The sequence below is a fragment of the Ascaphus truei genome, chromosome 1 (assembly GCF_040206685.1).
Source record: "Ascaphus truei isolate aAscTru1 chromosome 1, aAscTru1.hap1, whole genome shotgun sequence".
In the NCBI taxonomy this organism is placed as follows: Eukaryota; Metazoa; Chordata; class Amphibia; order Anura; family Ascaphidae; genus Ascaphus; species Ascaphus truei.
This window is the reverse complement of record NC_134483.1, coordinates 326,550,346-326,622,434: the sequence shown is the minus strand read 5'-3', so window position 1 is coordinate 326,622,434 and position 72,089 is coordinate 326,550,346.

Genomic DNA, 72,089 nt, shown 5'->3' with positions numbered 1-72,089 from the left:
TGCAAAAACAAAATGTAAAGGAGTCAGGAATTAGAATGGAGGTGTGAGGTTTCTGGAAAAATGGTAGATTTAAAACAGCAGTGTAAAAAAGGAAATGTACAGTGGAGGTATTGTAGAGGTGGCAGGGCTACGGTAGAGAGGGGGACTGCATATTGGGATACCTCATTACACAGCACATTTGCTTTGAAGTAAAGAAAAATGTTCCTACAGTATGCATTCATATACAGTAGCATCAGACCTGAACCCTTTACCCATTTGAGCCCTGTATTCAGGGCCACCGACAGGGGGGACAGTCAGGACTGCGGTCCCTGGCCCAGCGAGTTACGGGGCCCCTGCCAGTCCACGTGTCAGTAAAACAAAAACCCTAACACGCTAGATTAATTGTAGCCTGGTTAGATGAGCCAATATGTGCCTTCCTCACAGGCAGGGCCTAGATGATATAAGCAACTGCACAGGCGAAAAAAATGTGTTTGAATCTTCCTGGCTGTGCAGCTACTTATACAGGATCAAACAGTGTGTGTGTGTGTTCTCCCAACCCCCATTCAATTTCTATCACCCTCTTGCATACCTACCTGCATCCTCCGCAGCCCCTCAATGGGCTAGTAGTGGCGCCAAGGCCCCAGCAAGACCCCTCTCTGTGGGCTATCAGCAGCCCCTCTTATTCCAAGGCCCCCGTGGGCCATCTGAAGGGCCCTCCTTGGGCTATCAGCATCCCCTCCAAGGCCCCTCGTTGGTTGCTGAAAGGCCCCTTATGGGCTGTCTGAAGGCCCCTCCTTGGGCCATCAGCAGCCCCTCGAAGACCCCCTGCTGTCTGTCTGAAGTCTACTCTGCCGGCCATTGCAGATCCCTCGTTCAACCTCCAGGCTCCACTCTACAGGTAATCTCCCCTGGCTCCTAGCCCTATTCTCCTTACACTTCTAGGCCATACCTTACCCCCCATCACCCCCAAGTCCTATACATTACACCGCTCCTCCCTCCAGGCCCATACCTTTCTTCCCCTCCTCCCCCAGGCCATACATTTCTCCCCCTAGACCCATATCTTTCCCCTCCCAGGTCCATACCTTTTCCCCCTCAGACCCATAACTTCCCCCTCCCCCCAGGCCATACCTTACACCCCCTCCCATACCTGACAACTTTTGAGGTAACGTAATAAAAATATTAAGATAAACAGATTGCACTGTAATATAATATTTTTTCCAGTCTTCCGCTAACATAAGAGAATATTTAAGTAAACGTTATGTCCTAAAAAAATATTTTCATGGTAGGTGAGCTATGGGTTGGGGGGGATGAGGGGGGGGTAGCGGGATGACCTGCTCCTTACATTTGTCCTGGGCTCCAAGATTTGTTGGCGGCCCTGCTAGTATTTAATATATAAAAAGTATGCATTAGTATACTGTATATTCCCAATGTGTGTCTTTCTCTATATGTTCTGACATTTCCCTTGATAAAGTTATTGTTACTTTCATGTCCTTGATAATATGATTGGGGTGTATCTGTTTTTTCTGACTGATGGTGTCGCGATGCATGTTTGTACTTTACTGTACTACTTTTAGAAGAAAATATAAAATGTTTTTTTTTCTCTTGCTGCTTTTATTACTCTAAAAGCGTCTTGCATATAAAAATGCATTTTTTGTTTAGTTGTTTTCTTTGCAATTCTTTTTAGAATACTGTATACAGTACTGTACGTCATGTATATGTTTTAACTTATTTTTGGGCCTAACAAATTGATCTCTTTTCCTTTAAACTGTAGGACAGCACAGCATTTGGTGGACGAAATCTGCAAGGCTAATGATGAGCGCTGTGCAGCAACAGTCAAGACTTTTCTAGGGAACAGTCACAATATCACAGCTTCAGAGAACAGCATCAGGGTGATGAGATGCCAATTGGGATGGAAATATGGACGTGTAAAATAAGTGTCTTACTGTAATAATGTACAGTATATTGCAATAGTATGCAGAGTGACAGAACAGGGTTGCCGTAGTTAGGACAGTACAGGTAAGGTGTTGTACAGTACACTGCTGTAATTTAGGTAAAAGTGTGGTACAGTACCTGAAACATTCTTCCTCGTCATTACAGAGCGTATCCTATGATAAGGGAGGCCAACAAGATAAAAAGAGTGGGCCAAGCACGGGCATGGATCGAAAGTGGCGAGATTTTTCAGGATGTCATCTTTTCTGACGAGACAACTGTAGCTCTTGAGAGATTTGCCACTTTTGCATTACGCAAAAAAGAACGCCTATCCCTGAAGCCACGGCCCAAGCACCCACTGAAGATGCATTTGTGGGTTGCAATCTCTAGACATGGACCAAGATGCATAATCATCTTTGAGGGTAAAATAATGCACAAAGTCACATGCTGAAGCCTTATGCACTGTACAACTCTAGTTTATTGTGTACCCTAATGTTCAGCTTTTTCATAATTTTTTCTTCTCTTGTTCCAGGAATCATGGATAAAGTATGTTTCCAAGAGCAAATTGTCACCCGTATTATTAAATACATTAGGCATGATTTCCCAACTGGTGGTCACCGCTTCTTCCAGGACCATGACCCTAAACATACTGCCTATATTCTTGTGAGCGGGATCAACTGGGTTAAGACGCCACCGGATTAAGTGCTCCAATGTACAGTAAAAAAAAACTGTTTTTATCTGTTTAACTAATTCGCCATTTTTTCCCCCTCCTTTTCCAGATCATCAGATTTGAACTTCATAGAACTGGTGTGGCATGCACTGAAGGAACACATAAGAAAGGTTGCTAAATCATTCAGCTAGGAGGAATTAATAAAAGGAATGAAGAGTTTCTCGAATTAATATTCATCGTACAAAAATGCAACTACTATATTGACTTTAGCAGTGTTTTGCCCGTTCTATTATAGTGCGTAATGCGCATGCCACCGGCATGTAGTAAGGTACTGTACTATAGTAAGGTAAGTACAAGTACAGTAAGTATAGTACAGGTAAGTATGGTACTGACAATAACCTGTTTTAATATTAGCCTTACTGTATATTAAAGGTAATTGAATGTTAACCATTTTAAGTCTGCGCTTACTTTCCACTTTGTATATATTATACAGTATACCGTATGTGCAGTATTTGTATTTGACGTGTGTATTACCTATTATTTCTAAATATTCATATATAGTTTACAAGTACGGTAAGTTATAGTTTATTCGTTTTGTGTGGCTGTCAGTAGTCTTAAACAGTCAAGGCCTTCAATTCACTAATCCTGCAGCAATTTTTTAAATCTTTCTCAGGAGATGCTGCACTACTGGAAGGGGAAAATGTTCAAACTTACTGTACTGTGTGCATAATAACAGTCAATAGTTTGTCCTAATCCCACCTCTCTCAATGACAAAATAAATTCACTGTCGTCTACATCGGGTGAGGTGACTCAGCTAAACCCCATGCAATTAAAAACCACAATAGCCAAAGCCTGAAAAAGTATGTGTCTTTGTATGTGAATTTGGGGTGGGGGGGGGGGGGGGGTTGAGAAGGTGCAACTAAATTAGTCCATTTTTGTGTAAGGCTGTGATGAGTATGCAGTAGAATTAAATTCTTGGAACTGTTTTAAAATTGAATACAAGTTATCACTCCTTTGAGAACATATATGAGTATGAAAATCAGACCAAGCCTACCCAAAGTTGAAGGTTTTGAATAGTATTCCCGCCCCCCCCCCCCCAAAATGAGAGTATGCCACCTCATAGAGAAATAAAAAGGAAGTGATTTTATGAATGTAAAAACTGATAAAATATTTTTAAAATGTATCACATAATATTTTCATAAATTAACTCATTTATTACTCATTACTCATAAGCCCTTGTCGAGAAAAAAAAAAAAAAAAAAGAATTGCCTTTTTTGGGACATTAATTTCAAATTGGCAGTGAAGTCATTCTCGAGAAATCACAATTGCAGGACTATCAACCACGCACATGCGTGTGAAACCAGGCAAATAAATGTCTCAGCAAAGAATCAAAGGCTCAAAGATTATGTGTCTTTCTTTTTTTAACAAAAGTCCCATGGCAGCGGGAGGTGTGGAGAACAGGTCGAATGCCTTTTGCTTGACTTTGTGAGGGTGGTGGGGGGAGGGGGAGGGGGAATGTGCAACTAAATTAGTCCGTTTTTGTCTAATGCTGCAATGAGCATGCTGGATTACAGTAGAATGAAATCCTTGGAACTCTTTTGAAATGTAATAAAAGTTACAGTATCACTCCCTTGAGACCAAGTTTGTGTGTGTGTGTGTGTGATATTTCCATAGCCAGTATGAAAAGCAGACGAAGCCTATCCAAAGTTGAATGTATTGAATAATAAATATAGAATAAAGTTAGTAATATTTATTTTTGGGGTTTCTTACCTGAATTAATTACACATGCAAAGTCTAAATATACTGCAAAATATTGATAACATTTTTGATATTGATATTGATAAAATTGATAAAATAAAACAGTTGTGATCTGAACAATAAAAAAATTGATTGAATATGAAAACATTGCATCAAACGGTATTGTCACGATTGTGCTCGCCACAAACCAGGGTCGGACTGCGAGGCTAAGGTGGGGTTGTAAAAGCACCGACCTGAGACCGCGCAGGCTGATCCGGATTGCGCAGTTCGTAGTCATATGTCGCAGGATCAGGATTGGAGAAGACAGCGTCGTCGTTGTAGAAGCCAGGGTCAGGACAGGAGACATCAGGATAAACATTGTTCAGGCAAGAGTTCGGCAACAGGTAGTCAGGAGAGCCCCGCTTCAGCTTAGGAGCGCGGGGTTGGCCTCTGCGCGAGCGGTGACCATGGCCCATGGTACTGGTCACAGGAGATGGTAGGCAGACCAGAGTAGCACACCGCTTTGCTGCACGGGTGCACCAGTGCTACAGCGCAAGAGTCCTGAGCGGGCTAGGGAATCCTCTGTCTCAGCGCAGGAACCAGGACACGGCCTCTCTAGATTAGGGAAAGAGTAGGCCCCAGGAACCAGGAAGCTGAAGATACACAGGGAAACCTCCGCTTCAGTGCAGGAATCCAGGAGACTGAAGGACACAGGGACGAAACCTCCGCTTCAGTGCAGGAATCCAGGAGGCTGAAGGACGCAGGGACGAAACCTCTGCTTCAGCACAGGAGAACAGGAGTGGACCGCTGCGTGAATATAGCAGCCGGTCACAGGAAACAAGGAGCTGAAGTGAACAAGAAGAGTACTCAGCTACAACACAGGAGACTGTAGCAGACCGCTGCGTGAATATAGCAGCCGGCCTTAGGAAACCTGGAGCTGCAGACAACAATGAGAATACTCCGCTTCAGCATGAGAGACAGGAACAAGCGAGGGCTTGTGGCAGAACAGATAGTGACATCCAGGAAGGACTATGCTCGGCCGGGAGCATAATGGGAAGACAGTACTTAAAGGCCAGCGGGCCAATCCCCGGAGGTGGGTGTGCAGGTACTGCTCCAATGAGTGAATGCAAGTCTAGGCTGCAGTGATAGGCTGCACAGCTGCAATAGATACCAGAGGGAGTGTGTATTGCTTTGGTGAGTGAAACCAGGCTGCAGCAAACATCAGGAGAGGTGCTCCAGGACTGCACAAGTCTGCAAGGTAAGGCAACCAGTAAACTGCGGAGCGGATTCCTTACAGTACCCCCCCCTTCACGCGAGACCTCCGGGCGAACATGAGCACACATAGAGTTGGGGGACCGGGAATTGTTGCTGAACCGTCTAGGATTGGGGGTAGAGTCGTGGTCCAGAGACTCGTGGCTACTCCTTAGTGTACCCCCACCCCACGGTGAAAACTGCGGCCAGACAGGACCATCCATGGGTCTCGGAGACATCGAGTTGTTCCTAAAGTTCTTTAGGTGGAACGGGGATCCGTAAACGAGCAGTTCCTTGGTGAGTACAGTTCTAGGATATGAGATTGATGGAAGAAACATCCTTGGTACATGGCTCGCCTCGCAAAATGTCTTGGAAATCCAGGGCTGTGAAGAACCAGAGAGTTCCAGAGCAGAAACGGTATAAGAACCCCCACTGAAAGCCCAGTCTTTAATAAAGGAACCTGAATCTAGGATCAGCGGCCCTGATAGTTGATCGAATACACCAGGAGGAACTTTGTAACAGAAAAAGTCTTGGCTGACCACTGCATGTTGGAATTTGCGAGGAATTTTTCCTCTAGAAGGCTCCCAGGTAATGGTTAGTAAGGGTATAGGCTGGTTGGAAGCATCTCCCGGTATTGGTATGGAAGGTGACAAGGCAAGCAGTAAACCAGGCATAGGGACCGAAATCTTGGGATACGTACAGAGTATTCCCAACTGAGAGGAAATAACAGGGGCAACCGAAAATTCCGAGGGACAAAACCATGGTTTAGCAGGAGCAGAGAAGCAAACAACAGTAGAGCTCTCCAATACTGGGAAATCTTCATTGGGAGATAATATTGTCAGTGAATCAGGAATAGTCCTGGGGATCTTCAAATCAGTAGCTTGAGAAAAAGGCAGAGCCAGGGTAGTGGTGGGAGGGAAGCTAACATCAGAAGCTGAAGTCTGTACCTCAGTGACAGGGCCCTGAGAATCAACAAGCAGCAAGTATGAACTATGAAAACTCTTAATGACAGGCACCTTAGGAGTACAAAGAGTCTTTTCCGAAACTGCAATGGCCCTAACCACAGGGGTACCTATCCTGACAAAAACATGAATTGGTGTGTTTTCTAGTGCAAAATCTCTGATCACAGGACTCCTAACCGATAGTGAGGGTGTCTGGGTTTGATTAGAGAAAAAATCAGATGTATTGATAAGTGACTTAGAAACAATTACTGAGGTTCTAGATTTGCTGGACATGTGAGAAAAAATACCCTTTAAGACAGGAGTTTTAATTTCTTCCCAGAGTAACCCCATGTTTGCTGGGGCATATTTAGACACAATACTGAGGGACTGGGTTTCAGCAAAGGCAGGACAGCTAAACAGCTCAGATTTAAACCCCAGGACTTGTAATATATGCATGATGACCTCAGACAGTACTAAGGGAGTGACCACAGATATGCTGATCCCTGGAGAATTAGCCTGGACAGAGAAAACAGGGGAACCCCCAATCAGTATACTCCTTGTAGGAAGAGCTTCAGAATCAGAAGGAGAATCATTACCTCTCAGAGTCTCAAAACTAGTAAGACACAATTCAGCGAAAAGGGAAACAGTGTGCAAGCTTTTTACTAATCTATATGAAAAAGCGTCACTTTTGGGAGAAAACCGTGCGTCAGCAAACATTCCTGGGAACATAATATGAACCCCAGGAGGAACATACAGACTACTGTATGCTTTTAACCCTAAGCTTAAAGAGGAGGAGAACTCAGACAGTACACGGGAGTGAATCATAACCGTACTGGTCTCTAAAGTAGGTATTTGGTAAGGAATGTCTGGGAAACCAGAAATTACTGCAGACACCATAATGTGGGAACTATGCGCTGAAGCAGGGATCACCGCTATGTGGGCGACAGGCTGGTTCAGCGAAACACCCGGGAGAAGGAACTCTGCGAGCAAGCTTAGGGAAAAACCTGACTCCTGAATACATTTATCAGGAACAAGAACTTTAGCCGAAGTCTCCGGAGACGAAACTGCGGAAACTTGAGCTGAAGCAGGGGATTTATAGCAAAGAATATCTAGAGACTCCGTACGGTTATGGGAATCCCTCAATGCAACCTCTGCTGTCTGACTTGTGGACTCATTCTCTGAGGCTAAAACGAAGGCATTAACTTGGAGGCAGCAAGAATTTACAGGGGTTAATGCAGACAATGCGTGAGAGTAAAACATAGGTAATCTTCTCTCTGAAGCTAGGGGCGTGACCATGGCTGACAGAGAACAGGGATTTACCAAAGGAAACTCAGAGAGCTGCCCCACAGAGGTTAATACAGAAATAACCCTGGGAACAGAACTTAGGGATTCGTTCTCTGACGGGGAAAGCGCACAGGACTGCCTAGCAGAGTTTAAAGCTGGAAAACCCTCAAGAGCTGGAGTGACAGATTCGGAGTTAGAAATAGGGGAACAAAGGGACTTATTCTCTGATAGTAGAACCTTAGTGTTGGCTAGTGAAACATATGTATTCTCCAGGGGAACCTCACAGGACTGCTCGGCAGGGGTTAAAGCTGGAAAACCCTCAAGACCTAGAGAAAGGACTTCTGAGCTAGAAATAGGAGAACTAATGAACTTATTCTCTGATACAAGAACATTAGTGCTGGGTAGAGCAACATATGTATTCTCCAGGGGGACCTCACAGAACTGATCGGCAGGGGTTAACGAAAACATATCATTGGTGTCAGGGAACCCGGCCATACACTCAGGGCAAGGATCCGTGGTAGACCAGGGATACAGCCAAGCGGCAGCGAAGCTGGCGAGGGGAGGATCCTGTTCCTTTATGCAAATGTCCAATGTCATGGAAAGGATATGGAGTGTTTTTTGGGCATCAGCCAACATGAGGAGAGGGTCCTCTTTTGCTATATAAATGTCTAAAGACAAGGCCAGGGAAGAGAGTTCTTTTTGGGCGTCGTCCAATTCTAAAGGGTACACATTTTCCCAAGTTAAAGGGTAACCAGGAAAGCAAATACAAGCGGCCAGCGATTGTTTTAAGTCCCGGAGGCGGTAAACCTTCATCATGAGATCATTGCGGCATTTGTTTTGCAAAGGGGTTAAACCTACAAACACAATCAGATCTTCAATCAGGGGTATTATCTCACATAGAAACTGGTATTCACACTGGGACTGGTTTACAGGCTGGGACAGGCTTTCAGACAGAAACTTACCAACCCTCACCACAGGGCGGTCCGAGTTTGTGAGGCCGAGCATACTGTCAGGGTTCTGCTCGCCACAAACCAGGGTCGGACCGCGAGGCTGAGGTGGGGTTGTAAAAGCACCGACCTGAGATCGCGCAGGCTGATCCGGATTGCGCAGTTCGTAGTCATATGTCGCAGGATCAGGATTGGAGAAGACAGCGTCGTCGTTGTAGAAGCCAGGGTCAGGACAGGAGACATCAGGATAAACATTGTTCAGGCAAGAGTTCGGCAACAGGTAGTCAGGAGAGCCCCTCTTCAGCTTAGGAGCGCGGGGTTGGCCTCTGCGCGAGCGGCGACCATGGCCCATGGTACTGGTCACAGGAGATGGTAGGCAGACCAGAGTAGCACACCGCTTTGCTGCACGGGTGCACCAGTGCTACAGCGCAAGAGTCCTGAGCGGGCAAGGGAATCCTCTGTCTCAGCGCAGGAACCAGGACACGGCCTCTCTAGATTAGGGAAAGAGTAGGCCCCAGGAACCAGGAAGCTGAAGATACACAGGGAAACCTCCGCTTCAGTGCAGGAATCCAGGAGACTGAAGGACACAGGGACGAAACCTCCGCTTCAGCACAGGAGAACAGGAGTGGACCGCTGCGTGAATATAGCAGCCGGTCACAGGAAACAAGGAGCTGAAGTGAACAAGAAGAGTACTCAGCTACAACACAGGAGACTGTAGCAGACCGCTGCGTGAATATAGCAGCCGGCCTTAGGAAACCTGGAGCTGCAGATAACAATGAGAATACTCCGCTTCAGCATGAGAGACAGGAACAAGCGAGGGCTTGTGGCAGAACAGATAGTGACATCCAGGAAGGACTATGCTCGGCCGGGAGCATAATGGGAAGACAGTACTTAAAGGCCAGCGGGCCAATCCCCGGAGGTGGGTATGAAGGTACTGCTCCAATGAGTGAATGCAAGTCTAGGCTGCAGTGATAGGCTGCACAGCTGCAATAGATACCAGAGGGAGTGTGTATTGCTTTGGTGAGTGAAACCAGGCTGCAGCAAACATCAGGAGAGGTGCTCCAGGACTGCACAAGTCTGCAAGGTAAGGCAACCAGTAAACTGCGGAGCGGATTCCTTACAGGTATAAGGTTTTGTATAAAGATCACAATTATTCTCTCCTTCTCAAGAAAAAAAGGATGTCCCTTTAAATGTTTTTTTTGTTTCTGTTGGGTTAATAAGTCCGATTCATAATGCGCATGTGTGTGGAACCAGGAAATGGAAACTTCTCTACCAGCAGCCAAATCATGAAACCGTTGTCTCTGTGTTCTACAAAATGCATCACATAGTGTTTTCCATTAACCAGGAAGTGGAATAAAAGCAAGAAACATCTCGTTGTGAAATTTTAGTAAAGGTTATGTATGACATGTACAGGGTAATTGAATCGATCACATACTACAGTACTGTACAGTGCATAGTGTGTTGTCAAAATTAATAGCGTGGCAATTTTTTAAAAGCGTGAAGAGTGAAGAGTTTATCCTGACTGTATGAAGGTAAAAAGGCAACGTTTTAAAAGAGTGATATTAGAGTTCCATCGAACATCATCTGTATCTTTTGCTGCTCGATTTCAAAGTTTCTTTTCTGGAAAAAAAACAATTTTGCTATTATTTCCGGTAGTGCACATGCGTCAAGCCATGCTCTAGTGTGCATGTGTACAAGCATTGGTATGGCAGACATAGTGTCATTAGAAATTAAAGTTAATACAGATGCAGCCATCAGTATTAGATCACTTGCCTTGGAAAATCTGGGGCAATCTCCCAATAAACTGCAACATTTCTGGGAGATTTCAGCAGCCAGAATAATGGCCCATCGGATTAACACAGCGGGGGGTCCCTGCAGTCCCATTCAAACTGAATGGGACTGCAGGGACCCTGCTGTGTTAATCTGATGAGCCATTAGTCTGCCAGCAAAATCTCACAGGAATGTTGAGGCATGTTGAGGGATTTACTGGAAAATGCCTTAGTTTTTACCCAGGCAATTGATCGGATACTGGTGGCTGCATCTGCACTGTATAGTGTAATACTGTTTTGTACATTATATTTGCTGTACCTTCATTATAACCTTTGCCAACCTGGTGGAGATGAGCCAATGTTAGAGGTGTAATGTGCGTACAAGCTGGGGTCACTCATTTAGTCTGCATTATAGTTAACAGGTGGCTGCTGAAGCTGGTAATAAGGCAGGGCCAGGTAGCAAGGATTGTGGTTCACTAGGTTTTCAGTGACGGCCAGCCCGTTATTGCAATAGTATTGGCAAGCTGATGTTGGTACATTGCAGGGTCAGAAAATATGAATCTTAAATGGATTAAACCCGACCTTTCTCCTTTTGAAGTTGCCATGAGCAAACATACTGGCAAAAGCTGGGAGCACAGACCAATAACCCCTATTACAGTATCTCCCTGAGGAGGGGCTGTTAAAAGAAAACCCAATCCTCATTAGTTAAAGTTTGCCTTATCGAATGCTTCCACCCATGATAGTTAGGGGAAAATGTGAAAAAATTGTAGTTCTCAATGATATGATGATATGATGATGGCGCTTCTGCTTTTTGTTTTTTATATATATATATCTAAGATCTTGGGATCCTGGATCTACTCGGTAAGGAACCTATCTATCTATCTATCTATCTATCTATATATATATATATATATATATATATATATATATATATAAAGCATACTGTGACAGGGTGAATAAACGTCACCAGCCCCATGCCTGGCAGACCTATGTATATGTCGGCAGTGCAGCAGTGACGAGGTTAACTTTCAGCTGCGAGGTCTGGTTAATTAGTCTGATCCCAGCTGCCTCATCAAGGAGCTTTATAACCCCAGGCTGTACACACATGCAGGGAGTCTGAAGCATGGAGATACACTGAAACCCTGGAGGGAGAACAGCTTGATTTAAGGTCTGTTTTCTGGGACAGTTTATATGATGCTAAATTGTTTCTGTGGAGTTTGAACAGAAAGGGCCAAGCCCTGCTCAGGACTTATACTGCTTTACTTTATATATGCTGAAGAAAAGCTCTTGTTATCTTTGTGTGCCACATTTTGAGGCTCAATAAAAAAACCTTATCAAGAAAACCTGCGTGTGGTTGCATGTACCCTGCCACATATGGTGTCAGAAGTGCCGGGATTTTGAGAGGCCCCTGCAGTTGAAGGGCCACACACACAAAAAAAATGGAAGAACTTTTAAAAGCGTTTCTGTGCGAGCAGGCCAAATAGCAGAGACTGTTAATGCAGGAGCAGGGCCAACTACAGGCAGAGAGAGATGAAAGACTATTCCAACAGCAGGCAGCACAGGATGAGCAGATGACCAGGTTGTTGACCCAACTCCAGGGGTCTGCCAATACAAAACTTGCGAACAAACCCCGGTCCTCCTAAGGAAAATGGCCCTGAACGAGGATCCAGAGGCTTTTCTACTGACGTTTGAAAGGGTTGCCAAAGCCCAGGACTGGTCTTCAGATGGCTGGGCAACCGCTTTGGCCCCGCTCCTCATAGGAGAAGCTCAGGCCTCATATCAGGGCCACCCAGCGGACCAGGCAATGGACTACAAACAAGTTAAAGCCGCCATACTGGATCGCTTAGGTCTGACCCCAGAGACCTACCGGCAGCAGTTCCGGAACCTGAAATATACCGCTAAGATGAGACCCCGGGTCCTCGCTCAGCGGTTATTGGACTTGTGTACTCGCTGGATACAACCCGAGGAACGCACTAAGGAGGCAATTCTTGAACAAGTTGTTTTGGAACAATTCCTACAGGTAATACCCCCTTCCGCACGCTCTTGGGTAAAACGCCATGCTGCTGGAACCCTAGCTTTGGCGGTTCGACTCGTTGAGAACTTCCTTGGGGCCGAAGCCAAGGCGAGTGTCCGTGACCTGACGGATCCGACTCCACCGGCACTTGCGGATGCCCAAAGAGGGAGAACGGAGCAATGGGGAAACTACGGCCCATCCATTCGCCACCGCCAAGTTCCAACTAGGAGCAGTCCTTCCAGGAAGGGAGAGGTCCAAACGCTGGTCACCGCCGAGAACCTCATCCACTTCCTGATAGTTGACTCGTCGCCACATGAGAGGAACTTCGGAGGACGTTGCACACAGGACCCATCGGAAGCCTGGTCTCCAGTATCCGGCCCAGCTGAGCGATATCCACGGCACACTCCGGTGAGGGAACCCTCTCCATGTTCTGCCTGCGGAGAACAAGGCCACCGTCATGTGGACTGTCCACAGATGGATTGTTCCTTCAGCAGGGACGTCGCCTCAGCCTTCACCGGAGAAAATTACAAGCCCTAGCTACTTCCAGCCCAGATTGGGGGTAAAACCGTCCAGGCCCTTGTAGATTCAGGCTCTGGGAAAACTCTGGTCTTCCAGGAACTGTTACAGCCTAACGTGTGTTCCCTTGACTCCCCATGGAGTATAGAATGTATACACTGCGATGTAAAACGGTATCCGACAGCCAAAATCCGGCTACAGGTAAAAGGTCAGGAGACCTACCTCGAAGTAGGAGTCGCTCCTTGGCTCCCTGCCCCCGTTGTGCTCGGCCAGGACTGGCCTTTCTTTTCAGACCTAATGGCTCCAGTCTCTCACGAGGAGCCTTATTCTATGGTTCAGGAGAACCCTGGTAAACTGTTCCCCTTCTCGGCAGACCTTTTCCCCAGTAGACACCAGGTTACAAAGACTCGAAAGCAAAGAAGCTCTGACAAACAGGACTGGTTGCAGAAATCTGGGTCTCAAGGTGACCATACTAGTAGCCAGAAGTCACAAGTGATGGCTGGGGATGGCCAGAAGGAGGGTGATATGGGCCCTGGAGATTTACCAGACCTATACCTCCCTGATTTTCGCGAGAGGCAAAGGGAAGAACCAGTCCTTGCTAGACAATATGATAAAGTGGTAAAAATTGATGAGCAGATATTGAATGCACAGGGGTGATAGTATTCCCCCATTTTGAATTGTAAAATGATATCCTGTATAGGGTGAATAGGCAGACACAAACAGAGGATGTCACCAGACAAATATTGGTTCCCAAGGCATTTGTTAAATCTGTATTCACCCTAGCCCATACTGTCCCTTGGGGTGGTCACCTTGGTAGGGATAAAACCTTGGACCATATTTCGTCCCGATTCTATTGGCCAGGGATGCATAATGATATTGCTAAGTTATGTGCGGCATGTCCTGAGTGCCAGCTAACTAGTCCGAAGGGACAAAAACCAGCCCCTTTGGTTCCTCTACCCTTGGTGTCAGTTCCCTTTGAGAGGATTGGAGTAGACTTGGTAGGACCTCTAGAACCTTCTGCTAAAGGACAAATGTTTATTCTCGTAATAGTTGACTATGCAACAAGATATCCTGAGGCGTTCCCCCTGAAGACAGCAACGGCGAAGCAAGTAGCCAACAAGTTGTTGGAACTGTTCTCACGGGTTGAATTTCCCCAGGTTATGTTGACAGACCAAGGTACAAATTTTATGGCTAAACTGATGCAGTATGTCTTAAAATTACTAGAGGTAAAGTTTGTTCGGACATCAGTCTACCATCCACAGACTGACGGATTGGTGGAAAGATTTAACCGAACTCTAAAAGGTATGCTGAGGAAATTTGTAGATTCAGAGAAGAGAGCCTGGGATGAACTTCTCCCTTTCCTGCTGTTTGCAGTGCGGGAAGTTCCCCAGGCCTCCACGTGATTCTCTCCCTTTGAACTGCTGTATGGCCGCCAACCCCGTGGTATCCTAGACCTCCTAAAGGGGTCCTGGGAGGAACAGCAGTCCCCTTCTAAGAATACCCTGCAATATGTATTGGACCGTAGGAAGCGCCTAGTTGTGGTCGGTCATTTTATGAGGGAAAATCTTAGATCAGCCCAGGACAGTCAGGAGAGACATTATAATCAAAATGCTCATATGAGAGTGTTTCACCCCGGGAGACCAGGTGATGTTAAGGTTACCCAGTTGTGAGAGCAAACTCCTAGCCAAATGGCAGGGCCCATTCGAGCATGAAAAAGAAAAACCGGCGCCTTACAAGTCCATTAGAGTGAATATGGAAGTCCAATCGATTGGATTGTGTCCCAATACTGGACCTTTCAGATCATGAAATACCAGGTGGTCTGATATGGCTCCCGCCGTGCGTTCGTGTAATATGTGGAAAAAACACAAACAGAATTATAGTGCAGTATGCCAAAACGGGCCAATGACAAACAGAACATACAGGACAAAACACTAATGACAAACAAGACTAACAATACAAACACTAGCAAGGCTAATATGAGTAAAAGCTAATTAAATAAATTAAAACAACATAAATGAAGATTTTCGGATGACTGAGAGATCGCCAGGTCCGAATGTGGTAAAATCAGGACCCTACTCACAAGATTTCAAATGCAAGAAGGCAATAGAAGTCGGTACTGGAATGGAACAGTTTCTCCTGCTGGTCTTGCTACGGAGCGTTGCTTGTAAACCCTCCTGTAGTTCCCCGCATGTCTGGGGTGGATGCTCCGTCACTGGGGGGCTGACCTAAAGGATGAGCGCTCCTTCCGTCTCAGACTTGTATCAGCCGCGTCACTCACGTCTCTCCTTCACAAAAAACCTCTAAAAAACTTCCCTTCGCGTTTCGTGCGCTTGAGCACACTTCCTCAGGGGGTTATGATGATACAGATAGTTTGTGATATATATATCCTTGCCGTGGATCTGATTGGCATGAATCACTCCCTAAGATCTTCTCAATCAACACTGCTCCCTTCCTCCGTTACCACACGAGAACACTTCTCTGCTCCCGGGATCACAAGCCTGGGTTTGGATCACACATGCGCAGAAGCCCATTCGAAGTACTCCGCCGCACGGGTGATGTGGATTACGAGATCGCTCAACCAGGGTCCAGGAAGTGTAAACAAATTTACCGTGTGAACTTGCTGAAACCCTGGAAGGTGCAGCGGTCTCTATTCATCCACCCGGTGGAGGAGGAAACAGACCTGGGTCCTCAGCCCCCACAAGGGGAACATCTGTGGTGATGACAAATTCCCAATGGGTAGACAATTGTCCTCTGAACAAAAAGGGGACTTGTTAGAAATAATTACACAATTCAATGATGTTTTTTTCTGATTTACCAGGGCAAACTAATTTAGTATCACATGTGATAGAGACAGCACCTGGGGTAAAAGTACATTCCCGTCCTTACAGGTGGCCTGAAAGCCGTAAGGCCCTGGTAGAGAAGGAGGTACAAGAAATGTTACACTTAGGCGTGATTGAGGAATCATGCAGTAAGTGGTGTAGTCCACTAGTTATGGTCCCTAAACCTGATGGGAAGGTAAGATTTTGTGTGAACCTCCGAAAGGTCAATGCGGTATCCAAGTTTGACGCATTTCCGATGCCAAGGGTGGACGAGTTAATTGACGCCCTTGGTAACGCGGAATGTATATCCATGCTGGACTTAACAAAAGGATACTGGCAAATACCTTTAAAGGAAAAGTCCAAGTGCAAAACAGCCTTTGCCACTCCCGTGGGTTTATACCAGTTTGTGACAATACCATTTGGACTGCATGGAGCCCCAACCACATTTCAGAGACTCAATGATAAAGTGCTGAGACTTCATAGGGCTTATACCGCAGCCTACCTAGATGACATTGTCATTTATAGTAAACACTGGCGGGCCCATCTAAATAGGCTGAAAGCGGTCCTCAAATCTCTAAGAGAGGCAGGGCTCACAGCCAACCCTAAGAAATGTGCCTTAGGTAAGGCGGAAACCAAATACTTAGGGTATGCAGTGGGGGGTGGAAATGTAAGGCCACTAGCCAACAAGGTAGCTGCCCTGAAAGAAGTTCTGACCCCCCAAACAAAAACGCAGGTATGCTCACTGCTGGGTTTAGCAGGGTACTATCGGCGGTTCATCCCCAACTACTCGGAAGTTGCAGCCCCATTAACGGACCTCACAAAAAAGTGTCAAGGGAGTGCCAGAGGGGAGGTCCTGCACCCCCCTGAGGAAGGTCCCGTTCAGCGGACCGAAACGTTGGATATATGTGCAAGTTTCTTTAATACAGTTTATAGCTGCTTATATCTTCTGAGTGCTGTTGTCTCCTTACCTTTGCTTGTAATGTATGCTTTATTATTTTTTATGACATACTGTAAGCACCAGGTCATTACTGTATATCACTACAGGAGTGCCAGATATTCATGATTTGTATATATTGTGTATATTGTATATATATGTAGCCATGCATAATAATGACTGCATACATCTTCTCTGTTAGCAGTAAGTCCTGGTACACACAGGCCTGCCCACAGTAGTAATGGAGGTTTTCCCTCACCCCCAAGTGTGGTGCCCTGTGTAAGGATGGGAGTGGCTGTATGCTCTGAGTCCCTGGATAGTGACCTCAGAGATGCGCCTGCCCCCTGGAGTATAAAGGGCACAACACTGACAGTTAGTGTTGTTGTTCGAGGGAGAGAGTAACCTGACGATACCGTTATTGAAGGAACCCTTTTTGTGACCCTAGTGCAGTAACTAGCGGGAACACAGTGATAATTCCAGTGTGTTTACGCCACGCTGTGTCCAGTGACCTGGCACAGTGGTGATCTCCCTAGGAGAAAGGGAATCTCACTTCATGATTGGAGGGCGTACCTGGCAAAGGGACATCACGCAGAGATGTGCGGCTAGAGCTGGCAGCTGTATGGGGCAGTCTGCTACATCCCTGTATTCAATAAAGATGTCCTTGAGAAAAAGAACCCCACTGTGTGAGTGTGAGATTACTCAACAGTGGATGGCACCAAGAAGGAGTTCCTCACCAGGACCATCTCCCTGCGGAAGCACAGATCCTGATGAGGTGGAGGCGCTGCACATGATGTAAGTTGGACTCGCACCCACTACCTCAGCTACCTGTCCTGATTGACATCCCCTAATAACACCAAGCGGGAGACTCAAGAGTCCTGTTACTTGCAGGTGCACCACCACACACGCCTTGTAATGGGGGACTGGTTAGACTACACGGGCCAATATGAGATTGGGTGGGTCAGGCCAGAGGGAGCACCCGTTACAATTGGAGGCGCTGCTGAGATACCTGTCAACAGGACAGGCTTTTGCTAGGCACACAGTAGGAATTAAGGAAAGTGTCTGCTGCCACTTTGTGCTTGAGGGACGGAGCCAGGGGTAGTCAGGGAGGTGCTGGAGATGCATGCCGCAAAGACGCCTTGGGATCCGTTAGGGGTTAGTGAGTCTGGAGCCGGGGGCTATTGCTGTTCTAGTCGCCTTGAGGTAGCGCTAGCGGGGGACGCCTGAAGGGGTAAACTGGTAACTGAGAGCAGGAATTCTGGAAGGGTCCGCACTAGGCTAGCCAAAAGTAGGTCGACGCCCAAAGTGCTGCATGGAAGAGCCAGAGTACTCTAGTCTCCATTCCAGATCACTTACCAAGGAGCACAGACTGGAGGAACGTGTTACGGTAGACACAGGAAGGGTGAGCCTAGCCTGAGGTAGTGCACACACGAGTCAGATCTACGTTAGGTACACAAGGTGGTGCACAAGGCATGTTTGTTGTACAGATGTGGTAGCTGCCCCGCAGAGCGGAGCTCCACGTACAGAGAATCGGTGTTCACCCAAAGAAACAGAGAGAGAACTGTCAGAATGGAGGATCTGTACAGAACAGAAGGTCCAGGATGGCAGGGAAGGAGAACCACAAGAATGGAGGATCTGCATAGAGCAGAAGGTCCAGGATTGCGGTCATGTGAAGAACAGACTACAGAAGAGACTTTTGTGAGTTTGTTATGGAATGGCGTGAAAGCCGTGGCTGCGCCGTGTTTGTCGTGTTTTTGTTCTCGGGATGATACCCCTGAGAATAATGAGCAGGACAGTGTGCTTCGATGGGAGGAACAAAATGGACTTTGTTATACACCAATTAACAGACAGCCAGACGTTGCCTTCAGTGAAAGAAAAGACAGTGAACGAAAAGACAATGCTTACCAAGATGGCGGTTCCCGCGTCCCCGGGACACCGCGTGGGCATGCTGCAAAAGGTCTTGCAACTTTGCAGTCTGCTAGATGTTGGCCAGGATTGGCGCCAACGCGAAAACTCCACCCCGATGGGGAGTTTGGCGCGAAAGCTGGAGCCGCGCCCTCATGGACTATGACTCACTCCGCACCTGTGCTGGGTCTGCCTACAAGTCTACGAGACATCCCCCTAGTTTCAACCAGGGGGAGTGGCTTGCGGTCTCACCGGATGTCGCCAGAGGAAAAGGGAGGAAGGGTGACTATATCAGCCCATGCCTTTCAGTTGCGAAGAGCCATTGATCAGTACCGACCTCTGAGCAGAGTACCTCCGCTGATAAAAATGGCTGAAGCTGTTGATAAAGTGGACCAAGGGCCTGTGATTTCCACGCACCCTTATTCGGCTCCAGGAGGCTTCCTGGTGATCCGGGTGAAGGGTGTAGAGACTGTGGCGTGTCTGTGCCTGCAGTGCAGACTGCCGGGCGGAGCCGTGGGCAGCGAAGCCCGATGCCCCCACTGTGGACTGCAGTACATGTGGCCCATGACCACATTCGTACCTGTACAATCTACGGGGATGACCGGACATGTACCGGTGGCGATAGAAGAACAGCCGGGAGCTCTCTGGAACAAGAGTGCCAGTCCCGCAGAGTCGGAGCAACATTGGTGCTTCCGATAGAGAAACTCAGCCATCGGAGAGGTGATCACCGAGGAGCCCATCGCCGGTCTCCTACTGGGATGCCTCGGCCGAACTGCAAACTGGAATCCTCGGATGAGGAGTGTGCAAGGCTGGCGAGTAAGACAGTCATCAGACGAGACTGTCATACCATTGGTACGCCATGGAGGGATGAAATTCCTCGTGGTATGGAGACGCGGAGTCGAGTGTCCCCTGTACCGCGACCACCCGATCGCCGGAGTCCCACTGCCGTGGTGACTAGTGGATCGTACGGAGGCCGATCTACCCCGACCCTGCACGGGACTAAGACACCGTGTCTGTCGCAGACCCAGGGAGTGGAAGATCCGGAGGAGCGAGTCCAGAGCCAGACTGGATCGCGTAGCAGAATGGCGTTGGAGGAGATCCTTGTGGAGGAAGAGATTCCGCTTGGGAATCCACCGCAAGATGGCGTCGCAGCACGTGCGTGTGCGGAAGTGGTGCCGGAGGACCAGGGAGGTCCCGAGTGGGAGATGGTGCCGCCTCTGCGATCGAGCAGCGGGAAGCGATCCCCTATTATCCAAGGGAATGGGCGGTTGAACGGAAAGCCCAGGAGTCCCAAGGTTGAAGACAAAGATGGACTTTGTGGCGATGCTAAGGCAGGTACCGCTGGGGAGCAGGTCGAAACCCTGTCCGTGCCTACTGGTCGGTCCCGTCCCCAAACCCCGTCCACACCCAAGGTTAGTCCTAAGGCCCTAGCTAAAGCCCCTGTACCCGTCCCTATCCTATTTGGATCTAGTTCCAGTTTAGGGTTGTCCGGGGAGTCACGGGGTCCTTTTGATGATCGAACTGGGAGCCTGGACTTGGGTACGTCGGATGATGGGTCGGAGGGAGGAGGGAGCATGTCCCGACAAGTGTCGGTGTTCAGTGATTGTCCTAGCGGGATGAGTATCACTGTTAGGAATACCTCTCATCGCAAGGGAATTAATATCCGATCTGAGGGTACATCTGGAGTGTCTTCTGGTGGGCCTGATGAGGAGTCCCTAGAAGAAAATGTAGATTCTAGCTCCGAGGAACGGAAGGAGACTAGGTGGTGGGCCCCCTTGTACGAGGGGTATGTCTCGTGGTTTGACCGCACCCGCTTTATTTTAGAGAGGGAGGGGGTGGTTGATCACTGGTGGGCTGCCGGGGGTTTTGATGATGAATCCTACCTTAGGGCTCTAAGGGTACGATGGGACCGTATACAGGCAGGCCTAATTATCCCTAAGGGGTCCGCAGGGTTAGATGATCCGGTGGAGACACATGAGCCCCTATCATGGGTGTTGCCCGGGACGGCTGGTCGAACCAGTTTAACTAGGGCTTGCAGAGCTGAGCGAGCTATCATTGCCAAGTACAGGAAGTCCCATGGGCTTGATTACCCCTATGTCCCTGAACCTCTAATGACAGAGATAGAGGAGAATAGGGAGAGATGGCTCAAGACTGATATTCAGTACTATATCATTGAGAGAGGGGGAGCCATAAAAGGGATACAGGCCGAGCAGAGGGTAGCTCAACTGATGCGGGTCTGGAAGATAGGGCGCAGTGTATATAAGCACAAGGTGATGTACTGTAATGAGAGAGGAGTACCACGGGAATACAGCGTGACTGTGCATGATGCCGCGGGGCGAGAGGTGAAGAAGCCAGATCCTCGGCATTACTATTGAGTGTCCAATAGAGTGGTCTGTTGTTTCTTTTGCGCTCCCTGCTGGTCAGTGAGTGTACTGAGCGTTCATTATTATGTTCATGTAATGATGTTTGCTGTGTTATTTGTGTGTTCTTTTGCAGTGTTTCCTGGCGCAAGGTACACCAAATTTAGGTCCCAGCCGGGACGGTGGGTATTCACCAGGGGGAGTATGTAGCCATGCATAATAATGACTGCATACATCTTCTCTGTTAGCAGTAAGTCCTGGTACACACAGGCCTGCCCACAGTAGTAATGGAGGTTTTCCCTCACCCCCAAGTGTGGTGCCCTGTGTAAGGATGGGAGTGGCTGTATGCTCTGAGTCCCTGGATAGTGACCTCAGAGATGCGCCTGCCCCCTGGAGTATAAAGGGCACAACACTGACAGTTAGTGTTGTTGTTCGAGGGAGAGAGTAACCTGACGATACCGTTATTGAAGGAACCCTTTTTGTGACCCTAGTGCAGTAACTAGCGGGAACACAGTGATAATTCCAGTGTGTTTACGCCACGCTGTGTCCAGGGACCTGGCACAGTGGTGATCTCCCTAGGAGAAAGGGAATCCCACTTCATGATTGGAGGGCGTACCTGGCAAAGGGACATCACGCAGAGATGTGCGGCTAGAGCTGGCAGCTGTATGGGGCAGTCTGCTACATCCCTGTATTCAATAAAGATGTCCTTGAGAAAAAGAACCCCACTGTGTGAGTGTGAGATTACTCAACAGTGGATGGCACCAAGAAGGAGTTCCTCACCAGGACCATCTCCCTGCGGAAGCACAGATCCTGATGAGGTGGAGGCGCTGCACATGATGTAAGTTGGACTCGCACCCACTACCTCAGCTACCTGTCCTGATTGACATCCCCTAATAACACCAAGCGGGAGACTCAAGAGTCCTGTTACTTGCAGGTGCACCACCACACACGCCTTGTAATGGGGGACTGGTTAGACTACACGGGCCAATATGAGATTGGGTGGGTCAGGCCAGAGGGAGCACCCGTTACATATATATACAGCTAAACCCTGTTATAACGCGGTCCTCGGGGGCCACCCGATCCGACCGCGCTAGAACCGGGGTCGTGCTAATTTTTAAAAAAATGGCCGCCGCGCGCCTGATTGGGAGGGAGCAAGGAGGGAAGCAAGGAAGGAAGAGGTGGCCGAAAGCCCTACACGTCCCCCAGCAACAGCCCTCCAAGTCCAGCCGCAACCTGCTCCTTACCTCCCACTACCGGCATCCATCCCACTCCACCGGCATCCACTTCCTCCCCCCCGAGGCCCCCACACCTACCGGCCCTCCGCGGCATAATCAGTTTTGGGCCTAGCCCACGCGGCCCTCCGAGTCCCAGCCTGCTCCTCACTCACCCCCCTACCGGCATCCACACCACCCAACCCTCCTCCCGACATGCCCCCTCCTCCCAACAACCCTCCTCCCGACACCCCTCCTCCCGACACCCCCCCTCCTCCCGACACCCCCCCTCCTCCTGATGCCAGCTCCGCTCCGATCTCAGCAGCCGACACCAAAGGTAGGGAGGGGGAGTGGGAGGTGTGGTGTGCTGTGAGTGCTGTGAGAGTGTGCTGTGAGTGCTGTGAGAGTGTACTGTGAGAGTGTGCTGTGAGTGCTGTGAGTGCTGTGTGCTGTGAATGCTGTGTGCTGTGAGTGCTGTGTGCTGTGAGAGTGTGCTGTGAATGCTGTGAGTGCTGTGTGCTGTGAGAGTGTGCTGTGAGTGCTGTGAGTGCTGTGAGAGTGTGCTGTGAGAGTTTGTGCAGTGTGCAGTGAGAGTGAGTGCTGGAAGTGTGTGCAGTGTGCAGTGAGAGTGTGTGCTGTGTGCAGTGAGATTGTGTGCTGTGAGCAGTGTGCAGTGAGTGCTGGGAGTGTGTGCAGTGTGCAGTGTGCAGTGAGAGTGTGTGCAGTGAGTGTGTGTGCAGTGAGCAGTGTGCAGTGAGTGCTGGAAGTGTGTGCAGTGTGCAGTGTGTGCAGTGTGTGCAGTGTGTGCAATGAGAGTGTGTGCATTGAGTGCTGGGAGTGTGTGCAGTGTGCAGTGAGAGAGTGTGCAGTGAGAGTGTGTGCAGTGTGCAGTGAGAGTGTGTGCTGTGAGCAGTGTGCAGTGAGTGCTGGGAGTGTGTGCAGTGTGCAGTGTGTGCAGTGAGAGTGTTTGCAGTGAGTGCTGGGAGTGTGTGCAGTGTGCAGTGTGCAGTGTGCAGTGAGAGTGTGTGCAGTGTGTAGTGAGTGTGTGCTGTGAGCAGTGTGCAGTGAGTGCTGGGAGTGTGTGCAGTGTGCAGTGTGTGCAGTGAGAGTGTGTGCAGCGAGTGCTGGGAGTGTGTGCAGTGTGCAGTGAGAGTGTGTGCTATGAGCAGAGTGCAGTGAGTGCTGGGAGTGTGTGCAGTGTGCAGTGTGTGAAGTGTGTGCAGTGAGTGCTGGGAGTGTATGCAGTGTGCAGTGTGCAGTGAGAGAGTGTGCAGTGAGAGTGTGTGCAGTGAGAGTGTGTGCTGGTAGTGTGTGCAGTGTGGCAGTGTGGCAGTGTGGCAGTGTGGCAGTGTGCAAAAAAAATGTAAAAAAAAATAAAAAAATTTTTAAACGGGAGCCATGTGAAAACTCGACTTTTTGTGTGATTTTCCGGAGGTCTGGGTTGAATGCTTTTGCATTCCCTCCGGGCTATGGGAATATGTCTGGTCATTGAGGTTCACTTTATATAATTATACATCATGTGTATACGTACTATCATAAACAAATTATAATATTAAATTAATAAAATGGTATTGGTAGTCAGTTTATTTGGTATACATCACCATTTAATATAGATGTATCTGGTTTACTTTCACAAATGATTATATAACATACTTTATTATATCATGATGGGACTTTTACAGAACACACATTTTATTCTTATCAGTTAAAATAGATTTATATGGTCATATAATATATATAGCACTTTTAAATATAGTAACTAGTTAGGTTATATACTATAACACTATACATTTAGCTTCCACATAAGTCACACATTTAGTTTAAATCAATATTTTATTATTATCCTTATTATTTAGATAGTATAAATAAATATTTATTACTAACTAAAGATAATTAGCATTCAAATTTAATTCATATAGGTCATACATCACTATAATTTTCGAACACATTACTCATGCACATCACACATATATAGATTTATATTAATATAACTTTATTATCAAACATATCACAATACTTTACACATCATATAGACAAATACATCCAGTAACAGCGAAGCAAATTGTGTTTTTCTTCTGTTCTTGCTTCTAATCCATCAGTTGCTCCTCTGGCTTCTCCTTGGAATCATTCAACCAGGTAATCACACTGTCATTTGGTATATGTAATGTGTGTATTTGGTAGGTTGTTGAGTCATTATCTATTTATTGACAGATAAGGTTTATATATGGGGGACGCGACCATTAAAATTGGTTGTTCTTTTATATAAATAATACATTGGTGTAACACTTACCTAGATAGATAGAATTGTATATTATATATTGTTTTTCTCTAGTTCTTGATCAATTATATACCCTAACATGTCAGAGACAAATTGTTAAATATAACACAACTATTGGTGCAATCTATATATATTGCAGTAATTTAGGTACTGCACCGACACACTTTATTCGAGCAAATACCCAGTATGTACCTGGCAGATACCTGGAATGCGCCGCTCCTCACCTCTGACAAGCCCCGTTGTGTTTGCCTTCCCAGCCTGGGTTCATGCCTGGCTGACGGGCGGCTGATCTGTTAAATGATAATGATTAGGATTTAATAGGCTGCAATGCTTCGCGTGTCTACCAGATGGCATAAATTCATGAATTGTAATGCATTATATATATATATACTGTGCAGTTTTGCAGCCAGCGGGAATAAAATGCTTCAATCCCTGCTTGGAAAATACCTCAATGCACTCGGGCAGAAAACAGTCACAAACCTCAATACACCCGGGTATACCCGAATTCGTGGGACTAGCCGAGCTCGAATAAAGTGTGTCGCCAGTGTATATAACATACATTTCATCCCCTTCTCCCTTCCCAATTCCTCTCTAATCATAGCATTCATTCATGAATGTTTTTTCTATTAAATGTTTTTTTCTATTAAATATCCCCATTGTTTATTAATATGATAAATTAAACATCAAAAGAGTTCAATTGTAAATTGTTAAATACAATTGCTGATTGAAGAGACATGTTGGGTATATCTTCTCTAATTTAATTGGATTATATTCACCCATACCTATCCCATTTCAACCTCACTCTGTGGACAAGTCAGCCGGGTCCTCATAACTTTATATGAATTGTACTAGCATTATCCAATTTTCAAATTATGTGTTTAACTAATTAATCAATTAATGCAAATGTTTCCCTATAAATATTGTGAAGGGGTGTCTAGTGGGAGCCCCTGATGAAGTCATCATCGATGACGAAACGCGTAGGGCGTGGTCTGATTGCGGCCGTCATTTGCCCATGAACTTTGCTGCTACTGGACGTGAGACGTAAGGCTCCTGTGTCTTCCACGACCCTGCTACCGGCACAAAAGATCTACAGCTCTGGCTCCCGGAGGGACTCCTTTTGCCGTGCCCCTATTAGGAGGCAATCTGCATCCGGCTTCATGAAGGAGGGTCACAGGAGAACGTGGCTATCTCGAGCCAGACTGAGAGGACCGTGGTGCTGGCACATGAGAGCCTATGTCATGAATGCTTATATTTGCAGTACTCTTGTGAGTGGACATTTAGTTGATTTTATGTTCCTTTAATACATTTGTTATTACGTTAATGCACTAGGTGTGCGCCAGTTTTTTCTTTCTTTTTTCACAGATTGGGCCGGGAATGGTGATCCCTTTGAAACGGGCTGCAATCACCTGGAAGCAATTGACATTGGGTTTACTAAAAGTTTTTTAAGGTTTTTATTTAAATTTTTCTGATTTTTTCGTTTTTTCATATTTTCTTTTTTATTAAAGGGTTAAAGGGTTTAGTTTTTTTTATTTTTAATTTTAATGTAATCTACTTGTTTCCCTTTTGAGATTTCAAGTCTATGTCATTGGTTAATAACGCATATCACACTGCCCCACTAGGCATAGTCACTTTTAGTCTATTAGTTCTGCACTATCACCAGCTTTAATTCAGGGTTAATTATAGGCGCTACATCGTTGTTTTTGTTTTTTATTCTATATATATATATATATATAAATGCACAGACACACACACACACGGAATTAGAAATATAATATTACCTATCATTTGATTATTAGTTACTTGTTTTTTTCCATGTTACAGAGATTAAATATCACCTAAAATTGATTCCCACATTCACACAGAAAACATTTGTCTTTTATGATCACACTTTAGCTACATAATTATAGCCATGTAAGTTGCAGCAGCCATATCCCACTCTCTGTGACTGAGCTATGTAATTAAGCAAATCCTCTTTTCCTACTTATGGAAATATGCATTTGGAAATAAAAAGCACCAGTGTTTGGTGCCGGCTGCTGTCTTAGCATTGCTCAGGGTCACAAGCTCTTTTGTCATGTTGGACATAATGAGCTTATTGTTTGTTTAGTGTAATTATGCTGATCTCAATGTGTCGATTCCCACAGTCCTCACTACTCCAAAAAAAGTTATTTGTGTTATTTTGTACCACCAATAGAGTGTCTTAGCTTTGTAATCCTGGTGGAGTACTGATGATGGCAGTATATCATATATGGGAGAAATGTTTACTTCATTCTTTTAGCTAATTCTGTCTCCCAAGAATATACACACATTTGTGATAACAATAGTATTTTCGCAGTGGCACATCAAGAGCGTTCTAGGCCTTTATTAAGAGCAATGTGAATCAAGTCAATACAGAAGTACATCTTGACATTTCAAAAAGGTGTCACTGGAGAATGATATACTGTAATGTATCACATTGCTCTTAATATAGGTACTACAATAAGTTATTATCTTTTGCCTTACATTAGTGTTCCAATGCATTTGCTTCATCAACATTGCAATGCAGCCTTTGTTATGCTTAAACACACTTGTTATTCATTGGTGTAGTATATAATATAATACTTAACATCTAAGTGCAAGAGGCTTTCAGGCTTATGTAACTTGCCATTTACTGTAAAAAAAAGAGGAGAAACGTGACTTAGTGTTTTTTTAGAGATCTTCTTTTCCAATCACTAAAGTTATTAAGGAGATATTCCCTTGAATCATAAAGATGGGGAAAAGGCACATACTGTTTGATGAAGACTGGCTGGGAGGGATGTGACGGTGAGAGGGTAATGAGGCCAGTAAATAAAGGTATTACGCCCGGCTGGGTACCCCTGAGCCATATTGGGGAATTATAGAGTGCCAGCTCTGCGGTCCAGTAATGGCAGTAACACTGTAGTTGTATTAAAAATGTCTGTGTGTGTCCCACCAGGTATGAGGGGGGGATAATAGTAATCAAGATTTAAATGTATGTGCTATTGTGCCCATGTTTCCCTGTAACCTGCGCAAAGGAAAAAAGGTTTAAAAAAAAAAAGGTTTTAAAAAGCAGCAGCTAACAGCACAGCACATAGCGTTTAGCTATCTTCGGCTAGGAAGGTCCTAGAGCTTTGAGTTTTGCGGTGAGTGCTGCTGAAGTAAAATCATTAAAAAGGTTATGCCGCAATTTTTATAAAATGATATAAAAAAGGATGAATGAAAATCCCCCTCTTTTAATTGTGCTAACATTATAGGAGTGAGGGGGTTTTCATTCAGACAGCCGGAACAGAGGAAACCCTTAAATTACAAGTACCATCATTTACAAGTGTATGGCAGGACATACCTGTGAGTGAGTCATGCATAGGTAACTAAGACTTCTAAAGCACCCCACTGGTTCCATGCCAGGATATCTGGAAAAAAAACCGTAGTTGAAAAGAGATAGCCAAGGAAGGTGTTAAGTGGGGAGTGGTAAATGCAAACATTTCAATCTTAGCAAGTGTCCAGCTGGCCAGCTAGAGCAGACAAAATGTCGCCAGGTAAAGGGGGCTTGGTTTGGTATGCTAAGCGGCCAAGGTGCGAGGTTCGCACATGCTCATAGCCTACTAGAAAGCCCTCTGCTAGGCTTTTGAGGGTACTGGCAACCAGGGGATAGGCGGGCATATTTGGTTCCCATGCAGAGGTTGGCTGCAGAGTTTAAAGATAGGACTGTTAACCCTATAAGAATGTGTGCAGCCCACCAGGAAGGAGATTCACCTAAGATTTATCATGCAGTGAAAGATCCATCCTGTAACAAGACTTAACATCATAACTAGTAAGTGTATTTTTCGTTATAATTGTAAATCAAGCTATGTATGTTCATTCTGTAAATAAATCAAAATTTATTTTATCTCTTGCTCTGCTCAATCAAATGATCCGGGTAATTAAGGTGATAAAATGTCTTGTCTCCCGTGGCAAGGGATTTATCGCATTGGGGATGTGACGGTAGGGGTAGATTTGGCTGCTCTTAAATAAAGGTCACATAGCTGTATAATGTTCCCATATTGAGCTGATGTTATATATTGTAGCCTGGTTCCAGCAATTCGAGATCCAGGGGTTAACCTATGTTTAATATTTTAAAAATGTGGTCCTTTGTGTAGAGAATGGGTGTACCAATATCCAGTCTTCACACAAAGGAGATCATGGGATACTGTAGGGTGAGTAGCTTGGGACATTTTCAAGTGAGGCAAGACTGGGAGGAAGTGGCTCCCCGCATGTGTACCATTGTTCGGCCTAGACATCGAGTCGCCTCTCCCTTCGGGGGTTGTTGGAAGGACCAGTGGAACCATTGCTGTGACTGTTCTCTGTAGACGCGATTTCCATTGGTCCATTCAAATGCCCTGCTCGAAATTAAGCCCTCCCCTGTGGGCTGTGCTGGAAGTCTGGTAATCTCTCTTCTCTTTGAATTGGTCCAATGCAGGCAAAGCCACACTCACTGATTGGACCTCGAAGACAATCCACCTGGGATTGGTCGGCCCTCCGCCCTCCATGTTGATGGATGAAGATCGAGGTACAAGAGGAGGAACTCATTGCTTTGTTTCCAGAGACTTGTTCTAGAGTTCTCGGAGAGCTGAAGTGGACCATTTAAATATTCAAAGTTTTTCGAGGGTATTTACGAGACGCAGGAACTTTGAAACTGCTGGCTCATGGAGAGCAAAGCAGTGCTGCCCATACTACCAAACAAAGCAGCGCAAGATTTGAAACATGTATAGGGGTAAACTTCTGAACAGAGGCCCCAACAACTAGGACTTTAGGTTGTTCCAACAGTTACCCCAGTTGGGTTTTTTTTGTCTATGTTTTATGTACTGGACGTTTGTGGAAACTTTTTCCAATAAATTCACTTTTGTTCAACTCTGCAGTTCTTTCTAGTGTATTAATCCCTGGTGTAATTGTCCTAGTGTCCCATGACAAGGGGTAATGTGCTTAAAAAATATTGACACCCAATAGAGCTAAAAGGAGGTACTGTAGGGTAATGTACAATGTAGGTCAGTTTGCAGGTGACAAATTAGAGCTGAGGTGTAAAAGGATGACGAAGAATATAATGGTTTGCAGGGGAAGAGAACCTTGAAACTGATGCAGGATATACAATAATTATAGATGTTCAAAACTTTCGCAGGTCACACACAATGGAAGGGCCAGAAAGAGCTAAAAGGAGTATTGGAGGGCAGGATAGCCAAACTTTTGGTGCTACTCCCCCCTGCTTGTTCTCCCCCAGAGCTTGTGCCCCCCCTTACCTTTGTGCCTGTGTCAAATAATGCAGCGGGGTCATATGATGTCACGTCACATGACCCTGTGGCATCATTTGACGCCGCGTTGCCATGGGCCAATCAAAGTAAGTGAGTTACAGATCCCCTGGCATTTAATTTAAATGCCTTGGAGAAGAGTGCGGGGCCTCTGTAACCGCCGCCCCATCCCCCCCAAAAGAAAAATCTTAGGCCCCGCAGTTTGCGCACCCCTGCTGTACGTAATATACAGAGTAGAGCAGTTTGAAGGGGAGGGATTAGAGGAAGGGTGTAAAAGGATGCTGAAGCGTATAATGGTTTGCAGGAGAAAAGAACCTTGAAACTGATGCAGGCTATACAGTAATTACACATGTTCAAAACTTTCGTGGGAGGTCGCACACCATGTGATATTTGCCCCTTTTCACCAGCGAAACATTCTGTGTCTTGGTCAGAGTTTGCAACCAATTCACCAAGTGTTAAATCAATGTCCATTGCAATTTTATTTTCTCTGTAAAGTTGGGAAATTCCTTAAAATTTAAATATTTTAGACAAATAGGTAGACCACTGCAACTGTCAGACAGTTGCGGGGTCTACTTATTTGTCTATACTTATACACCAGGGGTGTCTCTACCCCATCTTACCCCCAGCACATCGCTACATTTACAATGACAGGATTCTCACTTGGGTTGCCTAATTTCCAAGATTGGCAGACAGAGGTGGAAAGTCTATTCTCAGCAGAATATACTACACCAGAAGTAAGGGATGAACCAGACATAGGTGATTATTTTTTCAAGCTTGATAAACTATACAGATCACAACATAAGACCTCGTGGGAGATCTTTAGCCTGGAAAATCACTTGAAGGCAGACATAGTACCCAGGGGCCTAAGGGTTAATGTAGCACCAGCGCACCACATAGTGGACGAAAAGTTTACCAGGTCCTGGGAACTTGTACTAACACAATCTTGAGTCATGCTTATGACACTATTAGTCGATCATCAGAAAGAGAACCTTAAGGAGATCACTAAAGATCTAGAGACACACCTCACTGAAATTACAGCTTGGAAGTCTAATGACAAAGTCACAGAATTAGAAAGCAAGCTCCAGAGTAATAGAGACAAGTTCACCTCAGATCTCAAGGAACGGAAAATAAATAAATATGCTAAAGATAAAAAAGACTTTAGTGAAGGAAAGTTTTTTCGCTACAAATTCACTAATAAGAGCAGGGTGAGAAAACCATCAAATCCTAATCAAGATTCATGTTGGTAAGCCTTGATGTAGAAGGCCTGTATACCAGCATACAGCACAAGTCAGGTTTGGCAGCAGTGTCACACAAGAGGACAGTGGCATGCTACACACAATAAGTTTGTTCTATGTCTCCTTGAGTTTGTACTCACAAATAACTATTTCCTTTTCAATAACAAGTACTACCACCAGATACAGGGTACGGCAATGGGGACAAAATGCGCACCCTCATATGCCAACCTGTATCTGGGTTGGTGGGAGTCGGAAATAATATTCTCTGAACAACTGGAAGAGTTTACGAGCCACGTCGCGTTATGGATAAGATTCATTTATGATGTGTTCCTGTTGTGGCGTGGCCCAGTGGACAAGCTCAGAGAATTCATCAATATCAATAATAACACCCTCAATTTAAAACTAACTATGAAAGTCGATCCTCCAAGTATTTTTTTCCTTGATATCAGAATATCAAGAGGAGCCAAGGGGGAACTCAATACCCCTATCTATAGAAAACCAAAAGCCACCAACAGCTTACTTCAGGCGGCCAGCCATCACGCCAAGGCACTGGTACATGGCATACCAGTAGGCCAGTTCCTGAGGTTGAAACGCAGCTGCAGCAATAACGCAGAATTTGAAGAACAGGCAGCACTGATGACCAAGAGATTTACGGATCGGGGCTACAGAAAGAAGGTGGTCAAGAGAGCATACAAAAGAGCCAGGTACACCCCTCGTGCGGACCTTCTGAAAGAAAAGACACCACACACGGTGAAGAAACTAATACGTTTTATTTGTGGGTACAAAAACCAATGGCATCAGGCTCGTAGTATCTTCCAACGTCATTGGCACATACTGACAGCAGACCCAGATATACAAGGGGCACTGTGAAGTTACCCATCAATGGTTGCATAGTTACATAGTAGATGAGGTTGAAAAAAGACGTATGTCCATCAAGTTCAACCTATGCTAAATTTAGACAACAGATACTTTATTCTATATCTATACTTACTTATTTATCCAGAGGAAGGCAAACAAAAAACCCCATTAAGGGGAAAAATTAATTCCTTCCTGACACCAAGAATTGGCAATCGGATTAATCCCTGGATCAACATCCTTCCCATGTATACTTATTTGGTATATCCCTGTATACCTTTCCCATCTAAAAAGATGTCCAACCTTTTTTGGAACAAATCTATTGTATCTGCCATCACAGTCTCCATGGGTAATGAATTCCACATTTTAACTGCCCTTACTGTAAAGAACCCTTTCCTTTGTTGCTGGTGAAATTTCCTTTCCTCCAACCTTAAGGGATGGCCCCGAGTCCTTTGTACTGCCCATGGGATGAATTGTTCTTTTGAAAGCTCCTTGTGTTGTCCCTGAATATGTTTGTATATAGTTATCATATCCCCTCTTGGACGCCTCTTTTCTAATGTAAATAAATCTAATTTAGCTAGCCTCTCCTCATAAGTTAGAATGTCCATCCCCTTTATTAATTTGGTGGCTCTTCTCTGCACTCTCTCTAGTTCCATAATGTCTTTTCTTAGGATTGGTGCCCAAAATTGTACTCCATATTCAAGGTGTGGTCTTACTAATGCTTTGTAAATTGGCATAATTATGTTTACTTCCCTTCCATCCATTGCCCATTTGATGCAAGATAAGATCTTGTTTGCCTTTGCGGCTACTACATGACATTGGGCACTATTGCTAAGCCTGCTGTCTACAAGCACTCCTAAATCCTTCTCCATCAAGGATTCCCCCAATATATCTCCATTTAATTTGTAAGTCGCCTTTTTATTCTTGCATCCCAAATGCATAACCTTACATTTATCTGTATTAAACCTCATTTGCCATTTACTGCCCACGTTTCCAGTCTCTCCAAGTCCTTCTGAAGAGAAATTACATCCTGCTCTGATTCTATTACCTTACACAATTTAGTATCATTAGCAAAGATGGAGACTTTGCTCTCGATCCCAACATCAAGGTCATTAATAAACAAGTTAAAAAGCAGGGGTCCCAGTACCGATCCTTGAGGTACTCCACTCACGACTTTAGCCCAACCTGAAAAAGTTCCATTTATGACAACCCTCGGTTGTCTGTCCTTTAACCAGTTTTCAATCCAGGTGCATATATTATTACTGAGTCCAATTTTCTTTATTTTGTACACCAACCTCTTGTGTGAAACCGTATCAAAAGCCTTTGCAAAATCTAAGTAGACCACATCAACTGCATTACCCTGGTCTAAATTCCTACTTTCCTCCTCAAAGAAACAAATAAGGTTAGTTTGGCAAGATCTATCCTTCATAAATCCATGCTGACTATTACTAATAATTTTGTTTTCCATTAGGTATTCCTGAATATTATCCCGTATTAAACCTTCAAGTAGTTTCCCTACTATTGAAGTCAGGCTTACAGGTCTGTAATTCCTCGGGTGTGATCTAGCTCCCTTTTTAAATATAGGCACCACATCTGCTTTACGCCAATCTTGTGGTACTGAGCCTGTGGAAATGGAGTCCTTGAATATTAAATATAATGGTTTTGCTATTACTGAGCTTAACTACTTGAGAACTCGTGGATGTATGCCATCGGGGCCAGGTGCCTTATTTACTTTAATTTTTTCAAGTCGCTTATGAACTTCTTCCTCAGTTAACCAATTGGTCATTAATATGGAGGTTGTGGCTTTCTCCTGTGGCGCTACTATTGAACTTGATTCTTCCCTGGTAAACACAGAGGCAAATAATTTGTTTAATACCTCTGCTATTTCCTTATCTCCAATAATCTGCCTACCCATCTCACACTGAAAGGGTCCTATATTTTCTTTTCTCATTTTTTTGTTATTAAGGTACTTAAAGAACTTTTTAGGGTTGACCTTACTTTCTATTGCAATCCTTTTTTCATTATCCATTTTTGCTAATTTAATTGCCCTTTTGCAATTTTTGTTACATTCCTTATAATTCTGATACAATGTCTCTGTCCCTTCTGACTTAAAGAATCTAAACGCCTTCCTCTTCTTGTCCATTTCCTCCCTACCTGTTTATTTAGCCACATTGGTTTTGACTTATTTTTTTATACTTATTACCCGAGGGTATACACTGATCAGTGTGCTTTTCTAACAATGTTTTAAAGACTGCCCATTTATCTTCTACATTTTTCCCTGCAATGGTAAGCCGCAGAGCTAGGAACCTACGGGTTTCATTGGTACACAGCCACTACATTGAACCCCAAGCAAACAATTGGCTCACCTGTAAACCAGAAGGAACCTTTACTTGTCAGAGGTGTAAAGCCTGCAAAAATATCCAGGTGACCAAGACATTCACCAACCATGATTACACAATCCTTAAGTTTATCAATTGTGTCAGTGTTGGGGTAATTTACCTGGGTACCTGTCTATGTGGGAAAAAATACGTTGGGAAGACCAGGAGGCAATTTAAACAGAGGGTTCTTGAGCATCTGGGTACAATTAGGAACAAAAGTGATACCCCTATAGCTAGGCATGTTAACTTCTGCCAAAATGGGAATCCCGATTCCATCAAGTTTACTGGCATTGATAAATACTCACCTGGGATTCGGAAAGGCGACTGGGATGTAGACCTTTTAAAGAAGGAGGCTAGGTGGATATACACCCTGGGTACTCTGTCCCCCATGGGTTTGAATGAGGGGTTCATGTACTCCCCATTTATTTGAGACATTAGACCCCCCGTCCTTACCTCTTCCTTCTCTTGGGTTTTGGGATCCTATACCTTTCCTGATCTACTGATCTCCAATCTTGGACATGGGTAACACCCTAGGATCTGTGTCTTATTTTCAAACATTATATGCATTTAGAAGGGTGTTAAAATAATATACCAAGCACTTTATCCTACACTAAGATACCATCACTTGTCCGCACAATACACAGGACCTTTATTAAGTCCTCAGTACCTCTACATGCTAGCCTGTAGTATACCTGCACAGTATGGCATAAGCATTAACATTTGAGCATCTGTCCCCCTCCTCTGGGAACAACAGTCTCTCACGTGTAGTCACTTCCTGACTTTTAAAACTCCATGTGCAATCAGGAGTTAAACCTAACCAATCAGTCAGCGGCTGCTGCTGGCTTTTCTATGGATATTATTTCTTTCTACGGTGGAAAGTCCCATAGCTTCCCTGATCCAGCGAATAAAGATGGGTGAGGGGAGCGCAGAACAAGGATTCGGCACAATCAATTACCCCATGAGAGGGTTGGTAAAAACCAATCACCCACTGTGATCAGCACAAGTGGTCAAATAACCACAGTCAATGCCTATCAACAGTGGTAAAGCACAGGACAATTAGTATCCCCAGAGACGGGTTGGTGTAGAACCAATCTTCCACTGAGATTAGCACAAGTAGTCTTGAAACCACAGTAAATGCCTGCAAATAGTGGTATAGCACAAGTGACAAAAATGTAAAATATATAAATAAATAAAACTACTTACACGGCCATGTGTAAGTAAACTGCATGACAAAGGTTTCTTTCTCTTTCTTCTGTCCCAGTGGTTGTCTTCCAGTGGTCTCTGGCTGCACTGTTCTCCCTTCCCATCTCAGGATGGTCCCCAGGAATCAATGTGCAAATGTGGAGAGTGTATTAAAATTTAAACATAGCATTTTATTAAAAAATAACTATCACACTCACAACTTAGTTCACCTTGGTCGGCACGGCAGAGTCTGCCTTCCCTGCGTCTCACACAAGTCGCAGCTACCACGTCCGGTCCCCAGCTGGAACAGATGCTGGAACACAAGCGTGGCATACAACTACGGTGTCTGCCGAGGTCCAAAAAGGTCCAAAAAGGTCCGATGATTTGAGCAACGCGTTTCGTCGTGACGACGGCTTCCTCAGGCTCTTACAGTCCTCCTAGTGTCCTCTGCTGGATTTATATACCCTCTAGGCAGTGACGCTGGTGTTTCAAACCTCCGTTTGATTTCATAAATAAAAATGAATTTTTCTTTCTTTGGCAAAGTGTCCATATCCGATGCATGATGTAGCACAAAGTTTCTGGCATATAGCATAAGTGCTGTTAGGAAGCCATATAATGCTCCAAACCATTAGAAATTATCCTATATTAAAACACATGATACCCCTAATCTAGCAACCTAAATAACCAACAGATCCACACGGGGCAATCCCCTAATAACAAATATAACAAATATAGATGGTAAATAACACAGTGGTTTAGAACAATAAAAATACCTTGATATTAAAAAAACATTTAGAATATCATAATGCTAGTCTATTCACTATCTGAGGCTATAGCAATATACACATGATTATACAGGATTAGAGAATTAACCCCTCTCGTGACCCTGAAATAACTTTTTGACACTCTTACAGTCAGAATTTTGGCACAAGGGAATTAATACTCCCATTGTATTGTATGTCTTTATTTATATAGCGCCATTAATGTACATAGCGCTTCACAGTAGTAATACATGTGGTAATCAAATAAATAACAGATAATATAAATAACAGATCATGGGAATAAGTGCTTTAGACATAAACGTAACATTAAGGAAGCTTACAGTCTAATTGGTAGGTAGGGAGTGCGTCTGCACGGGGCCAAGCTTTATGTATCATGTGTTCAGAATATTCACAGTGCTAATCATATGCTTCTTTAAGCAAGTGTGTCTTAAGGTGGGTCTTAAAGGTGAATAGAGAGGGTGCTGTCGGGTGCTGAGGGGAAGGGCATTCCAGAGGTGTGGGGCAGTCAGTGAAAAAGGTTTAAGGCGGGAGAGGGCTTTAGATACAAAGGGGGTAGAAAGAAGACATCCTTGAGCAGAACGCGAGAGTCGGGATGGTGCATAGCGAGAAATTAGGGCTGAGATGTAAGGAGAGGCAGAAGAGTGTAAAGCTTTAAAAGTTAGGAGAAGAATGGAGTGTGAGATGTGGGATTTGATCGGAAGCCAGGAGAGGGATTTCATAAGGGGAGATGCTGAGACAGATCTAGGAAAGAGTAGAGTGATTCTGGCAGCAGCATTTAAGATAGATTGTAAGGGAGACAGGTGAGAGGCAGGAAGGCCGGACAGCAGGAGGTTACAGTAATCAAGACGGGAGAGGATGAGGGCCTGAGTCAGAGTTTTAGCAGTCGAGCAACAGAGGAAAGGGCGTATCTTTGTTATATTGAGGAGGGGAAAGCGACAAGTTTTAGAAATGTTTTGAATGTGAGGGGCGAATGTGAGAGAGGAGTCGAGTGTGACCCCTAGGCAGCGTGCTTGGGCTACTGGGTGAATGATCGTAGTTGCAACAGTAATGTGGAAGGAGGTAGTAGGGCCAGGTTTGGGAGGAAGTATGAGGAGCTCTGTTTTAGCCAACAGAGTATTTAGAATTAATACTCCCATTAAACATAACATGTCTGATGAAGCATGTAAAAAATATGTATAGATACCTCATGGTACAAGACAACTGGATGGTGAGATTGTTACATTTTTAACAGAAATATATGAGGTAAATACCTCTTAGCAATGCATTTTTCCATATAACAGGCTTTTGCCTAATCAACTAGAGGTAAACCTAGTTCTAACTATATCAAACTCTCGCATTCAAGTACAATATATAAGATGAATAGTTGACCCCACACTCATACTAATGCTAATGTTACTTTGCCTGGTTTTACATGCATGCGTATGCCTGAGAAGTCCTACATACTAAATGGTCTACAATGACTTCACTGCCAAAGTAAAATTCAAGTCCAAAAAAAAAGTCATATTTTTTTTCTCGCGCAAGCCTTAATAAATGAGTGATTTTAGGGAAAAATGCATTTGTTCCTCATATTTTATCAATTTTTACATTTAATAAAGCACTACATTTTAATTTCTCTGTGATATTGCATTTTGCATTATAATTAGACCTTGCATGTGTAATTAACTTGGGGAAGAAACCCCCCAAGGCAACAAACTCTGCCCTTATTATGCGAAGAAGAAAATGGCCAAAATCCACAAGGATCAGCTTGTTTGGACGGGCACCAGAAATGCCCCTGCACCCGCCAAAGCAGAATCGGATGTCCCGGACTTTTCTCTGCCATCGCCCACCACCACTGATTCCAAAACATCCGCCCGCTCTGACCCTTTGTCCACCGATGCTGGTCCGGAAAACCCCAGCTCACCTTGGGCTCCTGCACCCAGCCCTGCCGATGTGTTCCGACACCCCCAGCTCACCTCCTCCAGCACCCAGCCAGGCAGATGTTCGTCAGGTGACACAAGCACTCCTTGCACCAGATCCAGCTTGGTCGCCTGCATGCTGGTTTTTTCAGTGGTACCGAAATCACTGACAACTCAACAGAGCAATACAGGGACCGAATGGAGGCCAAGATGGATCGTCTTTTGGAGATCATGGTGAATATGGATAGGTGCATGGGTGTTCATCTGGATAAGATTGAGAGGAACATCCCGGGGCTCTATTCTTTGCTTGGAGTCCCTATGCCTGTATTCCTGATGCAAGAGCAGGATGGTGGCCTGAAGGCGCCTTATTCTCCCATGGAGGAACCACATACCCTCCCCCTGTGCACCCTCTAAATCCCTGGATTTTACCTTCACGGGGCCAACACCAAGCACACCACGGGCTCCCCCACTCTCACCCCCCCATCTCCAGAATACATGTATACCCTTCTGTTGGAGGAGATGATAACCCCGGCAAGCACTAGGCCACCACAGGAGGAAGGCATCCTCTCCGATCATCTACCTCCGCCCGCTGCCAGAAGCACACCCTCTCCAGCACCCAGGATTGTACAGCTCCCAGACCTCACCCTGAGCGACCTGTCCCAGAGCATCTGGGAGAAATTCAAGATCAGATGTGGTGGTCTCCTTCAGAAATATGCCCAGTTCATCTTTAAACACCACGTCAGTTTTTAGCTGTATAGCGAGTAGACCCAAAATGTCAATTATGAAGACAATAAATACAAGGGACTCTTCCAGCAAATTTAAGGAGAACAATTATGGAGGAAGTGAAGTGCCATTTTAAAGCTACCAGTCTTCCTATGAAAACCGTGAGAAACAGCATCAATAGCCTTTTAAGGCCTATTGTACAAGGGGTCTTCCCTGGAAGTCCATCGACTTGTTCAATGACTACTATTTATGAATTTATTTACAAATAAGGATGTGCAACCAATGTTTTTATTCTTAAAAAAACAGTTTATTTTTTTTAAATGATTTCATTGTTTAATGCTTATTTTCTGTTTTGCATGTTTGGAGCAGTACCAGAACCTCCCCCCGCCCCCCCCCTCCCCCTCCCCGTTGGTGCAGAAAACTCTCCCAGCAATACTGCCAGGTTAGACACACACAGTGCTCAAATCCATGCATGCCATGTCCCTTCCCACCCAAACTCCCCCAAAGCCTAAAGTACTTTAAAATCTCTAGTCCCACTGTAAAGTGCAGTAGCACATGCAATGAATGCTTTGTCTCCTCCAACCCCCCTCAAAAAATAGAAGATACTGTTTAACAATGGACTGTACTGGTGTCATGGTATAATAATTTTTTTCTATTTTGCATGTCTGGAGCTAAGCAAAGACAATGTGCAGGAACACCCCTTCCACCCTCCCTCCCCCCGGCAAAGGAAACTCTCCCAGCCAGGTAAAACACAGTGCTCAAATCCATGCATGCCATGCCCCTTCGTCCCAAACCCCCCAAAACCTAAGGTACTGTAAACATCTAGTCCTACAGTTTTGTAGTGTAGTAGCCCATGTCATGCATGCTTTGTCTCCTCCAACCCCCTCTCCCAAAAGCAGAATATACAAGGCACTGTAGTCATAATGTACTGTTCTCCATGTCATTCCCTTTCTCCCCAAAAACCCCCAAAATCTGGATTGAATAATGTACGGTGTGATTGTAAATATATAATAGTGTCTCTTTCTTTACTGACCAAGATGTCCAAGAAGCACCATCCATTGAGAAGAAAAAGACAAGATTGTAAATTTGGAAGAAGAGGTGACGTTGTATGTTTGTATTATGCATTTTTTCTGTGTTATCCATAAAAATAAAATGTTTTATTCTTTACATACTGTATAGTTTTTTGGTGTGTTCATGTTTTATTGTTTACACACTTACAGTACACTGTACACTTACAGTAGTTCAGGTACAGTACACCGTACTGTACACAAAGTTGTAAAGGCATTTAAATATATTATATATATAAATATCTGACATACAGAACCATATACAGTATATCAATCTTGAAATTAACTTGCTTTGTTTGCTTAATTAGTACTATAAAAAAAAATAAAGTACTGATGTACAGTAGTTTAAATATAGTATATCTAAATACTGTTAATCTTTGACATACTCTACAGTACACTATAAAAATATTTAAAATCCAGTACATACTGTAATGTAAAGTTCTAAATGCATTTGAATATATAAAATGTCTCATTGAGATACTGTACAGTATATAACTACAGTATACTGTAGCACATAAACTGTGTTTTTACTATATACTGTACATTATTGTACTGTAGATACATAAAGAGCAGTACTACTGTACAACAGGAAAAATTATGAAAAAGGCAGCTCAGTGCCAAAAAATCAGGAGGTGGCTAACAAGTAAAATAGAGAAATGTATTTCATAATGGGATCAAACATAGCACATAGGCAGCACCAAAAGCACCACACCAACGCGTTTCAGGCCGTGTGCCCTTTATCAAGGTGTACTATATATATGTGTGAAAAATAAGTGATCTGCGCTCATACAATTGTGAATATTGTGCTCAAGTAAATTAGTACTTAGTGCAAAGTAAACAGTGTTTACATCTAAATTGGATGTGATAAATCAAAATATAAAACTTGTTAAAAAGGGAGGTAGGTGCTGCTGTGCTCGTGGGATGGCTCCACAAACCGAAAACTAATACAAGAACAAAAAAAGAAACAGCGCAAAAAACCTCATAGTGTAGTATATTAAAAAGTGTTTATGATGTTAAACAGGTAATTATTGCACGTACATCAAAGAGAATATATATCAGCATGACATGTATATGGACATGTTACCACTACAGCAGACTGCAACCGTGGATCAAGTTGTATCAGCCCAGCAACCGTATATATATGTGCCTGTGAGCACTAGGTACTAATCCCTGTCCCCTGCAAGGGATGCTGCATAAATACCTAAAACAGTGCAGAGGTCCAGGCGGAGATATATACATTCATTAAAAGGATTTATCTGTTTTTGATGCGCCGGCTACCTATATTCTTCTACTGTACAACAGATACAATTGACAATTTGACATACACGCATGCGCAGAAAAGTGATGACACGTATATGCGTTTCAACAAGTTCCAATTTGACATACACTCCTGCACATAAATGTGATGACACGCATACTGTATGCATTTCAACAAAGTTCCAATTTAACATAAACGCATGTGCAGATTATAGATTTTACATTCAGAAGGAGAGCGAAGCTGTATTTTTGTATTATTCGTTTTAACTTTATTATCCTGTACAAATAAAAATAATTTTTGTTGTGTGTGTTCATATTTTAAATCTTCTACATTTCAAGAATGTTTGTATGGCTAAAAGCTAAGGAGCCTCAGAAAGAACTTATTTCCCATGTACTGTACTGTATACAGTAAGAACTCATATTTTTAATCTTCAAATTACAATTATACACACATTTGAAGTACTGTACGGGAATAAAAGACAGGTTGAATTGCAATTTAGATTTTTTAAGACAACAACTCACGACCGCCCACTTGAGTTTCTCGACGGTATTGAAGACAACGCTAAAATGCAATTTTCTGCATTCAATCAAAACACTAGTAAACTCGCATCTTAATATGGGCAAATTTCAAGAAATCTCGAACCAACATGGGGTGTGCAAAGGAATATAACCTTGAAATGATCAGATAATGGCCGCTGGTTCTTACCTTTAGCTTCTCTATAAGACTAAATATGGCAGACGTTTCATATTAGTATTCTCTGAAAACATAGACATTACAGTGTTTATGCTGTATACATTACAAGTACTCTGCTACCTGACACTACTGATACTGCTATTTGCAACTCACTGCTCTTAACAGCATAGCACCATTTCATGAGCACATGCAGAATTTGGGGAGCACTCCTACACCCCTGGCATTTATAATTTAGGGAAATCTACTTGTATACTTAACTGTTCACAAAATCTACAACAAAAGCACATATTTACAGTATTAGTCATTGTTATTACCAACCCTGGTGAAGGCATAGAACATGGCATGGTTAACAACACAATATATTTATTGCATAACCATTACACAAATATAAGCAACGTTGGTATGATAACATGTAACTGGTTGGTACTATGGGGCAGTGACAGGAACATACGCTACAAATTTGATCTTGATATGGCATTAACTGCATTCTCCCTTGATCTGTCAGAACCTTTCTTCCCTAGCTGCCCCTACCTCAGCCACTAGGGAGGTGCTGAGCCTTGATCCCCTATGTTACCTAATATATCCATCATCTGGGCAGCCTGGGTAGGGCTTCATCCCTTTAGAGCACCTGTCAGATCTTGTGCTGCTCTGTCTTTGATCCGTGTCCCTCAAAGGCACTGCAAGCCATCTCATGGGGACGTGTAGTTTGGCCAGCTATAAAGCCTCTGATGTGGTTGGTCCAACTATCCTCGAGACTGCACTCAGGGCATAGGCTGCCGCTATATAAACTCAGAGTAGCAATGAACCATTCTTAAGTCCACTATCTAAAAATAACACTTTCCCTAACTGTCAAAAAATAAAAAGTTGATCCTACAGTGTCTATTTACATAAACACTTACTGTATACAATGAGATCCCTTCAGGGATCTGAGTGCCAGAAGCTTCCCCTTTACTATATATATCCCAGCCTGATGTCACTATCTCCAGGGAGAAGGGGGTAGGGCTTAACTTCTGTCGAGTCATCCAACACCATGTGATGGGGAAGGGTCATTACTCTGTGTTGGCCAGTTAACCCCTTAGGGCCATAATAATCTCAAAGAGGGGGGGAGGGCGGTTACACAAGAATTAGTTGTAGCAAGGTCCTCCGGTTTCTCCTTACCTCTGCAGGGTGCGGGAGGTGCTGCGGGGGCGGCTAGTAGGTGAGCCGGTCGCCGGGAACTTGCGGCGCACCCCGCTAGCGGGGGCCACCTTTTGTGTGCGCATTAGAGATCGGGAGTTGAGGCGGCCATTTTAGTGTAGAAGCATCCCTAGCGGTGCCATTACCAGGGAAGGCTCTGTGTGTGACTACAAATCCCATGTGCCTTAGGGAGTTGGGATACCAGGTGGTCACAGCAGCCAATGGGGTTGTCAGAACTCTCTGCTCTCTGATTCTGATACATTTCGCGCGCTGGAGAAAACAGGCAGTTGGTGACAGTTGGTGCTGGGAGAGTCAAGGGAAAGGAGGTGCGAGGGTGCATGGGTCAGTGACCCACTGCATAGGCCAGTATTCCCCCTAGGCCTCAGTTAGTGCCCTGAGTCACCTTCAGTTTGTGTTTCTGTAGGGACAGGCCCTTTATGTAGGGACCTTTCCCTTTTAGAGTGTGTTCGTCAGGGACACACTGCTGCGGTGAGGAGCCGGTTATTCTTAGTCTGGGCTCAGACTACACTGCGGAGTTAAAGCAAGTGGAGACATCCCCTGTTGTGGGAACCCATCGTGAGAAACTTCCCTGGATCGGCGGATCCTTTTTGAAGAATCTGCGACCGGCTGTTGGAACGCCCGGCAGGTATCACACACGTGCACCAACAAACCGGTACCTTACAGGTGCTGATCCCGCCTTGGGTGGGTTCTTTGGGGACACTTGGAAGGTTAAGTGAGCAAGGAACTGGTCGGTCACACTGGACACGGTTGTGGGAGGACACTATTCAATGTGCCGTGTGGCCACGGCCACTGGTGTATATATGTTATATGTATAGAGGTGTGTGTATATGCTTTAAAGTAAAGCAGTACGTTATATACATATGCAAGCTATTATTGTTGTTCTTGTTCAGGGGAATCTCACATATTGGGGATCCTGGGCAAGTGGAGGCGCTGACAGTTCTTATATTGTTGCCCCAGGCTCCCAGTAGCGGAGGCACAGATCTCTGTGAGCCAGCAGGTAAAGGTAGCACCCGTAGACCCGCCTGGTAATAAGGAAAGAGGGCTACATACACAATGACAAAAAAATTGCACTCTTCTTACAATAATATAATCTTCTTCAACTGACATCTACTTCTGGTTGTCTCTTTTATATAAATCATATAAATAAAGTATTACAGGCCGGGATTGAAAGATCAGGCATGGGCCACAAATCTGAATATACAGTAGTATAGTTTAAAAATGTATTGTATTTTAAACTAAACAATTTCCCACATATATATTTTTTTCTCTCTTCCAAAGACATTCATCAGATTTGACCATTGGTTAACAAAAGGCTGGTTGATTGGTGAGAATTGTTCTCAATTTTAACCATGTACCGGTATGCAATCAGTGAGGCATTCGTGTTGAGCAGGATTCCTTTGTGGCATATGTCATGCAAATTCATCATTCTCATAATCCCAAATCACAAGTGTCAGCACGGAATAAATGTAAATCTTACACAATAAACAGACCCTTAAAGTACTGTAGTTCACAAACATTATTTAATTGAAACACATAATTAAGTTATTTGCAGGAAGATTAAAGAAGAAAAATATTATACATTATTAAAAATGTAACTAATACTCCAAACACGTGGTCTCTGTATTATTCTGTCGTTGAAAAGTAGAAGAAATTACATTGAGGCAGGCACTTACAGTATTGAATAAAAGGCTTATAAAACTGCTGGATTCTGTTAAATCCCGCAGGTGTCTGTTTGCTTATAGGCATGGCCACTTCTCTAAACTTAGAAGAATGATGGAGGGCTGGGAGGGATTGTCTGCAGTCTTTGTTTATAGCAGACCTTGAATGCAATGGGCAAGTTGGGTCAGTATTGTGGCCAAATCCCAAATCACTAATGTCAGCACTGATAGGAAAGATTGCTTGAATTCATAGATACAGTTATTCACTTTGCTCTAGTTAAGCGGTGCGCAAACTGGGGGGTGCGGAGATCTGTCTGGGGGGGGGGCTGCGGGCGGTTGCAGAGGTCCTGCGCTCTTCCCCAAGGCATTTAATTAATGCCGGGGGATCGCGTGAAGCCTCTGCAACACTAAAACTTACCGGGATTCAGACGCATCTCCATGGCAGTGCGGCGGCAAATGACGCTGCAGGGTCATGATACGTCACTGGCGTCAAATGACACCGCAGGTCACATGACCTGACATCACGTGACCCCGGAGTGTCATTTGACACTGCTGCCAGGTAGGAGAGGGGGCGCGAGACCTGGGGAGGCCAGACAAGGGGCGCAGCATCAAAAGTTTGCACTTTCCTACTCTAGGTATTACTAAGGTGACTTGCTTTGTTGTCTTGCCTGAATCTCTAACATGTAGTTGATCCTAGAGGTAGCCTTAAGAGTTAATTTTATGTGGTTAAAAGTGGCCATTTGGGATGTTTTTGGGTGAAAATCCCTCTTCACTTTCCTAGTTGATTTTTTTTTATGGGAAAAATTTGCATAGAATTTAATGACATTGACCCAGCATAATCATCATTTTTTTTATACTAGAGTATAATCAACAATAGATTTTATTTATTATTTAAATATATATGAATAATGAAATCTTCAGAAAAAAGTATGCAACTAGAGTAATTAAGAATAATTTTCAGCAAAAAAAGGATATTAGTGTAGCTAGGTCTCCTTTCCACCCCTTACTTTCTGATACAAAACGGAGGCATGTGGGGGTTGCGGATGGTGCAGGGCGCTTTTGCGGGTATTGCGGGAGGCAGGTCAGTGTCCACAGGTATTCAGGATGGCAAGCGGTTCGCCAGAGGCTCCGACGGCTCCATCTGCAGGGCGCCACCATTTTGTAATTGATTGCGCATTCGCAAGACTCGTGCAGCAAGACTCGCGCATGAGCAGTAGGACCGCGCGAGAGGCAGCCATTAGGTAGAAGGGCTCTGCGGGAACTACAAGCCCCAGAAGGCACTGTGGCTGCTAATCACCTGTTGCGTGAGAGCTAATAGGGCTGCAGCTTACCCTGCAGAGGGATATTGATACATTTTGTGTGGTTGCTGCCACGGCAGTCGGAGCTGAGATGCCATTAGGGTAGGGTGTGTGAATGCAGGTGTCAGTGGCACATGCACTAGGCCAGAGACCCCATTAGGCCCCAGCTAGGCCCCGACTCACACTTTGAGCTTGTGGTTTCTGCAGGGACAGGCCAGAGTTTGGGATACAAAGTGGAGCGGCTCCATCTTGTCCATAGGTGGTCTGGGACCAGATCACCCCTCACACAGAGACTCTCGTCAATGGTGGCAGGATATCACCCAACGTGGACGTGGAGGCTTCGCGGGTATTCCTTGGATCCGTGGATCCTATCATCGCGGGATCGCTGCGCCCAGGTGTGGGAGCACACGGCAGATACCCAACTCACCAGTGCACTAACTCAACACTTCAGTGGGCAGCGCTGTCTCACATATTTGGGTGGGGTGGCTCTGTGGGGGACACTTTGGGGGATGGTTCGGTGCTAGGAGCACCTCAGTATAGGGGGTGCTATCAAGTGTATGCGAGTCTAATGTTATGGTTGTAGCACTATTGTATGTGGTTTATGATTATTCTTATGTCATTAGTAAACTTGTTCTAATTATACCATTGTGAATTGTTTATATGTGTCCTGTAACGGGGGAATTCTACACGAAAGAATCCCGTACAGGTGGAGGCGCTACCGAGCATCAATCAGGTGCACCCCAGGTTCCCAGTAGCGGAGGCTCAGATCTCCTGGGCACCATCATTGCACCACATCCAGCCACACATCTCCCAGGGGGTGGGGGAAAGTGCGCTACATTAGCTATTACAATTATTTACTAAAATGAGGATACTGTTTTTCAAGATGTGATTTGGGCTGTAAAAAAAGGAAAATTTCTCTCACCCTTTTTGTCTGCATGAGCTTATTTTAAACCTTTGTTTTACCTCTGGGAACTTTCACGTCGTTTTCTCTCTACAAATAACAATTTTCAAACTTGTATAGACAAGATTAGATTCTCAGTTCCATAATCACAGGTTTCTTAGCACTAGTGTTAACCTTAAATGGTTTGCTGAAGCCATAATTACATCTTAAAATCTTTTAATATGTGATATGATTATGAATGTTGATGTAGCCACTTTGTGGTCAGGATAAATTCTCTTCTGGCCCAGGTCAGCAAACATGTACAGCATCATTCATACATAATTGATACCTATTCATGTATTTTTATACAGATCAAACATTACTTAAATGGTCTGACAACAGACATTACAGACAAACAGTATGTTATTAGGATTGTCAACATTAGATTGCCGTATCAACTTTAGTGCAAAAAAAAGGTATGGTCCTTAAAGCTACTAGATGCAGTAGTAAACACAAACTTTAAAGGCACACTCCTGAAGGCACATTATATTTTTGTGTTTAAATAGATTTGAAGTAGGGGGTTTCTGGAGCTGAACCATGTTAATTTCCACTCTGGGGACCCCCTACTTCCTGAGATACTTACCTCTGTAGGTACTGCCGATATCTCTGCGCCGTTTAGCGCTCTCACGGCACATGGGCCAAAAGGAAGCTGCAAGGCATGACATCACGGATTCCTATTGGCCTGGAGGACATGGGACATTTTAGCCGCCATATTGATAGCCCCAACTAGCCTTGTCTGGGCTGCTACCAGCACTCCCTTTCAAGGGAAATATCTCGGGAAGCAGGCGGTTCCCAGAGCTGAAATTAACGCGGGTTGGCTCCAGAGACTCCCTGCTGCAAAAGGACCAATGAGATGCAAGGACAAGGGAAAAAGGGGTCGGAGGGCGCGCATGTTGAGCACCAAAAAAAGTGTTGTTAGGAGTGCTTCTTTAAATAAATTGGCTCTTATTATAACTCCGTTAATAGAATGCATAACACTTGCTTGCACTAATACAAAGGAGCCTGTGTATATATACAGGCAGACAGCATTTCTAAATTAGAAATTGTGTGTGTGTTTCACTGGTGCATTGGAAATAGGACCAGCCAAAGAGCTCAAAATACAAAATAATATATACAAATAACCACAGCACTCAAAATTAAGAGAGAATACAAGAGTTCTGCAAAAAATAAAAATGTGTATTGATCGTTAAATAAAACATTATATACAGTCATATGCAAGACATTCCATCTGAATCGGACATGAGATATAAACGTACCTGCTGATAAACTCTGAAAGCCCCAGTGGTCTCCAAGCCAAACATGTGTTGCTCACACTAGCAAAAAGGCATACAGATATGTACAGAGAATGAACAAAATATATACAAGGCAAGGGCACTGAGTGAAACATATATACAGTGAGAGTAGATATATATGTGCAGCAGAATGATCAGAACACAGCATAATTGTCACAGCGAAAAGTAGTTCTCTGCAATCACTCTACTGTGCACATGTTAAGGTATCATCCACACAATCTGATGCAGGGGGATCAAACGTTTTCGAGCTTGCTTAGCTCTTCTTCAGAAGATGAAAGAAATGAGTCAAGCAAAAAAAAAATGAGTCCGTAGGAAACTTGCTGCCGTCCTGCTGTGCAATCCAATAATACAAAGGAGCCGTTTTGGTCCAGTTTTTTTTTTTAAATCTATGAAGTTAAAAACGCTCTGTACACTACAATTTAATCTATGAAGAAACCTTATGTTGGTCCCATGAAAGGTATCACAATCTACAACAAAATCTACTAGTATTCTACTATATTAAGACCAATACTTCTATTCCCTTTACTAAAAGATCACCCAAAAAGTGTGTGCAGTTATTAATTTGCCTTTGGACCTTTTGATGTCACAGGTCAGGGTCTTTTACTCCATGGCATGAGAGAAGAGAAGGGTAAACAGACCTAAACGCCTGTTTTATTCTAGTTATGGTGTCACCCAACGACTATCATTTACAGAAACATCCTCCAAGAGTCTGACAGCCAATCCTGTTTTTGGAGGAAGTTTTGCAGCTACACAGACCAACTGGGCAGGTTCAGTATGAGACACATATCAGATGTGGGGTTTACATCTGTATACATAGTAAAATGTAGTCCTTTTTTTTCTAGTGGAAAAACATAGGTTTTTGCTTCTGACGTTGCTTTAGACTGCAGTGGGCTCTGAGGAGAGCTTAATTTTAAGCTCCCGGACACTTATTATTTATGTAGCCCTGGTTCCGAGTGAACACAGACCACTACCATATGCTGTATAACCTGTAGGCTCACAGGGCCTAAGCCTCTGCCACGGAGAGCCTGGGGCACGCTCAATACTGGATACTTGGTGCAGCGCCTCCACCTGCGACAGCTTCCGCCAGATGGGAAGTGGTTCTTCAAAGAACCTTATGTACATCAACACACACACACAGTAATAACCAACCAGTTAACTTTACTAGCATGAATATATGGCATAACCTCACTCCTTCTTTATCATCAACCGGTGTCCCTCTTTGAGGCAGACACTATACTCTGCATCTCACAGGACGCTCACTACCCTCCTTCACCGGGTGATCCCACCCGTGTCCAGTACCCGTTCCAATATTTCCCCCACCCTCAAGTGAGACAGTGAATCTATATGTGTGGACTGCGCAGCCACTGGGTCCTGAATAAATGGTGATACCGTTGGTGCACTTGTAGTTTACCTGCCGGGCACTCCAGTACCCGGTCCTGCAACAGTCTTCACAAAGGATCGGCGTGGGCCTAGATTACGTCGCCCGTAGGTGTCCGGGGCGATCCCACCGAGACGTGCAGCAACACGGCAGCGGGGTCTGAGCCCAGACCTCCCGATGATTTGGAAATGTCCTGGTAGCGATCACACTCACACTAAGGGAACCGGAACCTATCTATGGCCGGTCCCTAGCTCAGCTTCACACTACTGGGGCTCAGGGTCTAACTGGGCCTGGGGTATAAGGCCTAGGTAGGGGCGGAATGCCTCCCTACACCGGAGCTCCTTCTCCTTCCTCCTACCGCTCGCTCTGCTCAACTTGCACGCCCTCCGACCCCTTTTTCCCTTGTCCTTGCATCTCATTGGTCCTTGCACGTCACGAGTGTCCGCGGGCTGCTGGGACCCGTCGGGTCCCTGGCCTCCCTCCTATCAGAGCTCTCCTCCTTCGTGGGCTTTGCCATTATGCCCGCGCATGCGCAACCTCTAGCCTCGCCGGTCCTGCGCCTGCGCCAACCTCTAACATGGCGGCTCCCTCTATCGCGGAACCTCCGATATCGGAGCGTTCCCTACTGCAGCACTCTCCCACCCCGCAACAACAATTGTCGGGCAAAGGGGGTCCCGGCTACATTTAAAACTATTATATCTCCTAAACAAAGCATCAGATTTAAAAAATAAAAACAGGCTGTAATGGTTAAGACCATTTCTTAAAGTAGAAACAATAATATGCAACAAAATAATGCAGATCAGAGCATTCTGCTGCTTTCAAGGTCACTATGCTAATATAAAACCATCAACCTTCAACAAAATCCAAACAAAAACAGTGATTTGTTTATCTCTAGTTATCAGTTGTAGCTGTGAAGGGTATTGATTAGGATATAACATGGTCAGCAAATCAGGGGTACATGAAGTTAGTGGTGCATAGGCAGCTGGCACTGCGACTTTAACCAATAGGAAATCTATTTTCCAGCGCCCTATACTCCTAAAATGTTTGTTAAACTGGTGCCATATCACTGTTTTTCATAATCATTTTGGAGCCTAGAGAACAGATAACTTGATACTGCTGGTCAGGACCATGGTGGCTGTAGCCTGCCCATGTGCACATGCATCTCACTGACTAGAGAAATGTCCATGTGGTGAACAATCACAAAAACAGAATGTCCTGGTACATTTCATAATAGTGACTTGTGCCTGTGATGTCTTCTGTATTCTAGTTTGTGACAAGTGTTTATGTACTATCTCCTGGAGCCAAGACTATGTGAAGTTTATCTTACTTGTTTCCATGCTGGTTTTAGTAGCAGACATAATGATAGTGACTGTTACTTCGTAATTGTGTGTGTTCTTGCTTAAGCCAAAGATGATGATGATGATGATACTGTTGCACGGTAACCATACAAAAACAGTTTTATTGTTACTGGGAAATGTTGTTTGCACCCGCAAACATACTGAACACTTATTGAGTGCAGCATTTTTTTTTAAATTGCTGCTATCCAGAAATCCTTAAATGATCCCTCAAGTTTTTATTTTTTTCTTTAACACATGAGCCTCGTATTTTCTTACAGTACATTGGTACCATGTGTCACTGCTCTCATTTTATCATCTGACACATGGGCAGCTATTGGAATTCTTTGACCTTTTCAGACCTCAGAGTATAGCAGGGAGAAGCCAGAGGAGTTCATGATATTCCAGGAAGATAATATGGCTAGAGTGACTTGCTATGTTATATAACTAACATGAAGGATGGATAAGGGAATTGAAAGGAAAAAAATAAAACAATGTTATGGTTAGTTTACAAATAATTCAGCCCATTTACATGGGCTGCACATGTAGACAGAAATGTAACTTAATTTTGTTAATTAATCTAGGAGTGAGAAAATGAGGGAGCGCTGTTACAAAAATGTACATGTTTCATACATTATATGTCTCAAAGATTGGGGAACTCTTGTAAAGAAGTACAGGCATACCCTGGTTTCAGGACACTCACTTTAAGTACACTCGCGAGTAAGGACATATCGCCCAATAGGCAAACGCAGCTCACGCATGCGCCTGTCAGCACGTCCTGAACAGCAATACCGGCTCCCTACTTGTACCAAAGCTGTGAGCAAGCGGGGAGACTATAGAGCCTGTTACAAATGCGTTATTTACATCATTTATGCACGTATATGACGATTGCCGTACAGTACATGCATCGATAAGTGGAAAAAAGTTAGTGCTTCACTTTAAGTATGTTTTCGCTTTATACATGCTCTGGACCCATTGCGTACGTTAATGTGGGTTATGCCTATATAGGGAGGGATTCATCTGGGAAATTCATTCTCTTTCATGCACTGCTGCTCAGTAATCATGGCTTGCAAATAGCCTAAGTACTTTTTACTGGCACCCTCAAGTATAAATTCTACAGATACATTATTCTATTATACTTAGTACTCCTATTGTAATTCTTCTTGTTGAATATTAAATTATAAATCATTTTTTCTTGCCCTTTCCACTCAATGGTACAGTAGTTAACGCTAACATGATAATACCTTTATCTTTACGGTTAATGTTACAGTACATGTTAGGTAATGTGGTACTGTAAATGTCAATCATAGACAATGGACATAGGCTTGAAATCAGCAGTTCAGAATAGAAGCCCCGAAGATGAGAAAAGACGCAATGTTCGTTATCATAAATGTGTAACAATGTGAAACATGAATAAATAATATAACTGACTATAGCTTAGTTATAGGAATCAATGAATATTTTCATGTTATTCTCTTATCTTAATTTCTATGTGATTCAGTTATGGATCCAAAAGTATAAATTCCATAATATGCTTTCATTATTTTTTAAAGCAATTGATTTTTTTTTCTTTGATACATTTTCAACCAGTTTTACATTTTGTAGACATTGACACCCACCCGCCCCCCCCCCCCCCTGATCTCACTTTATTTTTTTACTCTCCTTTGTTACTGTTTATACAGAGACAGCCATTATTCTAATCCCTGAAGTGCAATAGCACGTTTACTGCAGGATAAGATCAGTAGAGTTCTGGTAGGATTTATTGTGTGTAAAACATGATAAATCGCCCTAACTGTGCAGCAGCATTTGAAACCAGCTACACTTGTAGTTCTGAAAATGACTCAAAACGTATAATTCTTATTTTCTTGGATGTTTGGCACACGTTTATCGTTTCCTTCTTTTGAACCAGCCTGTCTTACAAAAACTAGAGGACCATTATTTCTGATATCATTTCAAGGGCTGACAAAAGTAATATTTTTCCATTTAGAGTAGCACAAAAAAAACGGCAGTGTTTCATAAAGATGTTGCAAGGTACAGAATGGACACTCATAATGGGTCCAGAAAGTGCAGCAAATACATCATTAGTTTCACCGAAGCATTTCTACTTAAGCTTTTAAAAGTCTTACTTACAGCCGCGGCCCCTTTTATTCTCCAACATCACCGTATTTTTCCGGGATTTTTTTTCCGAATGCCACGCACTTCACCGCACTTCACCACGTTCATGCCGCATTCCGACCGCATTCATGTTGCATTCACAGCCGCGGTTGATGTGTTTATTGATAATGGTTTGGATTTAATTGGTTGCAATTCTTCGCGTATCCGTCAGATGGCAGATATTCATGAATTGTAATGCGCATGCGCTTCAGTAATGTGACAAAAAACAAAAGAACAAGGCGCACAACGCACATAGGGCCTCATGCAGAGAGCAGCGAATTTTAAAATTGGCGAATTTATTAAAAAGTAGTTTTTTTGGAGAGTTTTATTCTCCATATGCAGAAAAGTGCGAATTCTGCTATGTTTAACATGGATGCGTCTGGCGAGTTTAAATTGGCGAGATGCGCGCTTCAGAAACTTGTAAAAACAAATGCGCGCCTTTTTTTTTCCCTTTGCAATGGCCGCGAGCGGCAGCTTCTTGCCAATTTTTTCTGGCGAGGGAAAAAGGAGACAATAGCGCCATTTTATTGGCGCGAACAGCCGCTAGATGCCGTTCGCGGCTCTCTGCATTAGGATATTTGTAAAACTGGCGAGATTGAGGTTTTCGCCAGCCGCGAGGCGAGTTTTACAAATAGAAAAGAAAAATTGGCGCGTTTTTCGGAAATCTCCATTTTCTGCTGTTTTCTGCGCGATTATCTCCAAAAAATGGCGAATTTCGAAAATTCGCTGCTCTCTGCATAGGCCCCATAGTGTATTGAAGTAAAAAATGTGACTTTATGGTTAAAAGTAAATAGTTCTGCGTACATCAAGTAGGAATAAAGAAGCAGTTGGTATATAGGTTTACCACACCAGGAGATGACACTTTGCGACACCCTCGGATGGATCTCAGCATGCAATGGGTTTGGAGTCGTCTCATCTGTCCCTTACAGCGTCCTCCGTCTTGGGGTGGTGGGTGGATATGTCCCTTATAGAGAAAGCCCCACAGCACACAGCTCACAAGATGGTAGGGAAGCCGCAGGAATCAGCGTCCATGGATCACTACACCGTTTGCCGCCACTCCTCGTCGGGCGCTCTGCGATGTCGTCACGAGTCGCTCCTCGACTTCCGCAATGCTTCTCATGGAACGCACGGCGTGCGTGTCAATCCGATGGTACTCAGCAGCGGGGAGGGATACAGCGCTATGCAGGCGGCTTGTAAACAGTGCTCTGAACCACACATGATGGGGGGAAAGAGCATAGACACCTCTCTTCCAACGCGTTTCATAACACTAGGTTACTTCTTCAGGGAGTATGCATGATGAAGGGGCAGGTACATATATATATACTACGCTTCACCCAATCACAGATGCGGTGTCTAATTGCTACATCATTAATTACAGGTGCAGCAAAATGCTCTTGATTTGTGATACTTTGTCTCACAGAACTTGTTAACAATCAATAGATAAAAAGCATAAAAGTTTAATCTAAAACAGATTTTTATCAAAAACATATTCGGCGCATAAAATGTAGAACTTCTGGAAAAGAAAAGCCAGAATTAGATACAAAGCAATAACAGTACATATAAAAGGAAATGAGTGTCATTATAAACACACACATTTTACAGATACTAAGAGCTAATATAATGACCAAATATCAATGTCTTCATTTAACCCCTTAGGGCTCAATGAATTCATTTGATAAATCCAAAAGGTCTCTTGTTGTGAGAGACTTTTAATCCTGTCACCTCCCCTTCTTTCTTTAGGGACCACTTTTATCCCCTTAAATTATAATTTAGAGGGATCTTTGTTATGATAAAGTGCATAGTGACGGGAGAGACTATGTTTTTCATAACCTATTTTGATATTTCTAATGTGTTCCTGGATTCTAATTTTCAGGCATTGTTTTGTGCAGCCAATATATTGCAGGCCACATTCACAATTTATCATATATACCACATATGTGGAATTGCAATTAATAAAAGAATCAATCACGAAACTCTCACCGGTGGTAAATGATTTGAATGTTTTTCTCTCTGGATGAATGAATTTGCATATAGAACACTTCCCACACTGATAGTTTCCTATGGGTTTATCTCCAAGCCATGTTAGTGGCTTGGCGTGGGTATGACCCACATCACTAGGGGCTAATGTATTTTTAAGATTTTTGGCCCTTCTATATATAAACTTAGGAACTTCTGTGATTTGGTCACTTAAAATTGGATCAGTGCATAAAATTGCCCAGTGCCGTTGTACAATCCTTTCAATTTTCTTATTCATTGAATTGTAAGTAGTAATAAAAGGCACTTCAATTAAGTTTTTCTGGGAATTACTTTCTTCTTCTTTAACTCTCGGTACTAGCATAGATTGTCTATTCATATTTCGGACTATATTAAGGTCTCTAGTCAGATTTGCACTTGAATAACCCCTTTCAAGGAACTTGTCAAAAAGTATTTTAGACTGTGTCTCAAAATCATGATCTCCACTACAGTTTCGTTTAATACGAATGAATTGGCCCTTGGGAATATTCGCAATCCACGATTTTTTGTGGTTGCTTCTTGCCATTAATAGATTGTTGGCATCAATTTCTTTAAAAAAGACCTTGGTGGAAACATTCCCATTGTCCAATGCTGTCAGTTGCAATTCCAAAAAATTGACACTGAGTGGGTTAGACACAAGTGTGAAGATCAAGTTCCTATCATTGGTATTCAGATATGTCAGGAAGGCACAAATGGAAGAATCATCCCCCTCCGATACACACAGTATATCGTCGATATAGCGACGCCAGATGATTACTTGTCTGCTGAAGGGGTTGTTGTTCCAGATGTTTTGATCCTCCCACTGACCTATGTACAGGTTTGCGAAGCTGGGTGCGAATCTTGTTCCCATTGCAGTTCCGCAAACCTGTAAGAAAAATTCAGATAAGAATAGAAAATAATTATGGGTCAGTATAAACTCAATGGATTTCAGAATGAATTCTGTATTGAGATGGTGCAGTGTAGTATGTGACTGTAGATAATGTTGAATTGCTTGTAGACCTTTATCATGTGGAATGTGAGTGTATAATGCTTGCACATCACATGTGATCCATTTATAGGTACTCTTCCATTCAAAGTCCTGAAAGGTAAGGAGGACAGAAGATGTATCTTTCAAATAGGATGGCAATTGGCTCACATAAGTTTGCAAAAAGAAGTCCACATATTGTGAAAGATTCGCAGTGAGGGAATCTATTCCCGAAATAATGGGACGACCAGGTGGATTAGTTAGGTTCTTATGAACTTTGGGCAAATGATAAAAAATTGGAATTTTGGGGGAATCTCTAAACAAAAAATCAAACTCAGCTTTCGTGATGACAGTATCACAATAGTCTTCATCCAACAATCCCTTTAGAAGGGTGATGTAATCACTTGTAGGTTCTTTACCCAATACCTTATAAAAGGATGGATCGTAAAGGAGGCGGTGGGCCTCCTTTTCGTAATCATTACGATTTTGGAGGACCACTCCGCCCCCCTTATCAGCCTGTCTGATTATCAGATCTTTGTTATTTTTCAGACATTTTAAAGCTAAGTTATCTTGGAAATTTAAATTATGTCTGAGATCCCCTATGTTGAAATCTTTTACCAATCTAGAAAAATCATTATGCACCATATTGAAAAAAGTATCAATATGGTGCCCTTTAGATTGTGCAGGATAAAATTTTGACCTTGTTTTAAAGGTGGTGTGTTTACAAACCAGATTTTCATTGTCTAAATCATTTGTAACTGGTGTACAGTCAATTACATTTGTCACTTGTGGAGTTTCGCTCTTGTTTTTAATAAAATGCCGTTTCAGGGTCATATTTCTCACAAATTTATGTAGGTCTGTGTATAGTTGAAATCCGTTAGGACCACTAGACCTTGAGAAATTAAGACCCCTATTCAAATCATTTACCACCGGTGAGAGTTTCGTGATTGATTCTTTTATTAATTGCAATTCCACATATGTGGTATATACACTACCGACACACTTAATCCGAGCAGGGCTAGTTCCGCAAGCCGGGGGATGCCCCGGCTTGCTAGCCCCACTCCCTCGGCGTGCCGCGCGTCACCGATGCGCGGTCACGCGTCATCGGGTGCCAGCCCCCCCTGCGTCCCCGAGGGAGCCCTGGTGTCCCGCGATGTGGGGGACGGCGGCAGGGGGTTCCGGGGGACCCGGCGGACCCGGCAGCGGGAGGGAGAGCGCCCCGATCGGAGGGCGCTCTTCCGCTGCTTCGGCGCGCGCCCGGCACCCTCCGGCACGCGCCAGGTTACTGCTGCGGCCGAGAACGGGCAAATGCTCGAATAAACTCGGCCGCAGCAGTATGATAAATTGTGAATGCGGCCTGCAATATATTGGCCGCACAAAACGATGCCTGAAAATTAGAATCCAGGAACACATTAGAAATATCAAAATAGGTTATGAAAAACATAGTCTCTCCCGTCACTACGCACTTTATCATAACAAAGATCCCTCTAAATTACAATTTAAGGGGATAAAAGTGGTCCCTAAAGAAAGAAGGGGAGGTGACAGGATTAAAAGTCTCTCACAACAAGAGACCTTTTGGATTTATCAAATGAATTCATTGAGCCCTAAGGGGTTAAATGAAGACATTGATATTTGGTCATTATATTAGCTCTTAGTATCTGTAAAATGTGTGTGTTTATAATGACACTCATTTCCTTTTATATGTACTGTTATTGCTTTGTATCTAATTCTGGCTTTTCTTTTCCAGAAGTTCTACATTTTATGCGCCGAATATGTTTTTGATAAAAATCTGTTTTAGATTAAACTTTTATGCTTTTTATCTATTGATTGTTAACAAGTTCTGTGAGACAAAGTATCACAAATCAAGAGCATTTTGCTGCACCTGTAATTAATGATGTAGCAATTAGACATCGCATCTGTGATTGGGTGAAGCGTAGTATATATATATGTACCTGCCCCTTCATCATGCATACATTCCCTGAAGAAGCAACCTAGTGTTACGAAACGCATTGGAAGAGAAGTGTCTATGCTCTTTCCCCCCATCCTGTGTGGTTCAGAGCACTGTTTACAAGCCGCCTGCATAGCGCTGTATCCCTCCCCGCTGCTGAGTACCATCGGATTGACACGCACGCCGTGCGTTCCATGAGAAGCATTGCGGAAGTCGAGGAGCGACTCGTGACGACATCGCAGAGCGCCCGACGAGGAGTGGCGGCAAACGGTGTAGTGATCCATGGACGCTGATTCCTGCGGCTTCGCTACCATCTTGTGAGCTGTGTGCTGTGGGGCTTTCTCTATAAGGGACATATCCACCCACCACCCAAAGACGGAGGACGCTGTAAGGGACAGATGAGACGACTCCAAACCCATTGCATGCTGAGATCCATCCGAGGGTGTCGCAAAGTGTCATCTCCTGGTGTGGTAAACCTATATACCAACTGCTTGTTTATTCCTACTTGATGTACGCAGAACTATTTACTTTTAACCATAAAGTCACATTTTTTACTTTAATACACTATGTGCGTTTTGCGCCTTGTTCTTTTGTTTTTTGTCTAGTTCCAGGGGTGTCGAGCCACCCCCAAGAAAGGCTGCAGACCCACGTTTAGTGCCACATCTACACTTAAGGTCCAAATTATTGTTTCCTTAATCACGATGCACTGTTCACTCAATATTTGTTGTTCACTAGTTATTAGCTGCGCACTATTACTTTTTTCTATTGGCTTCAGTAATGTGTCGACTTGCAGGTGTTTCGTTTAAAAAGATACCACAGTGGTTTATTGTAAATTGGCCTTGGGACTGAAGGAAGAGGTTACAATAATGTATCAATTTGGGCTTTTCATATTAAAGAAAGACAAGCACCAGTTTCTGGTCTGGTTATTGTTCAGAGAGTCCCGCAAAGAGTGCACAAGTGCATCCCGTGTTCCAAAAACCCGACAGAACGTACGCTTATTTAATATGGGCCACGATTAATGCAACAGATGATAAGATGGCAACAGTTGTTCAAATTTATTAGTATTTTATCGAAAACTATGGCTTTTACAAATTTTCGCCAGATCCTCATGTGTGGAAGCGTGCTATAAGGAAAAAATTATGTAGCGATCCATGTTTTTTTCGTATTGATCCCGATTTTATTGGAGGGTATTGGTGTGTATCACCGGGTTTTTCCTGTATCCATGATCATGCAGACGGCAAAAGGCGAAAGGTCGTGTTAAAACCAAGTAAGAAACGTCAGTCGCTGGCAAGCAATGCGCCAGCACCAGCACCGGCTTCCAATAATGGTCCGACCGTCAGTGACAACTCTTGCTGTCTGTCCACGCACGGATACTTGCAGCCTGAGCCGGATTTCGCGTACAGTTTCGAGCAAGCTTGCAGGTGTAGTAGTCCCGCTGTCACCTGTCAACGACGTGTATGATCAAGAATACGGGACTGGCAGTGGCCCGACGCCAGCTGATTGGGAAATTCTATGGTGAGTAATGTTGCCATATTTTATTCTGTTTTTTTTATTTTGAAAATATCAATATCAGTGCGATTCAAACGTCAAGCGATTCTCCTGTAAGCAATATCATTGGCTGAGCGGCTTCTACAGTAGATACTGCACAATTGGTGAAAAGCTAGGCGCATGCGCATTGGAACCTTCTTGAAACGCATACTGTATGCGTGTCATCACATCGACGGTAGGCGCATGCGCATGTGAACAGAAGACGCCCCCCCGAGAAAATTATTGGTGGGGCTGACTGTGGAAACTTTGTCATCTCCCGTGCGGAAAACGGCGAATGGTGGGATTTCGATGGATAATATCACTTTGTGTAAAAATGCCTGCACATTGCTGAATCGGATTTAAAAAAACACGTACTGGAGTCTACAGTGTAGTGGCCGTTGTTATTGATTAGGATAGAATACCTGAAACAGTATGCTGATGTTTTCAGACCGTACTGTATACAATACTTTTTTATATATACAGTATAATAAACCCGAGAAAATAAAAAGTATGCATTTATTCTACATGTATTGCAGTACATACTGTATGTGTATATGTGATGTACAGTACTGAGCATGCCTACAGTATACAGTACAGTATGCCTGGACAGTACTGTACATTCTAGAAACAATGTATTCTGTTACAGTATAATAGGAGACAATGGAACAATTTAAAATAAATCAACATTTTCTATTATTGGTGGAGTAAATACTAAAACATTTATTTACAAATACTGTGCAATGTAAAAACATTTTAAGTGTACAGCAATTCAAAACATCAACAGGTGTATGGTTTACTGCTAGTGAAAACATTTATGTACAGAAAGTCAAAACATTTATAGTCAGTCAGTATGGTTTACAGTCACATGGTGTTATTAAAAAAAATTCTTTATTCATGAAATTTAAAAAACGCAACATCTCCTTTATTAAAGTACAGAAAGTCAAAACATTTACAGTAGGATGGTGTACAGAACAGTCAGTCAGGCCTGCACAACTCCAGTCCTCGAGGGCCGCAAACAGGCCCGGATTTCAGGATATCTGAAAAATGAAGCTCCCGGATGTCTCTTCAAAAAAACTTTATTTTTTTTGAAGAGACATCCGGGAGCTTTATTTTTCAGACATGCGCAGTTGCGCCGAACTTCTTCCACTTCCTTGACGTCCTTGACGGTGGCACGCAGGAGCAGGCGAGGAGAGTGGGTCCCAGACCGGAGGAGCAGGTGAGGTAACATTGGCATCCCCCTGCACCGATCAATTCCGTGGCCCTGCTAAGCTCCCTCATGCCAAACTCCAGTGTCTGATATATACCTACACTGCCGACACACTTAATTGCAGTGCGGCCAGATCCGCAAGCCGGGAGATTTCCCGGCTTGCTAGTGGCCGCCCCTCGGCGTGCCGCGCGTCATAGACACGCGGTCACGCGTCTTCGGGAGCCTCCGCCCCCTGCACGCGCGTCCAGGGCTCCCCGAGGGAGCCCTGGTGTCCCGCGATGTGGGGGACGGCGGCAGGGGGTTCCGGGGGACCCGGCGGACCCGGCAGCGCTAGGGAGAGCGCCCCTATTCGGAGGGCGCTCTTCCGCTGCTTCGGCGCTCGCCCGTCACCCTCGGGCGCGCGCCAGGCTACTGCTGCGGCCAAGAACGGGCAAATGCTCGAATAAACTTGGCCGCAGCAGTACACTTGTGTAATACACAGAAGCGCAGGACAGACTCCCTGGTAACCGGATTTCAGGATAACCTTGAAAACCGGGCCTGTTTGCGGCCCTCGGGGACTGGAATTGTGCAGGTCCTGTGTGTACAGTAAGTAAAAATATTTCTTTATTAATACAAGTTAAAACATGCAACATCTCCTTTATTAAAATACAGAAAGTCAAAACATTTACAAAAACATTTACAAAAAATAAACAACAGTTGAACAGTCACGCAAATGCGTACCCCACCAGATTGTCCTTCCAGGGCCGATGCCTTGTATGGCGCAAAATGCCATTGATGGAGTTTCGAACGCTTTTCATTAAAGGATCTGTAATTGAAAAATAGCGCCACAATTCCTCCACAATAGTCCTTCTTAAATTTTCAGGAAGCGCCCCTTTTTCGCGATTTCCTTCGTAGTTCACTTTGTAGGCCCACGCGCAGTACACCAAGTAGGACACGTGGTGATTAAAAATTATCATGGCATACTTGTGGGGTAAACCAGCACTCATCACCCTATAACTTCTCCCTGAGTGCCGGTTGCAGCTCGCGCAGGATGATGTCGGGCACCATATCGATGCAAGCGTATGTAGGTTGGGTTCTGGGAGCGGGTGTTCTTCTGTGAGCGGGTGTGCTTGTGGTGGCGGGCGAGGGTAGGTTGTCTGGGAGGAAGCTTTCCTCCTGTCTTGATCGCCATGTTGTCTCCTGGCGTGGTCTTGACGGGGTTGTCATGTTTTCCTCCTCAACGGCATACATGTACACAAAATCTTCTGGTGGAGGGGATGCGCTTGGTGTTGGAAGGTGGTAAAAGGTCTCATTCATCACATCCATGCCACCCTCCTGCTCCGGCGTCGGGGATAAAGGGACCTGAACACCAAGCAAATTATGTATCCCCGCTATGTCAGTCTCTATCTTCTCCATCCGTCGATCCATCTTCTGCATCCGTTGATCCATATTTAGCATGGTCTCCAGAAGCAGATCTATCTTTACCAGCACAGTAGAGTTCCCAGCGATATCCACACTTTACCCATTTAGCATGCGGTCTAAAGAGCTGGTTCTTGTGCATGGCGTGCTGTGGACATCTGGGTGGATGGGTGCTACGGAGGATGAGATGGGGGTCCATGGAGAGAAGCAGCAGCATCGCCGAAGAAGGATGGAGGAGGTGACCTGTGGATTTCTGGGAGAGGAGAAGCGGCAGCGTCGTCGAAAAGGGATGGAGAAAGTGACCTGTGGATTTGCGGGCGAGATGCAGCAGAGTCGTCTAAGCGTAATGGAGAAAGTGACCCGTGGATTTCAGGGGCACCAGCGGCAGCGGCGTCGAAGAGCAGTGACCAAGATGGCCTGTGGGTTTTCGGGAGAGCGGCGGCAGCGTCGTGGACGAGTAGTGAAGAAGATGGGCTGTAGATTTCTGGGAGAGCGGCGGCAGAGTCGTCTAAGTGTATTGGAGGAAGTGGTCTGCGGGTTCGATGGGTTGGCTGCCATTTGTTTTGCATTGAGTGTACATCACCATATTTCTTCTTGACATAATAAGGCTTACGTGTTTTAAAACCCTTAGCCTTTGGGGTCAGCAGAAGGTTTTCTTTATTAGCCTTAGCCTGTCGCTTTGGCCTTGGCTTGGAAACGGCTGCTGCCTTTCACTTTTTCTGTGTGACAGGCACGGCAGAGGTGAGTGGCTTCCTGCGTCCATAGAATCGGGGTTGATCCATGGAAGCAGATGGCATAATGCAGTATCTGGACAAGGGCAAGTTCAGATAAAGATCATCGAGTGGTGGACTATGCAAAGTGTGTAACCTTTTATGCATGGCGATGAGGTACAGGTGTTGAAAGTGGGCGTACTCTAATGTGAGTCATTAACGTATAAATACACCATCCATTTTGTGTATTCACTGCACATTGAATACACATCGACTAAACATCGAATATACATTCTTGTGTTTGTATTTCTTTCTACTTGCAGCAATGCCTGTTAAAAAGATTTCAAAGGAGCTCAGCATGAGAATTAAGGAGATGTACACGTGCGGACACCGAATTGCAGATATCCAACGCTGGTTAGCTGCTTCTGGCCTCGTTGTGCAATCAACCACCGTGTGCTATCATGCACATGGAAAAACCAGACAACGCACGAGGACACCAACGGTAACTAATGCGTAAGTATATTTATATAACTATATAATACAGTATATATATTGTTTATATTGCTGCATATTAATAGAACAATATATTGTGTAGATCTCACTAATTTTATAGTTATTTCAGTATATTTATATAACTACAGTATATATATTGTTTATATTGCTGCAGATTAATAGAACAATACATTGTGTAGATCTCTCTAATTTTATAGTTATTTCGTTTTTTTTTATATAACTACAGTATATATATTGTTTATATTGCTGCATATTTATAGAACAATATATTGAGTAGATCTCTCTAATTGTATACTATTTTTACTGCAAATGATGTGCTGTGCTTGTGGCCTACTGCACTGTAACTTACCGGATTGTTGCTTTTCTGTACATTGTAGGGAGACAACTCTTGTGGTCGACAAAATAAGTGATGAGAATGATGAGAAGAGTGCATTAAGGGTCAAATACACTCTGCAGCAAAATCACAATCTCACTGTATCCGAGACCAGCATCAAGAAAATGAGACGCAGAATTGGATGGAAATATGGACGTATCAGGTTAGAACTGGACAGTACGGGAGGTAAAAGTGTTGTTTAAGAAACGGTACTGTACCTCTAAAATTATTTATACCTTGTCATTACAGAGCGTACCCTATGATAAGGGACTTTAACAAAATCAAGAGAGTGATCCAGGCCCAGGCATGGATCGACAGTGGAGAAACTTTCCAGGATTGCATCTTTACTGATGAGTCTACTGTTTCGCTGGAGAGATTTGCCACCTTTGCATTCCACAAAAAGGTCGCATATCTATGAAGCCGCGTCCGAAACACCCGGTGAAGATGCATGTGTGGGGTGCCATCTCTAGGCGTGGACCAGGATGCATCGTCATCTTTGAAGGTACAGTAAAATGTATGTCACACGCTTTTGTCTTATGCACTGTACTGTACTAGTGTGCAGTTTTTTGAGCACTTTTCTTTTCTTGTTATAGGAATCATGAATAAAGCTTTCTTCCAAGAGAAAATTGTGCCTGAGATTGTGGAATACATCACACGTGAGTTCCCAGATGGTCACCGTTTCTACCAGGACAATGATCCGAAGCACACCGTGTCAACAGCGCATATCCTTGAGCGCGGTATCAACTGGGTGAAGACGCCAGCGGAGTAAGTGCGGTAACCGTGTCTCATTTTTTCCCACTGTTTTTACTGTGTACTGTATCTCTTAAACTAATTGTCCTTTTTTTCCCCCTCCAATGACAGATCGCCAGACTTCAATCCTATCGAAATGGTCTGGCATCAGCTGAAGGACCACAACCACAACCAAACTCTACGAGTGAGGGAAGAAATACCTGAAATATAGGTCTCCCCGGGGGTGCAGTTAAACTCTTGTGTATTTTAGGTATAAAATAACGGTGTACGTGGAAACTGAACCGACAAAAAATTAAACTCATCTTCACATATTGCTCCACTATCTACGCCAGAAGTCAGCAATTCTCCAAGTTCAGCCTTAAATTTGACCAAAGGGTCACCGATAAGGGGGAAGTATGTGGTTCTGTCACTCAAAAGTCTGATAGACTCCTGTAAATAATATTCTTTGTCCATCACCACAATACCCCCACCCTTATCGGCTGATTTGATAACAATAGAGTCATTCTTCTCTAGATTTTGGACTGCCTCTTTTTCCTGAATATTAAAATTATCCTTTTGGATTTTATAAGTTCTGCATGAATTCTCTAGATCTGAACTGACCATTTCTACAAATGAGCTCACCAGATGTCCTTGGGCGAACTTAGGATAAAAAGTGGATGTTGGCTTAAAGATCCTTTCATGAGGGTTAGTCATACTGAGTGCCTCTCTATTAGAGCTCATTTGGTTGGATATTGCGTCCCTAGCAAAATATTTTTTCAGGGCGAGCTTACGAGCAAATTTTTGGACGTCTATAAATAGATTGAAACTATTTGGTCCACAAACCGGGGCAAATGTAAGGCCTTTATTGAGTACCCTCTTTTCAATATCAGTCAGATGGTGTTTGCTGATATTGAAAATATTGGAATATTCAACCCTATTCTTTAACCGATTTCTACTAGTACCTCCTCTTCTCCCTCGGACCCTGTCTTTCTTTTTTTGTAATTCATAGGAGGTTGGTTTTCGGATGGTTGTTTGACAATTTCCACCTCTGGAAAGATGTGCTCTCTCTCTTTCCTCCATTCTAAAAAAGAAAAGTTAGACTTAGTGGCAGGTGTAGGGAGAGGTGTGTATGCAATGCTCTCTGCATCACTCTCAGATCCTATATCGGACAGCAGTGTGTATCTATTGCTAACCGGAACAGGTATTGACTGAGGTAATGTCAGTGCATCATACCGTTCCTTGGCTCTTTTTTGCTGCAAATATAAACTTTTGTCATGCAAAGGTGGTTTAGTAGGAATAAATGGGGTAGGAACTAATACATTAGTAATGGGTCTCTTAGGGCCAATTTTCACTTCCTTATGCATAAATTTGCTCCTATTGGTCTTGGGCTCTTTAGATCCTATTGATGGAGTTGGTTTCTTATTTTCTACCTTAGTGGCATTAGTCTCCTTGGTTTTCTTTGACCAATCTCTTTCGCAACCTGTATCATAGTCCTGCTTATCTCTAAAAAAAATTAGTTGTTTAGTTTGGACTATTTCAAGTTCGGCCTGATCCAACCTTTTTTTAATGGTCGGTTCTAGAGCAAGCAACTCATTATTGTCTTTGTATGGTTCAAGTTGAATTTTCATATCTAAGATATGATCATCCAACTCTATTAGGGTTTTCCTTCGCTGATGCACCAACAGTTTCATGAGAGCGAATGAACAATTATCTAATATTTCATTCCACTCTTTCATAAAATTGACATTGTGTGCATCAGCAGTAGGTTTTTTTCGGACCCTAAGCCCCCTTGGAATGCGATGATTTTCCAAATACTTGCTCAGTGTGGTGGCCTCCCACCACTGTTTGCTTTCTAGCATAAGTGTCTTCTCCAACTGAGCAAGTATTGGATGAAAATCTTCAGTCACATTTACAATAGATTGGACTGAACATGGATCACTAAAAATATTATCAACATTCACATTTCTGCGAGATCTCATAAATAGAGAACTCATGATATCTCTAATTTTACATTCAGAAATGTGGTACCGCTATGGACACGAGGTTTGCTCCTAGTTATGGACCTTTTTATGGACAGTTGGGAGGAGGAGTTCATTTGGAACAACTGTCCTCTAGGAGCAAACCTGGTGCTCTGGCGGCGCTACATTGACGATGTGTTTTTTGTATGGTCAGGCACTCAGGAATCACTTGATAATTTTTGCACATACCTTAATCACAATCACCTTAATCTTAAATTCACTTGTAGTTCTAGCACTGAGCACATTAATTTTTTGGATCTTCACATATATGTTAAAAATGAAATACTGCACACTAAGACCTTTTTTAAACCTGTGCAGGCTAATAATTATGTACGCACAGATAGTCAGCATAATCCCCAGTGGTTGCGAAACATCCCAAAAGGCCAACTGGTACGCCTTAAACGTAATTGTTCCGAAGTAGAGAACTTTATGATCCAATCTGAAGATCTAAAACAAAAATTTATTAATAGAAAATATTCATAGTCTGACCTTAATGAAGCTTTTAATCAAGTCAATAGGATACATAGAGACACTTTACTCCAATATAAAAAAAAGGATACGCAAGAAAGGAGTAATAAGCAGGTAGCGTTCATCACGCAGTATAACGAGATGGCGCCAAAAATAAAACAAATTATTAATAAATATTGGCCCATCTTGTTACAAGATGAGGTGTTAGTGGACATTCTCCCCAAAAGACCTAACATCATATTTTTAAAGGCCAATAACCTTAAGTCAAAGCTAGCCCCCAGTTGTCCAGTGAAACAACATAAGCAGGGACAAGGAGGGAGCTTGAAAGGCTTTTATACCTGTGCCAAGTGTACAGCATGCTTCTATAGTAAGAGTGCAGACAGTTTAAATCTAACGTCACTAATAGGAGCTACTCCATACAAAAATTCATTAACTGTCATTCAATATATGTTATATACCTATTGCAATGCCCTTGTGGCTTGCAATATGTAGGCAGAACAGGGAGAACGTTCCAAAGACGTATCTATGAGCACATTTACAACATCAAAAGGGGCTTGGTGACACACAGTGTCTCACATCACTTTCTCGTTTGTCATGACAAGAACCCTAAGGGTCTTTTCTGTCAGGCTATCGAGATAGTTGATGTTAACCCAAGAGGGGGAAATAGACTCCAGCAGGCCAGTATGCGTGAATCTTATTGGATATATGAACTGAAAACTATGTCCCCAAAAGGGTTAAATATAGACTTTGAACTTAAGGCCTTTTTGTGAATCATTCAATTGTCTGCCTCTTAATATTTATTTTCTTAATGCTTTTTAATGTTTTAATATTTCTATGTATTAATGTCATTATGTTTAATGTTGTTTAAGTTTTTTGTGTGTATTATATTTGTTTAGCATATGCCTATCCCTCTGTGCCGCCTCGAGTATGCCCAATATGGGGTTAATTTAATACAATCATCAATTAACAAATCAGAGCTCAGGACTGATGGTATATATACCATAGAGTCCAAGGGGTTGGCACATCCCTTGAAGAAGTACGCGCATGCGTACGAAACGCGTCGGGAAGTTTCCAGTGTTTTTAGTGCTGTTCCAGGTTTGGAGAAGTGTGTATCTGGCGATTTTAAGTCAAGCGGCTATTTATGAGGACATTGCGGCTCACCAGTGGAGGACTAGTGCTCTAAGAACGTCCGGTGTGGATCTTCAGCGGACGTGACGTCACATCCGTCCGGAAGTCGTATCACTTGAGGGATTCAGCCTTTCACCCCTGTCACGTGAGGACGCCAGTGAGAGGATCCCGGTCGCCATCTTGGAAGCCCAGCTGCATGTCCCCAGTTCGCTGCTTGTTTTATCTGGCATCTTGTGAGTAGGGTTGTAATTTTGCCCCTCCGGATGCGTGTCTTATTCACCCTCCACCTCATTAAATCAGCATTTCTTTATTAATAGGCCTGTGCTAGTGTTACGTTTCACGTGTGTTGGTCTTGTTTTGTATGTCCTGTTTGTCTTGTGTGTTTAGTCCCAACCTTTTCCCCCCCTCATTTGATTTACTGCACCATAATTTGTTTTTCTTCTTCTTTTCACATATTACATCGTTGACGTGAGAATCCTTGATTACCAACTTTAATAGGACTCCATTTGGACATTACATTTTATTGGTTTGGTTTTCTTTATTCACTGTGGCGCCGGTTCATCTTTTTTTCTATTTGTGTTCTGATCAACGCAACTTTTGCGTACGCTAAGATTGCGTTGCTTAGTGCATCCCACTTAAGGGCAGAATTTAACGCAAAGAGGGTTACGAACGAGCAAAATTGGACTTAGAAAAAATTCCGGAAAAAAGTCATTTTTAGAGCGCAAAGTGCCTGTTTGCGTTGCTTAATGCATCGGGTTGAGCTCAAAATCCCGTTCTAAGAGCACTTTGCGCTCTAAAAGTGACTTAACAGAGCTTGTGCATGACCCCCTTAGAGTGGAACACAGATAGACTAATAGTTCATATTTTTTCATCAGCTAAAGCAGTAATAGCTAGAAACTGGAAACAGACTGATCCACCAACAATGACGGAGGTAAAAAATAAACTAAATTATATTATGATAATGGAAACTCTTACCACTTTAATTCAAGACAGATATGAATCTTTTCTAAAAATATGGGGTCCGTGGATGATTTACTGGGAAACAAATGCTTAACAAAGCTCTGACAATCTCTCCTCCAATGTTAAATCATAAAATTGCAATGTGAGCCACGCCGAAAAGTAAATACAAGTGTAACAAAGTATAATTGATTGTACCAAAAACAAAGCAAAAGTGGAAATGTATCCCTCCCTCTCCTATTTTTCTTTTGTACCCTCTCCCCCCCACCCCAAAATAACTTTTGTAAAAAAAAATCCCCAATAAAATACATGTTAAAAAAAAAAAAAAACTCACTCCATTGCATCTCCCACTCTCAGGGGATCTTGCTTGCTTGCAGTTTGATTGTGACAAATCTAATACAGAGTGCTCTTCCTGGTAATGTACAGGTTAATAAGAGCTTCAATCAGACTTAGAACTAATAATTTTGACAGATTTATTATAAATCATTCTTCCTGGTAATGCACAGGTTATTAAGAATTTATATTAGTGTTAGGTACCCTTGAGATGTGGTCTGCCGTGTAGTGGCTCAAGGGCTTACAACACTTTGGCCAAAATGTTAAACTAAAAGACCATTATATTCAAAAGATATCTATACATATATATTTAGGCACTGTACCGTGTATAAGTTTCATTGGATGTGCACTGAGCTCTGTCTTTGTTTCATGTTCTGTCACTGGTTTTAAATATATATTGCCATGCTCAGTAGCACTCCTATGTGACACTTATATGCTTATATATATGTTGTGGTTATTTTGGGGGTTCAATATGAGCTTGTAGGTGTGCTGTATGTTTTAAAAATCAGATGTCACCCTAATCCTGAAAGAGTGGGACTTGATTATGAAGTCCCCCCTAGATCTGTGCATTTTTGCAAAATCCTTACAAACTGAAAATGTCCCATCCTCATGTATCAAAAAGAAAGTGGCACCACCCTAGGGCCGGCACTGCCACTACTCTAAAACTTGTCAGATCAAACTGCCTTCTATTTCCCCAACCCCAGGTGAACCCATTTCATATTAATGTTGAATAATTAAATTTTATATATATACAGGCAGTCCTCGGTTATCCAACGGAATCCGTTCTGGAAGTAGCGTTGGATAGTGAAACCGTTGTAAAGTGAGTCCCATGTTGATCAGTGGCGGTGAGCGTTGGATAACGCATTCAGGCGTCGAAAAACGGTCCTTAGGGTTGCATTGTACAGCGTTGGATATGCCATTCTATGTAAAGTGAAACGTTGTATAACGAGGACTACCTGTATGTATGAGACGGATGAAACGCGTAGGGTCACGTGGTACAGGAAGTACGGTGGTTGAACAGCCCAGACGCCGGAGTAAAGACGTCAGTGCAGGAGTTCCCTGTTCTCTGATCGGTGAAAGTTCGTGTGTAGCCGTACAAACCAGGAAGAGAGGTTCGAGCGGCAACACCGGCAACACCAGCAACAGCAACATCTATTTGCAGTGACTACTACCGTATGCAGACGGAGGACAGCTGTGAGAGTGAGACGTCGGTCTGGTGCATGGGCTGGTCCCATAACATGCTTTTAACATACTGATAAAGTGTGAGTTTGCAATTGTCTGTTCATGGCAAATTAAACCTTTTTTATCTGATTTTATACAAGGATCGGGCGCTTTTTCTTTCTTTTCGTTCAAATATATATATATATATATATATATGAAACGGAAATATTACTGTATGCTCATTTGCATGTCTTAGCAGGTCTGCAATCCCGCCTTTCACCATTATCACCCAGCCCTTCCACTTCAGCAAGGGATTCTGGTGCAGCGAAACTAAATATAACATAAGGGTTCTTAGTCTAATCCATTGGCCAAGGAATTATAAGCCTGCTTCCACGTCAAGGTGAACCCTACTAAGCAGGTACATACACTACCCGACGGTAAACTAACCTCAGTAGTAAATGAGTGACTGTCCCAGTCTTCCGGAATCCAAAGGAGATGAGTAAAGGTCCCAAGGAGGTCCCCTCCTTACATCTCAGCTGTAATTTCTCGCTATACACCATCCCGACTATTGTGTTCTGCTCATGGATGTCTTCTCTCTACCCCTTTTGTGTCTAAAGCCCTCTGCCGCCTTAAACCTTTCTCACTCAGTACCCCACATCTCTGAAATGCCTCTCCCTTCAATATCCGACTAAGTGTAACAGGGTATGTCCCAACCGTGCCTGTTCCTCTCCACCCAGTGTATCTGCTTTGTAAGCCCTGTTAAAATCCAGGCATTAGCAGGTTAATCTGTGGGCCCTTGACCCCCCTTCCTGCTTCCCCAGAAAGGGAAGGAAGGTCTGTGGTGACTCATGGCCTGTGTAGGTGGGTACAATCCATGAGCCTGCCCCTTCTGGAAGTTTCTAAGGGGAGTAGGCTAAAGTTAGTGAGAGTTCCTCTCAGCTCCTCATGGAGTGAGGAGGTAGAGGCAGTCCTTCCCAGCTCCTGCTGGAGTGAGGATGTGCTAGAAGAGTCACCGACCGAGCCCACAGAGCCCTAGGCCCAAAGTCAGCAGATCCCAACCGTCACTGAGATGTGGTGCTTAGAATGCTTACTCTGCAAAGGAACGCATCATGATGGCTGCCAGGGATCTACGCTCCGTGTCAATGGACGGTGTGCAGATCCAACTATTTAATGACCTCTCCCAACTAACAATCAACAAAAGAAAGGCGATGCGCCCACTTACCTCCCACCTCAGGGACCAAGGGGTTAAATACCGCTGGGGGTTCCCCTTCAAATTGGTGGTGATCCGAAATGGCCGCCACCACACAGTGTCCGCCCCTGAAGACGCAAAGGATTTCCTAAAAGCTTTAGGGGTCCCCCTCCCTCCACAGAAGAACAACCGCCCCCGCACGGATGCGACGTCGGAGACGGCCCCCCAAGAAACCCCCCGAGCATCGGAGAGACTGGCTAGTCAACGACTCCGGTGAATCCAGACGTCCCCGCTGCCTGCTGGGACTCAAAATATCGCAA